Below are 72,089 nucleotides of genomic sequence, written 5' to 3'. Positions count from 1 at the left end.
TTTAAAAAAAAAAACGAATATCCGAATAACGAAATTGAAAACCGAATAGTAGGCCAACGATCGAATATTTGGATATTCGGGTACAGCCCTACACTGTTGCCGGAAATACACCCGCGGAGGATCCATCAGTGTATCCTCGATTATAGCTCCTCCAGAGGGCTTCCTCGATGCTCGATCCTCGGTCCTCGATGTGCATTTAGAGAAATGAGATGTCCTTCAACATGGCGCGCTGAAATCCATTTCCGGGTCACTACCGGAGGACCGAGGAGTCGAGGAGTCGAGGAGTCGAGGAGTCGAGGAGTCGAGGATTCGAGGAGTCGAGGAGTCGAGGAGGGGAAATTAGAGAAATGAGAAACCTTCAGTGTGTTCCCTTTAGGGTTTACTTCTTGTCTGTCTTCTTCTGCTGTTCCCTTTAGTGTTTACTTCCTGTCTGTCTCCTTTTGTTGATTTCTCTGGCGTCCAGCTCTCTGTCTTTTAACCTTTTTCCTTCTCTTGTGATTTATTTTACAGTTTAGCCATCATCAATCCAAAGTCTCCTGCTCTCCAAAAAAAAATGTTGTGTTTTCTGATGGAGGGAAACTGGCTATCACTGCACCACCACTGGCAGTAGAGGTGTGAGTTTTGTCACTCTTCAGCGAGTCCTGGACATTTTTCTGCAACTATTTCTCGGTCATATAACAGCGGTGAGTTTCTCTGCAGTCGATGGCGAGAGTACCTCATCAATCAGACTCAACGCTCATCGACCTCCCTTTTGTACAGAAGCTCACAAAAACAGAGAGTGGAAAGAGGAGTGACACGGTGCAGGAGTTTGAACTTATTGACATTGAGGTCTGAGTGCCAGTCCTGCTGGGTCAGATCGATGACGGACTAAATCAGTATGTCTCCCCACTGATATTTTAGCATGGTTTTAAAAACTGATGTCAATTCTGCCATTGGAGAAATGTGTGTTAAGATTTACTCTTGATCAGTTTGTTAGGGATTGGTTCTTAATAGCACTATACATGAAATAAAATGTTCTATAACTATGGGGGTAACCAATATAAGAGAATTATTCCTCACATTTGGTTAAGTTCTTTGTTTTGTGTGGTGTGTTTTTTGGTATGTTTTGTCTTAAAGAGGACGTATTATGCTAATTTTCAGGTTCATATTAGCATTAAGTGCCTCTACTGTGACATGTCTCCATCTCTAATTGGTTAGCTGGTCGGCTCTTTTGTGATTGGTCAACCGCTTAGAGATGTCCCGCCCCTTAGCCTATCACATACAATGTGTTGGAGAGCTAGACAATAGTTGTAGAGTGTTACATAATGATGTCACTATGTTCAGGAAGTAAACAAAGGAGTCCAACACAGGGATTTTAGCCTTTGCAGACCATTTACATGCACTAAAACCTATATAACACACTATTGGAAAGGGTAAAAGCAGAACAGGACCTTTTTAAATGTAGGTCTTGCGATTGTCTCATGTTATAACTGTTGAGAGAAAAATACACATAGAGTCTCTGTCCCATGACAATGGCTAATAACATAGTTTTAAATGTAAAAGGATTTGTATGAATAAAATATAAAAAAACACCAGGTATACAGCGAACGAGCCAAGTTTCTGTCTGAGATTATCTGTTAAAATTAGGTTTCCACATTGTCGAAGAAGGATCAAAATGCCGTGCAGTTCCCATCCTCTCCTAAGCCCTGTCGTGACACTGTGATTGGCCAAGAAAGGCACCAACTTGCTCTAAATTATTAATAAAGATCTACTCCACACCCTTAGTGACAGGTGACCTAAATAACCTGTCAATCTACTGAGGGGAATTGAGCCAGTCAGCTTAAATTAATTGGGTAATGAAGACTGAAGTACTGCCACGTCACGCTACTTTACAGTGGTTGAAAAAATGTCTCTTACTTAAACCACACATATTAATCTCATAGTCACATGATGAGAAAAGCTAGTGGATTATCTAAAGTTAAAACATTTTTACGGCAATCTATCCAACCCTTTTTTCATGTCTCTAGGCGGGTAAGGGTGTCAAACTCAAGGCTTCATTTCATGTGGCCCACAAGACCTTGCAAAGAATAAAATAAGTTTATGATACGGTTACAGGCCACTTTACAGAAGCACATTGCCCAGAAACGACATGTCCCACAATGCATCTCATTTTGTGGCATGCCACTGAAGAGACTTGCAATTATTTGCGCTAGACTTCTGCTTTCAGACGTAGTTAATTATGAAGTTATTACCCTATCCGATAAAAATCCAAAGCAGAGGCAATAATGTAATATAATCAGTGGCGTTTTTATATGTACAAAAGTGGTGGGGCACAAAAAACTTAGATGTCTATATATAAGCTTCTGCAGTGACGTGCAGTGAGGTTCATGGCTGGTGAGGCACTGGCACTGACTCTTCAGGTTTACAAATATTATATTTTGACCTAAACCAAAATATAATATTATTTTCAAAAGCTTTTTTTGTCTGATGCTTCGATTAATTTTAAACAGACAGTTCAACAAAAGGATACCCAAAAAATGTCATTTTATCATTTAAATATTGAATTGTTCTCTCTTAGTAAGATCCCATTTTCAATAAAATGGCGCTCTTACCTTGACTTGAAGATGAAGTCCATTTTCCTATCCTTCTGGACAAACATTTCTATTACTTTTTTGTAAAAGTCCTCCTTATGTTCTTGTAGTTTCAAAAGTCTATCATAAATCTAATCCATAGATTTATGATAAAAAAATTATATAAGTAGGGTAGACATGTGGATGTTATCCGGCTAATCAAAACGTGCATTTATCTAACAGGTAAGTTTCCCACAGATCTTATTTCGAGCTATTTTCTAAAATCCTCTGGAGAAATCTCATTGCTTTTTTGTGCATACTTCCTGGTTTTAGGACGCGCCACTGCAGCTCTCTCGTCTCCTCTTCACACAGCACACTTTTCGCGGCACACGTACTTACAGCCAATCAGCTCTGAATGATTTGAGATGACGTATGGCGGGGATGGTAGCTCCATGCCCCTCTGGTCATTATTTTTTTGCCACACACATTTCATTACAAAATACTCTGAGCATGCGCAGTGTAGTTTTTACAGTCACGTTCACTTCACAGCGAGAGGAAGGGGCATAATCAGGTTTTGTCCCACATGGCTCTAAACAGCTCAATAGGCACACACTGTGACTGTAGACACACTAATTAGAAGAACACAGACTAAAACAGCAATGTACAGACGAATCAGATGATTAAACATGATCTTAAAATATATTTTATATATTTTTTTATTTATTTTTTTGCATTTTTGTAATCATTATTTGTAATACTTTCTGCTGACACTAGGTGGGGCTGTGCCCCACCTGCCCCTAATGACCAGTCGCCACTGAATATAATACATTCTTTTATATATATATATTATATATTTATATGCGTATATTTATATAGTCTTAAAGTTACAACCGGCCCTTTGAGTGCAACCATAATGCTGATGTGGCCAGCAATGAAATTGAGTTAGACACGCCTGCTCTAGGGTGTCGAAAAACACATAAAGTGGAACAAGAAAATATATTTGCTGATGTACTAATGTCAAAAAAACTCATCATTCCGGAAATGACAGTGAGAAACAGTCTCTTCTTGCTTTCCCTCCAATATGAATTACTGCTTAGCTTCTTTAATCCTCACAGAGGGGTTTGAGAGGATGACAGTCCTCACACACAGGATATGAATTGTGTCGGTCTCATGCTCTCTGCACGTCACACACTGAACATGGCATCAAAAGTGTGTGTGTGTGCTCGGCCCAAATCTTCCGGGGAAAAGCTTTTGGTTTCATTTACTCTGCAGCCCTGAGCTTAGCGTTTGACAAAATGCCACCTCAGCAAACGACATGATTAATTCTAATAAGACTTGAAGATTTTTCATAATAATTCCCTGCAATGTGATTTAGTTACTTCAAAGGACATGTTTCCATTAGTACGATACAGCGTCGGCTTTTCAGAGCAAAAGGACTGTGCACATTACATTTAAATCATATTTTTTTTAACTTTTGTGCCAATGCAACCTTAAGACATTGAACAATATCACTGCTCAGCACTTTTAGAATACAAACTACTACTTTAAATCTGCTTCATATTTTGTTGGTGGTTTAAATAGTGCACGGGTCACATTGTGATGATGTGATTGAGGATTGTATGTAACCTAGTTTATTAAATCTTTGTCAGCAGAACTGACACTCGGAGAATGTGCCGAGCCGAGCTCTCTCTCAATTCAGATTTAATTTAGACTGAAGTTAGACATGTATTGTCTTTTGTTGTTTTCAGTTCACAAACTAGATTATAAAATGTGACGAGGAAGGGGTTTATGCAAGAGGCAGCCACATGCATTCACACACTGACACACACAACAAACAAAACCACAATGAATAAGGAACTCGCTGAGATCGTTCCTCCCAACGACAAACATTCAATGAGTTATGAAAGGGCAAGCAAGGCAAACTATTACTAATTTTAAAATAGAAATCTAATTAGTGCAATCATTCCTCCGACAAGAACATGATTAATTAATTTGATGTACATGGGTCCTTTTAGAAGTAATGATATATCTAATTCTTAATATGTTAGTATGTTTACTTTTTATTATAATCCCCCTTAATATGATTATTATGTATATACATCTTGATTTATTTTCTATTTACTAGTTTAGTAAACATTGTGGCTCAATATATGTGTATATTAAAGGTGGGGTAGGTAAGTTTGAGAAACCGGCTCGAGATACACTTTTTGTTGTATTCCATGGAGTGCTCTTAACATCCCGATAGCAATGAATATCTGAAGTGCTTTGACAAAAAATCCATAAAAAAATGTCATCTGTGGAAGCCGTAGTACTGTAAAAAGCACGACCAATCATTTTAGCCGGCCCGGCTAAAATAACTGGATGGCCTACCTGCCTGTCAGCCTTCCATCTGTGCACAAACTTATCTCGTGCCCTCATTGGTCATGTGCGCGTTCGTGTGTGTTGGAGGAGGGGCCCTGTAAGGAAGTGGCAGATTTTCTCCGGTTGTGTATTTTCAAATTCTAGCGATCTCGAGCCGGTTTCTCCAAAATTACCTACCCCACCTTTAATGTATACATTCCTTTTTTTTTAAATATTTGCTTCACATATCCTTTTTGATTGAAAGATTAAGGCATGTTTCTTCGTTTTGTTTGACTTATACTGCCTGTAAAGAAAGGTTTGTGTTTTGAGCAAAAGCACATGTACAGACAGTCCAAGTCAATAAACAAAAACGTTTTAAAATAAGTCATTCTTTTTCTTTCAATTGGCCACTCTCACTTGATTATAAAGGACCTTCACACTCACACACTTGACCTCCATTTCCAGATAGCAGCTAGAGTGCAGGATGTATGGCAGCCTGTGTTATGTTTCTTTTATATCTGGATGAATAAATGAAGGTTGTGTAGAGGGACCACGATGAGACACAGCTAGAGAAAACATCAGATGTAAAGTCATTAGATATCTTAGTTTATTAAGCCACGATAACTGCGTGACGCTAAGGATTGCAACGTCAATCTGTCGGTCTGACTGTGACTTTGGTCCTGAAATATCTCAACAACTATTGGACGAATTGCCATTGAATTTCAAGGCTTTATTGTCATTTGCAAATTAGCTACAGTGTACTGTAGATATGGCACAGGCTCCTCCAACAGTGCAACATGAATATATATAAGAAGAGTCTATATACAAGTAAATGGAATATGATATATTAGATAAATAATTAGCAAAATGCAAACAGATGAATGTTTATGGATGTTCTTTAAAAAGTTAAGGTGTTTAATAGTAATATCATTTGGTATTTGATGCCCAGTGTATACCGTAGAGAAAAATGAAATAAAGAAAAGTACCTGGTACCAAACTTTAGTTGAGTTGGGCCAAGATGTCGTGGAAACTAGACATTACGCAGCGTCCACACGGCAGCGTGCGTTGAAGCTTGACGGCGGGCGTGTCTGAAACTCGACCAACAACCAATCAATCTCCCGCCCCGGACACACAAGCATGCGGTTTGATTGGCTAGAGCTTGTACTGGCATATGATTTCGCCAATTTACACCTCAATTCTCCTCAGATGCACTTATTCTCACAGTAGACCCAATAGTTTAGTCTACATGCTTCGGACAATTATGTACAGCTGACTGTATTGGAATATTTTTAAGGAATAAGTAGTAGTACAGGTTAGTAGCTGTTGAGTTTTTTTATTCGTTTTAGTATGGGTGCCATGGATAACTGGTTGCATCAATAAAGAAAGTGCAACAGGTAAAAATAATGAATGACAAATAATGATTGTAGTCCCATCGGCCTTTTAAAGTAGCAGCAAAAGCTAGGGACATCATTTATGTAACAAGCTAAACTATAATCTAGACCTCAATACCAATACTGTAAGATACCTTTACAATTATAAAGAAGACTAGCTCTTTCTGTGTCACCACATATCCAAGTACCCATTAAAAAACCTCCTTTAAAGCCTAATATTTACATCACAGCTGTACTGTACAGTATAACGGCAAACATTTGCAAATTATGGAAAATACATATTCAGCAACCGGTGACATAAACAACTGCCTCTTCCTCTAAAACCCCTTTCAAGTGCCAGTCTGAATATTCATTAAATTAATGAACCTTTCCACTTCAACTTGTTCTACAAATCCCCCTTCTTATCGAGCGCGGTTGCACTCATTCAGGTAAGTAACTGCATGGAAGTGTAATCAGCTGAATGCTCTGATATCCATGATGTTAAAGGGGACTTATTATGCAAAATCCCCTTTTTAATGTCTCTTCTACAAACATGTGTCCCCTCTGTGGAAAGAGATTCTGAAAGTTTCAGGAAAAAAGATTCTCTCTCTTTTTGTCCTGATCCATTTCTATAAAAACCTGTCTGAAAATGAGCTGATCAGATTTTGTCCACTTTATGATGTCATAACGATGTTTTGGCTTGTGTAACCATTAGCCCCCCCCCACCTTATCACCTGAATCTCCTCCTAGAGCACCATTAGGCGCTTTCACACCGGAGTACTTTCCCCAGGAATAGTTCCTATAGTTCCTGGGATGTTGCGTTCACACCAAAAAGATCTGGAACTAGAATTATTTTTTTCGAACCTTTTCACCCCTTTTTAGACCCTGCTAGAGAGGTGGGACTTTCCTGGGGAGGAAAAGGTTCCAATTTCTGATTGGCTGGGCGAATTGCAAACCACGCCCCGTAAAACTCTGAAAGGTTTTTGTGAAGCCGCCATTTTATTTGCTGGCATTAGCATTATTAGCATTAGCATTCGCCCAGCGCACCAACGGAGAGAGACTAACTTATGGCAACACAAAATAAAACATGGGAGCGGTGGAGATGAGGAGGTGTCGGCGTTCTGGCGATTTACTCTGAAGGCTTCAGTAGACGCTGCTGGGAGTCCCAGCAGCTTCTACTGAAGCCAGTCCCCAACTCCGGGGACTTCCGGCCGGGGACTCCGGGTGGCAGTATACGCCGTGAAGTTGTTTGCGGCCTGCCAGTAAACCCAAAGCAGAAGAAGAAGAAGTGACGTCAGCGGCTTAATTAGACTAACCCTCCCCCAGGGACTTATCCCGGTGTGAACGCGATTTACTAGATAGTTCCAGGAAATAAAAGTTCCGGGGACTATTCCTGGGAAAAGTACTTGGTGTGAAAGTGCCTATTGTGTTCTTTGTAACCAAATATCTCTCAGAGGGGCGTGGGGAGTGGCTCCTTATTTTCATCTAAAGTAACAGACAGAGAATCAGCACTTTGGAAACAGGGCTGAAACAGAGGGGATTATGGGATGCTGCAATGATCTGTTTGGTGTTTCAGCCAATCAGAGACAGGCTCTGTATATATCTGAGACCTATAATATATTGATGAAAAACAGTATAATAGGGGACCTTTAACCTAAAGTGCTTCTTCTACAGCTCTGGACACACGGCTGTGTTTATTAAAAGCTGCTGAGGATCAGAACTCAGCTTGATGTCATTCCATGTTTTGTCTGTAATTGATCTTTTAGCACAGAAGTCAAAGACGTTGTGGTGTGCAGAGCCAAAGAGTCCAAGTCTATTTCTATCCCGCCATTGTCTAATTCATTGGTGCTATTTTACTGGTGAAGGTGTCGTCCACAGTCAGCCAATCACAGAGCCTGTCAACCTGTCAGCTGTTATAAAGCAATTCACAGCGATCAATTGTCAAGCCACCACTTCTGATAGCAGAGAGGAAGAAAGAGAAAAGAGAAGGTAATTGCAGTGCTGAGAAATACAATAAAGATGTTAAGAGCTGTTTGATTTGGTGCAACAATATGAACTGTATGTATGAACTGAAACAGAACACTTTTTTTTACGCTGCTATGGACAGTCCAGCACTAATGTACATTCTCAAAGATATTGAAGTGACTGATATTTTGTATATATTGTTTGTTGTGCTTTTATGTATGTCTTAATGTGTGCATATGTATAAATGTGTCTGTTGATTGTGTATATATAGGATATACATATTTCTATACATATTTTCATATATATTTGTATTTTGTATTCGGGATTGTGGGAAACGGTATTTCGATCTCTCTGTCTGTACAAACAAACTGAAAGATTGACAATAAAGTTGACTTTGACTTTGATATAGAAACACATAATGGCTCCCAATAAAGTTAACATTTGTTAGCCTGATGTTTCTACAAGGATTCTGCACTTGTTTCATTAATGGTTAGCCCTAACCCTAACTCCAACTCCTATTCCTTTCTGTTTCAAACAGTCCGAAAACCATTTATGACAACGCTCGAAACGCATGTGATGGAAACGTTACCCAAACAGTCAAAAAGCCATTGATGGAAACTTAAAGGTCCCATGTCATGACCATTTCCACTGATCATAATTCCATTGTTGAGGTCTACTAGAATAGATTTAAATGGTTCAATTTTCCAAACTCACATTGGTTTCTCATACAGCATCTCTGTATAGTATGTGTATTCACCAGGTATTCACTCTCTGTCCTAAACGGCTTGTTGGAGCTCCTGCCCCCCCCCTCCCTGTGAGCCCAGTGTGCTCTGATTGGTCGGGATGTTGCGAGGCTCGCTGCTCAGTGAGCTGGCTTACTGGTGTGGTTTCCGGGTCGGCGATACAGCTAGAACAAGCGAAACTCATCCTGAGCACACACAAACACTCACAGCCGAAGTAAAAACAATAAGTGTGGCTTGATATTGAGTAAGAAAAAGGTTTATAACGCTGTGAGAATGGGTCTGCGGAGAGCATTTCTCCGAGACCCCAACTCGTCTATTACCAACCAGGGAGCTCTATGCAAGTCAATGGGACTCCCTGTTAGTTGAAAATGCACGCTAAAGGTCCTGGTGTGTGAGGAGCTACGCGGATTGGTCCATTTTGGTTCCCGGAAGAAACAAATGGAAAAAGAGAAATGTCCAACGAGGCGTTCTGGGGCAGCATAGACAGGTCTTTTCTGTGTTAGAGTTTTACTCGCTACAGGGTGAACTTTGAGGGTTTGTGACTCTGCAGACCATTTACATGCAGAAAAACCTTCATAACACACAAGGGGACGGGTAATAACCGGAAAAGCATGACATGGGACCTTTAATGAGAGCATGGACTCCAGCAAATGTGCAAACTGCGAGAGATGTAGGAAGAACAGGGGGAATAAGCTATGCTTAATTTGGCCACATCATTTAATCAGACAATCAAAGAGACTTTGCGATCACGCGGTTTGTGTGGAAAAGCCACCAAAGAAGACGTTTTTGACTTTACATCTGACGTTAGTCTCTAGCTGTGTCTTAAATGACTCTCTCCCTGATTTTGTTGCAGTGTTTAAAAGTGTCCCAAATTCAAAAAGTTATTCCCAGTTCACTTTGCATATTTTGAAAGGAACAACATCCATAGTTTAGTTTCAGCACAACAACACTGAGATGGAGATTCTGGGATTTTTTCGGCCTCGTAGGAAAATGAATGTCGAGGAAATATAAATTCTGTAAACACATTCAACATCATTAAACTCCCAGTAACAAGAATAGTTGGTGTGTGTCTTAATTATGCTTCTACGCTCTGCAAAGTGTGAAATTCTGCTTGTGATAAACATGTTACGCAAGAACAGCCATGTGGTTGAATATACATATGTGTTAATTATTAAAAGATTGGACATGCAGAAATAGCTCCCCTCCAGAGCGGCTCACACATTTGCATCTTCTCACGCTGAGGTAACCGTGTCTCACTTAATTCAGCTGCCTCCTCTGTGGAGCTTTCAGCAGGAAGTGAGTCACCCTGTGTCGCTGCTGAGCAGAAGAGCCCACTGCTCGATTAATTAGTGATCATTATCCCATCTCTTCCTGTGCTTTTGTCCTCGCTTCCATTACCATCGCTAGCTGCACTATAGAATCTGAAGACATGGGAATGTATGTCGCTGAGGTCTGGAAGAGGCTGTCCGCCGGTATCTGTTCGGATGTTTTGGTGTTATTCTAAAATGTATTTTCTTTCCGCGAGAGCATGACGAAGAAGTGAAGCAAGCAAGGAAGGAAGGAAGGAAGGAAATGTTGAATGGGAGACAGAGAGGGTGTCATTAGACCTCTTTCAGCGGGATGTGAGCACCTGTGTTATTGTGCCCCAGTTAGAGAGCAGCTTACACAACTGAACAGAGTTTTAAATAAACATTCATTCATTAGGAACCTGACAGTTTTCAAGCACCGGTTGTGAATCAGTGGCTGGTTTTGGATGTTTAGAAGAAGTATTGCCTTCATTAGACACCTATACTTGCTGCAGATTTACATAAGTAAGCAAAGCTCTAAGAGATAAATAAGTTATAAAAACAACCAAAGCCTTTTCGATGTGTGATTGTTAGAGCTATAATCCAGGATGATGTCCTTAAGGCAAGGTCAAATTATGCTTTAAATGTCAACGTTGCACACCTAGACTTCCTTTTACATCATTCGTTCTGAGATACCAATACAAAAGCACATCACAGCACAGTCCAACAAGTGATTCTCTGCATTAACATATGTTTGCATTGTTAAACTTACACTAAACATAACATATCAAACAGTCTGCTTGCAATCAACCCACTCAACACACTAAGTGAGACTATTCAGCACCCCATACAGTAGGTGGTTATTAAATCAGGCATTAGTAGAAATGAGACAAACTCGGTGTAACTTCGATAACATTTAAAATAAATATATTATCTGCATTACTGCTTGTTTGTTACACTTTTACATATATTATAAATCTGTCCCACCACTTCAACACATCTTTTCATCACCTCAGCCCACCTGAAATACACAAAAACAATCACATCGCTCCAACAATTGTGTCTGTGTTACCATGATATAATGTTAAACTTACATCTAACACAAAATATGAAAAACTCCACTTGTAATCAACCCATTTACTGGAACTATTCAGCACACATACTGTAGGTGGTTATTAAATCAGGCATTAGTCCAAATCAGCTAGCAGGTGACGCACTGTTTCACACAAACACTCAACATTTAACAGGCTTTATAACAAGAAGGTCATTTTCTTTTATATATTCCATCCACAAAGCATTGTTTATGAAGCATTTAAAGTAAAGTAGTTAAAGCATTTGACATTATTTCACAGATTGACTGCCTGAATTCAATAACATGTTGGTCAGAAATGTAACGCAGCTGATCATTATATGATAAAGACTTTGTATTGCTTGCATTAGGAGTAAATACATCCATTCAATTTCATTCAATCAAGGCTTTATTGTCATTAGCACATTAGCTATGTGCTAAGTGTAGATATGGCAATGAAAAACATATATATAGGATATAAAACAGAAACAACAGATACAATAGTGCAAGAAGAGTCTATATACAAGTAAATGGAATATGATATATAATAATAATACACTTTATTTGTATAGCACCTTTCATGCACAAAGCAGTGCTTTACAGAACAAGAAGAAAACATAACAACAATATTAAAATAAATACAGAACAAGATAAAACATCGACAGCGATCCTCATGAAATGTCCTTGAATTAAAGCTGACAAGAAATTAAAATAGGTTAAAAGAAAACAATTAAAAAAAGAAAACTAAAAATGTACAATAAAAGCAAAAACTACAGTAAAACATGGACAATGATACCAGTGAGAATTGAAAGTTAAAGGGGACCTATCATGCAAAATGCACTTTAGTACGTCTTTTATACATGAATATGTGTCCCCGGTGTTCCAGGGAACTCACCAAGTGTCAGAAAACACAACCCTCTCTATTTTCCTCCATACCCAAATCTCTAAAAAAGGGGCTGCAACGGATCTGATCAAAACTGATCCAGATTTGAACACTGTCCTGACGTCAGGACGGTGGCGCTACGGCTATTGGGCCAACTCCACCAATCAGGAGGAGACAGCCACGGCCATTGCCGTTCGAAAGCGCTGGAGACGCTGTAGTACATATGCCAGGCCATTCTGTTTGAAAACAGAAACTTATAAATATACCTTATATAGGTATGGCCCTACAATATATAATTTAAATATACCATGATAGGTCCACTTTAACCCAAATTAAAAGCCATATAAATAATTTCCGAGGCTGTTCCTGCAGGTACAATTCAACCTTGAGTTTCACTTCCTTTTCTCTGTGCTGTGATTTTGGAGTGCTCTCAGTACAAAGAGAGATGCTCAATAAGAGCGTCACAAATCCCTAACAGCTGACCTCTCTCTCTTGACACCTCCTCCGACAGAAACACACCTTCTGATTACCTTTCATCTGCCGAGCCGCAGCCATCAGACGCGCCAATTACACCTCTAATGGATCCGCCACCTCTCCACCTGGCCTTTCATCTACTTAATGTAGGTGTGAGGTGAGAGGAAAGCTGGAGTCAGGAGAGAGGCACTTGTTGCTTTATGCCAAAAAGGAAGATGGAAAAAAACAAAGCAAGTTTTTAACCAAACATGCACCATTAGTGGATTTACTCATGACAGTTCCTGGAAGACAGAGAGGGTGAAAAGAGGTGCTGCAGCACAGGCAGTATGAGAAAAATAAAGAGCTTTTTGAACATTAGGCATGGAGACATGTCACAGAAGAGACACAAAATACTAATATGAACCTGAAAAATAGCAGAATATGTCCTCTTAGTCCACATACTGTAGTCCAATTAGTGAAGCCTGTGACATAAGATTTTCAACAACATAATTACTCTGTAGCTATGTCAGTTTGACAATAAAGAACCTTGAACCTTGAACCTTGAAGTCTGCAGAAAATAATCTCTATAACAAACACATGGTACTTATATGTTTTGTTCAGCAGGATAATCTCCACATATTAACACCAACAATTATTAACACTTAAAAGCTAACGTTAGGCTATAAAGCAGGGTCGGCAACACTAGGCAGGTGGAATAAGTGTGCAAAAACATTTAAATTGTATTTTCGGATCCTGAACGAGACCGCCGCCAGAGCACGTCTCCCCGTTACCTGCAGAAGGAAGCCATGCACACAACGCAGCGCAGAAGGAAAACTTGTAGGCCCTGCTCCCTTTAAGTCCAGTCGACTTTCTGCTGCTTTCCTCCGTGGTGAAACGATCAGGGGTGTAGTGCTGCCGGAGCGCGCCGGCACTTCACAAATGGCAGTAGGTTACCCATAAGGAGCTGTGCAAATGCCGCAGTTTTTCCGTGGCTGTGTCTTTATTTGAAAGCCCAGTGGCAATCTGCTCATCTCTCATCGAAAATAATATGCTACACAGGGGCGGACTGGCCATCTGTGTGTTCTGGAGAATCACAGAACGGACGGTCGTCATTATTATTTTGCCGCTTAAACCGATTATTTAAATTTGTTTAAACGACATCATGTAAGTTGCGCTGACAGGTGAAAGAGGTCCACACACTGCTTCCCCGCAGCGAGGCTCCCCCCGTCCTCCTGTTGACAGTTCACGATCGTCGGCACACTGATCACAATTTTTTTTTTAAATGGCACTTCATATCAAAAAGGTTGCCGACCCCTGCTATACAGGAACTACAGCACAGTCACATGACTTCACGTCACCACCGCTAAGCTAAAGGCGGCTAATGTTGGGCTATAAAGGAACTACAGCACGGTCACATGACTTCACGTCACCACCGCTAAGCTAAAGGCAGCTAATGTTGGGCTATATAAGGAACTAGAGCACGGTCACATGACTTCACGTCACCACCGCTAAGCTAAAGGCGGCTAATGTTGGGCTATAAAGGAACTACAGCACGGTCACATGACTTCACGTCACCACCGCTAAGCTAAAAGCGGCTAATGTTGGGCTATAAAGGAACTACAGCACGGTCACATGACTTCACGTCACCACCGCTAAGCTAAAGGCGGCTAATGTTGGGCTATAAAGGAACTACAGCACGGTCACATGACTTCACGTCACCACCGCTAAGCTAAAGGCGGCTAATGTTGGGCATGATGACGTTTAGTCGTCTCATTTAGACGCTTGTTAGCAACCGCCGTTATTAAATTCACGAGTGGGGTTTTTACTGACGTATTTAATGTTGTAGAATTAAAATCTCTTCAGCTTGTGTTAACCACAGACCTTATTTCAGGCTAACAACCAGAAACACATTCAGAAAACCATTGACCTCCAGACCAGGGGACAGGAAGTACTAAAATGCTGACTCATTTCTAGATTTTAAAACTCATTCCTGCACGACGATATCAAGGTATTTGATCAAAAATGGTGTTATGTGTTTTCCTCCATATCTCCTAACCATGACATGCACCTTGGATCTAAAAAAGTTATTCAGTTTTCTAACTTATTTAGTCCATATACAAGTTATACATAAATCAAAAATAGTTTTCTATCTCAATTTTTGACAACCTTATGTCTTCTTTTAATTTAAAAGCATTTACTCTCATGGATGAAGTTTAACACTCTTACCCTTTAATTGGGTCCGGAAGTGTTGACATGAGTTAAAGCAAGTAGCAACACGATAAATCCAACTTAATTACTTTTACTGAAAACTTCTGCAGTCAAGTGGTTAACCTTTATCTGATGGATATGACTCAGAGCTGTCCTGATCTCAGACGTGGTGGATAACAGAAGACAGAAGACTTCACACTGCGTGGGGTTTTTCTGGCCAGCCGTTTATCTCCCTCTCATCGTGCATCATTACTCCTGGGAGACGATCACACTGCAGCAGCCTGTACACATTAAATCAGGACTCTAATGGTATCAGAACAATCTCCAAAACTGGAATAATTTGAGGCATGATGACGGTGCATAAAGACAAATCTGTTAGACTTGATATGATCCATATTGTTTCTCAAACTACAGCAAAAGCCCACTCGGCAATCATTTCCAGGCTTGGGGCTAACATGAGGATTATGTAATCAAGATACAAAAAAAGGTAACTGTATTCCCTTAAACTCACTTTAAAACAATCAGATTACATTTCTGAAACATTGGGGATTACTAGAAGGATCAGGCTGCCTTTTTTTCAAGATTATTTTATTGTCATGTGTATTATTGCATCCAGCTACGTAATCCTGTTACATGTAGTCCTTTATTTCCCAAGTCTGTACTTTAATAAAGACAGACAACATGTAAACATAGATAGCATAGTTATTGTATTTGACTTTATGACAAAAGTCACTACACACTTTACAATTCCTGGGGTTTCAGATTTTTCTATCATCATAAACTCAGTGGGAACCTTTTTGGATTAGTACCAAAAGGCATAGTAATAATAGCCAAATTCAAATGAAGCCGCTTAGCTCCTGAACAGCTGCCAGTTTTTGAGATGGACTGTAACTCAGGATTATCTCCACAGCTGCAAAGAAGCCCTGCTAAGATATACTGAACATACAGCAGCAGCCCATTAATGAATGTATATATTAGCTTCTCCTTATATTACATTACATGACATGTCACTTGTTAGACGCTTTTATCCAAAGCGACTTACATACTCAATACTGTGGGCAATCCCCACAGGAGCCATTTGGGGTGAAGTGTCTCAGGGACACAACGACATGCTGACTGCAGTGGGGTTTGAACCTGTGCCCCACTGATCCGAACACAAACGCACAACCCACTGCGCCACATGCCACACGCCTCCCAACACTTATATCAGTTACCTTGACTTGAAAGAATAGTCTATGTTTGGATAAAACACATATTTTCTTTTGTTAAAGACAACATATTATGCTCATATCAGTATGTTGTGTCTCTCCTCGGACATGTCTCCATGCTTTAATGTTCAAAAAGGTCCTTATTTTTCTCATACTGCCTGTGCTGCAGCACCTCTTTTCACCCTCTGTTTTCCTTTGCATGCACACAAACCTATACATGACATAGTATAGGCATAGTACGACCTCTTTCATTTAATAGCCTGTTAAATTCACTTGGCATAAAGACTGAAAACAGGGAGGCAGAGTTCGCAGTGGGTCTGTTTAGAGGTAGAATAATACGCACACTTGCACCTCAATAAAAGTCCAACATTTAATTTTAACGCTCGTTGAGACTCCAGGAAGTCACTCTGCCCGACCATGAAATATTCATAACCATTTAGTCATATCCCCCTGTATGAACTAAGATTTTCACACATTTATTTAATGTTTTAGACGAAATATAACTTGCTATTTTGCAGATTTGTTTATAGCAAAGACCCTGGCTAGTTTTCCCCCATGATTTTTTTTTTTATAAGCTTTCATTTCCCCATCTGACTCTTGTAAAGAAAGTGAACAACTGTATTTCCCTCTCTAAAAGACACACAATGTACTTCTAATTTAAGATACTTTTTAAAACTTAATATAATCAGCACTTTAAGAGCCTATTTTTCTGACGGCACAAATAAATGATACTATACCCTCTGCATCCATTCACTTCCACATGATGTACAATATGCATGTGCTGCCTGCATTACAGGACTATGTGAATGATTGATGGGGAAGATGCATGGTGGTTAAAAGTTAAACGCTAAAGGAGACACATTTTAAAAACCCACGCTGAGGGCATTATAATGTAACCCCCCAGAGAGCTTTCTCAGCCTCCGGACTATTGCTGCACATGCTTACATTTTCCATGACAAGGGTTTATGTAATCAGGAAAATATATATATATAGAAAAGAGTTATTCACATTGCTGTTACATTTCTAAAAACTGGGCATTACTAACATATAGTGTTTGTTGTAAAAGGATCAGATGTGATCTCTTCTCTGTAAGCAAAATGTGAAACACGCCTGAATCTGCTTCATGAGATCTTTTTTATTCATCTTTTTAACACATGGCTCTCATGTTCTTTTAAAAGTTCTAAGAATCCTTTTTTCTTTTGAATTCTTTTTCAAAATTCTGACTTATTTCCCAAATTCTCACTTTTTGAAATGTCTCACTTTTTTCTAAAAAAATCTGATTCTTTTGAAAAAATGTATTTTTCTAAATTCTCACTTTTTTGAAAATTGTCTGTGTGAGCTGTGCTGTTCTGTAGGATAATACTTTAAGTGTGAGCTGTGCTGTTCTGTAGGATAATACTTTAAGTGTGAGCTGTACTGTTCTGTAGGATAATACTTTAAATGTGAATCTATACTTCTACTGCCTGAATCTGCTTTATGGTTTTCACTTTCTTTGCTTCATTTGTTCAGTTTTTAATTCAGCAGGTGAACCTATATGTTCATAAAACAGTGTGTGTGAGCTTAACTGTGTGTGTTAAACTAAAACGGAGCATTTTCTGTCAGCTCAGATTTTGTTTCTGCTTTTTAAACTGTAGTATACAGTATGCTCATGTGTTTCATTGAAGGCTGCTGCCTGAATATGCTTCATGAAAGGCAGGTTTTCTTATCAATAAAATCATTTCTGATCCTGGTGGAATGAGCTCCCCATTGACATCAGGACAGCAGAAAGCTCACACATCTTCCGGCGCAGACTGAAAACTCATCTCTTTCGACTCCACTTCGAGTGATAGAACTACTAACAAAGAATTGCTAACAAAGCACTTATATACTAACAAAGGACTGGCTTATCTAAAGCCAGTTGAGTAGCACTTGAAATGTTTTGGCTCAATGAAACCTGATGTACTTATATGATTCTGTTTTCTTCAAGTTTGTATCTTCCTGGTCGAATGCACCATTGTAAGTCGCTTTGGATAAAAGCGTCAGCTAAATGCAATGTAATGTAATGTAATGTAAATCTCTGTATTTTCTAAGGTCAGATTGTTCTGTTGTCCTACATAGTACACTTCAGTAAAAAACATCTTATTGATATTTATTTTCTCTTGTATTTATTTGCATATTCCTTTCCGGATATATTGCATATTTGTACACAAGCTACCTCTCTTGATATCTGCACAGCTTCCCACATTTTTATTAACAATACTGCTCATATTTTATTTTAATATTCTGAGTATTTTGTCCGAGTATACTGTGCGTCGTTTTTGGTATATCTATATTTCATGTAAATAACTTTCTATACCTCTGTTATAATACTAGTTTTTTTCAATAGTTTTTATTATTGTTTTCATTTTTTGGTTTTCTTTTTATCTCCAATTCATCTTCTTTAACTGTCTTTATGTATCCACCATACTGTATACACCAGGGTAAAGTCCTCATATGGAAACAGCTACTTGCCAATAAACCTGATTCTGTTTCAGATTGCATTTGACATTGACGTAATCCAAAAGTAACGCAAAGTAATCAGGTTACAATACTTCCCTTTTCCATTTTGATTAGATTACATTCGTTTACAGGTCATCTTTATGGATTACATGCATTTGCTTGTGTGGCACCGCTCTACTTTTTATATTCTTGCACAATGTCTGTGAGCTATGAGTCAGAGAAATGTGGCGGGAAACACAGCTGCTGCCTGAATATGCTTCATGAAAGGCAGGTTTTCATTTAAATAAAATTATTTCTGATCATAAATATTCCTCCGTGCTCGCTCCATCATGTCCGACGGCACTGAAGCGCTCAGAAGATTGTCACAGAGCGGAGCCATTATACTTCTAACTGGTCAGCTTTCTGTCCCCAGAGTCAGAACATGGAGAAGTTCAGTTATTATGCTCCGAACATCTGGAATAAACTCCCAGAAACCTGCAGGTCCGCTGCAACTCTGACTACTTTTAAATCCAGACTGAAGTCTTTTCTTTTTATGGCTGTGAATGAACTATTCACATCTTACACTGCACTGTAACTTGTATTCATATATTTGTTCTTATAATGTTTATTTTATTTTCTTTCCTTTAAATGCCATTTTCTTTCATTTTTGTAAAGCACTTTGAATTGCCTTGTGTTGAAAGGGGCTGTATAACCAGAGATGGGAAGTAGTGGAGTACAAATACTTCGTTACTGTACTTAAGTACATTCTTCTGGTATCAGTACTTTACTCCACTACTTATTTTTCTGACAACTTTTTACTTTGACTTCTTACATTTTGAACACAAATACCTGTACTTTCTACTTCTTACATGTTGAACCCAAATACCTGTACTTTCTACTTCATACATTTCCCAAACAGGCTGGTTCCTTTAGTTTGAATGTGTGTTTGGTGGCGTGATCATTATTATTTAGAGTCATTGCGTGCCTATTGATTTGAACACGATCCGTGTATCCATCATTTCCTGGTCTTCTCTAAAGAAGAGGGACCAATGAAAACGTTGTCATGTTGCCGTTGTTCAGCATGGAAACATTCATTAGCTAACAATGACATTATTGTTCTATTAATATAAAGGGAGGTCAGGTACTCTTTAAAACAGCTGCTAGTTATGGGTACTTTTTACTGAAGTACATTTCAAAGCCCTCTTTACTTTTACTTGAGTAAAGAAGTTTAGTCAGTACTTCTACTTTCACCAGAGTATTTTTAAACACAAGTATCTGTACTTCTACTTGAGTAAAGGATGTGTGTACTTTTGCCATCTCTGCCCCCAACTCACTCCTATCAGAACAGCGACTCAAACCCTTATTCCTGTCTGACAGACCATATCCAGAATAAAGTGGATCCATGTTCCTCCGGCATCTCGATGGGAAGTCTCTGACATCTGCAGCCACCTCTCTGCGGGGGAAACCTCCTCCATCATGTTTATCCACTGGGAGCTGGCCTCTAATTGAAAAGAGTTGGAACGGAGACTTTCACTTTGACGCCCTCTTCATGAATAAACCATCAATAGCTCCATGGATAACTAATCAATGAGTCCGAGTTAAAGAACTTAGCTGGAAGGAAAACAGTCCAGACTTCGCCTCATTACAGAAGAAATGGTAAATATCACCTGTCCACACGACAGCAGGGAACACATATCGCACTTATTGGCAGCACTTCCTTAAAAATACAACCATTCACCTGCATTAATGGGAAATCCCCAACAACAGTCAGGCTTTGGGACATCAGCCATGGTTACATTTGTACTTTCAATTAACTTTTGTAATCAGATACATCCAATTGGGACGCCTAATCTTTATCTTGTCTAAACTTGACATTCAACAAGTTTTTGGCAGTCCTGAATGTCGTTTTAAAAGCTTTGTTTTACTTAAGCATTGCATAGCTCAGTTCTGACACATGCCTCCTTTCTGGTGTGTTCAGTGATAACTTCAAATATTGCTTTATAATATGCAGCTTTATAACAGGAGGTCAGATAAGTAGCTTAGCGAGGCCTCTTAGGAATGTGTACGTAGTCAGTAAAATCTTAAAAAATGCAACAGGTATGAAGTTTAAGGAAGCCAGGATCGGTGTGGTGTTGTCATAATTCCAAAAGAAGATATAATGTGCTTATTTTCAGGTTCATATTTGTATTTTGCGCCTTGATTTTAGCCATTACAGACCATTTACATGCACCAAAACCTACATAGCACACTAGAGACCCCAAAACAGCAGAGTATGGCCCCTTTAACGCGGCTATATTTATCATCTACATAGGTCTGTTGTTTACTGTCAATCAACTAAGTTCAGCCTTTTAGCATGCTAACATTTGCTAATTAACAACAAGGTATTTGGATAAAAGCCAAATGGAAATGTTGACCTAATGGTGTCACTTGATGAAAAGTCACTGCATCACTTAAGTTATTGGAGCTTCCCTGCAGGGCTTTGAGTCTCAGCAGCAGAGGCCAACAGAGGCTTAACCACAGGGTGAGATATTATCAATATTACACTGCTGCTGTCATACCAAGATCCAAATCCTGGGAGATTTTCTAACAATAATTTGATTTGACTCGGCTAGACATTGATTAAAAACTCAGACAGTAATTTAAACATTATTTGGCTGTCAGCAGGTCCAGAAAGAAGTGACGTCTTTAGAGATGCAAGGCTTTTGTTATAGGCACTAAACGTAGAACTGGAGCAAAACACATGGAGACATGTCCCAGTAGAGACACTACATACTGATATACACCTGAACATCAGCAGGAGAGGACTCTTTAAAGTAGAGACACTACATACTGATATACACCTGAACATCAGCAGGAGAGGACTCTTTAAAGTAGAGACACTACATACTGATATACACCTGAACATCAGCAGGAGAGGACTCTTTAAAGTAGAGACACTACATACTGATATACACCTGAACATCATCAGGAGAGGACTCTTTAAAGTAGAGACACTAAATACTGATATACACCTGAACATCATCAGGAGAGGACTCTTTAAAGTAGAGACACTACATACTGATATACACCTGAACATCAGCAGGAGAGGACTCTTTAAAGTAGAGACACTAAATACTGATATACACCTGAACATCATCAGGAGAGGACTCTTTAAAGTAGAGACACTACATACTGATATACACCTGAACATCAGCAGGAGAGGACTCTTTAAAGTAGAGACACTAAATACTGATATACACCTGAACATCAGCAGGAGAGGACTCTTTAAAGTAGAGATACTACATACTGATATACACCTGAACATCAGCAGGAGAGGACTCTTTAAAGTAGAGACACTATACTGATATACACCTGGACATCAGCAGGAGAGGACTCTTTAAAGTAGAGACACTACATACTGATATACACCTGAACATCAGCAGGAGAGGACTCTTTAAAGTAGAGACACTACATCCTGATATACACCTGAACATCAGCAGGAGAGGACTCTTTAAAGTAGAGACACTACATACTGATATACACCTGAACATCAGCAGGAGAGGACTCTTTAAAGTAGAGACACTACATACTGATATACACCTGAACATCAGCAGGAGAGGACTCTTTAAAGTAGAGACACTACATACTGATATACACCTGAACATCAGCAGGAGAGGACTCTTTAAAGTAGAGACACTACATACTGATATACACCTGAACATCAGCAGGAGAGGACTCTTTAAAGTAGAGACACTACATACTGATATACACCTGAACATCAGCAGGAGAGGACTCTTTAAAGTAGAGACACTACATACTGAAATACACCTGAACATCAGCAGGAGAGGACTCTTTAAAGTAGAGACACTACATACTGATATGAACCTGATATTTGTAAAGTTATATATATATGATTTGTTATGAGGTGGAGATCCATGTTGAAACTGAGGTAACGTTTGGCTGGTGAAAATAAGAGTAAATACTTTCTTCAGTGTAATTTAATAAATACGCTTTACAGTACATGGTTTACATTCAACAACACACATATTTTGGACAGTGACATTTCAATATGGACATTTGCATTAATGAACGACATGATATTGCATTGAGACTCCTTCTCTGAGAAGCCAAAGTAAGATGTGTAATCTGCAGATACACCATCGTTAGTCTACAGGGGAACATGTTGACCTTTGAGGAACTGTGATGAAGAGCAACAGATGTGTAAATACCACTGAATGAACAACAAACACTGTGCAGCAGTTTTGATTTCATTATGTCCCCCTAACGCTATAAAACGTCATGTGAGCGTTCCATTTCTCCGGCTGTTATCCATCCAAACACTTTTTTATAATCGATTTGAAAGAATTTCCACTGATATACAGAGCTCTTAATGGCGGCCTCTTGCACCTCTGACTTTCTATCTTTGTATGTGCCTGTCTAATATTTCAAAAGTCCCTCATTATAATATTGTTATCTAATAATTATTACATATTTAAATGACAGCTGGAGAGACAATATCCCCCTTTAGTTGGTCTATTTTTGTTTTTATAAATGTATTTATTCATTTGGTCTTTTGTCTTTCTTACGTTTACTGAGTGGGATAATTTTTTATATATTTTTTGTATTTATTACCTTACCTATTCTACATTGTTGTATTCTATGTACTCATATGTCTGATGCTGTGACCTGAATTGAATGTGTTATTGTCTGTGAGTCTTGTCTTGTTGCCATATTGTCCAAGCCCTTTGAGCTGCTTTCTGTGTATGAGAAGTGCTCCACAAATAAAGCTTTAACATCATAATAAGCAATGTAATTGGGATAATAAATGTGGATTCTGTGAGGGAGATATCGAGACTCTGTAGGGCCTACTTTCTTCCAGCTACACCTTCTTAATGAGATGTAGATTAAAGCTGGAGTTCTTCTGAAGGAGAACTTTTTTTTTTTTACATAGAATTTGATATTGTTGAGTCAATACTGTATTTACAAATGACAAGAAATGGAAGCATGGACTCTAACTATTTGCAACAATACATTACGGAGGAACACACACACACACCCACACCCCCACACACACCCACACCCCCACCCCCACACACACACACACCCCCACCCCCACACACACACACACACCCACACACCCACACACACACACTCTGAAGGAGAACTTTTTTTACATATAATTTGATATTGTTGAGTCAAAACTGTATTTACAAATGGAAGCATGGACTCTAACTATTTGCAACAATACATTACGGAGGAACACACACACACACCCACCCCCACCCCCACACACACACCCCCACCCCCACACACACACACACCCCCACCCCCACACACACACACACACCCACACACACACTCTGAAGGAGAACTTTTTTTACATATCATTTGATGTTGAGTCAAAACTGTATTTACAAATGGAAGCATGGACTCTAACTATTTGCAACATTACATTACGGAGGAAACTCCCTTATTTTACTCGTTATTGTTGTCTATATGTTGCTTAAATAGACCCTTACTCTTTGTTAAAGCATCATTTAGTCTTTCAAGTGTTATTTTTGATTGATGTAAACTGCTATTGTAATGTTAATGTACATCACAACACCATGGATTGAGCCTTAAAGGTTTGTAATTCCATCTTGTAAAATACAGTTCAAAATGAAGTGTTTCAGGCTGTTACTCCTGGCAGTGAAGCTGCAGCGCCACCTGGTGGTCGTGCATGGATGGTCTTTACAGGATGAGTGAGAGAAAGGTCTGTAAGAGACTCACACACAGATCTAAGAACACATGCTGTGACCATGTGGAGAATAATGAGGCTTTCTATACAGAGAGGAGTGAGAGAAGCATGTCACAACATCGTGGAAATGATTGAACGCTTTTGAATTTTAAAGCCACTTTCTTTCAAGCGAGACTCAAAGAAACTGACAGCTTAAAACGACTGTGCGTTGCAGTGGTGATTGACAGGAAGTTCATTTATTAAAAACATTCAAAGTGACAATAAATATGACACTTGAAAAACACTCTTTGTGCCCCAGGACAGATTGAACATAAAGAGGTAACAGCTGTTGGAAGACAATAAGTGCAGACTATTTTCTGTTACAAATCAGCACTAAAACAGCTTATGACCTTGAAATTGGTTAACTTTAATTGCATTTAAAGTATCCTTAACTCTTACCCAGCATTTTCTTTCACATTCACAGACATGCACAATTCCTATAATTCATCTACTAACAGCTGTAATAATCAGGTTTGTATCATATTATAGCCATTGATAGCAGAGTAACGATTTATATTGATGTAACAGCTTATATCCGTGTCTTTATTGTCGCGTGTAGCTCGGTTTAGAAGTTCTTCCAACTACAGATTGAAGTTTAAACTCTATTTGACACTAGTTGAATGTTTGTTTAGTGATTTGCTTTTGTCTACAGTACCTTTCAAACCTGACTCAAGCGACTACATGACTAGGTGTTACACAGATTGTTTTACATTTCACCTGTAGCTGACTTTGTTCTTCCCTTTATCTATTGATACATAGCGTGATTTGAAAGCATGGCAACATACATGTAACCGTTTTATGTTATAAGACCTGAAAATAATTGCATTGCTACTGCTTTCTGTTAAATCCTCACACCGGCTAAGTGCATTCTCTATTACTTCTAATAAGTCAAGAAGCAATCAAACAAACATAACACAATGGAAATGATCACGGAGAGCAAAAACTGAAGAATTACAGTGTTCCTGTCAGCTTTAAAAAAAACAAAAACAGAATCAGTTCAACCAGCTGGAGAGAGCTATCTAAGCCAGTTCAGAAAAACAACAGGAAAGTTATTACAGTTAGATTGGTATTTCCTGAAAATGAAAAAGCTATTTGTTATTTGGGACGTCATGTGGCTGAGATGCATTACGGACTAATGTCCTACCACACAACAACATCTGTAGAGAATATAGTGTAATGCAACCAGGGCCAGATACATGATATCTTCCAAAGAGCTCAGATTCAAAAAGGGATTCAATCCTTTGTTATCAAACACCCAGAAAATAAAGTTAGTAGACAATTGATTTAGAAGTCAAACAGCAAAGGTCCAGAGTCACTTAATCCCCTCTGATAATGATCGTGTGAAATGCATTTTTAAGGACAGTATCTGAAACCTTATAGTGGTGCAGGAGAGAAGTGTGTAACAGCAGTCACTCCCTCCTATTGTATATCGCAATTTGAGACTAAATTAAGTGTTTTTCCACAGGTAGCAGGGTTGTGCTGAAAGTGAGCATGCTCAGACCAAAAAAAAACCCTTCTCTCAATAAATAAAAAGTCAGATTTTCCTGCTTTTCCAGCCTCTGATATTCTGCAGATAAAAGAGGGGAAAGTGTTCCCTGTGTTCCCAGAGTTCAGTCCAGCGGTACCTCCAGAGGAAACATGGCGACCGTGGCCTGCTTGGACTCCTTCATCTTGTCCAGACCGAAGAGGAGGTCCAGCTGGGTGACGGGGCGCAGACGCTCCTGATCCACCGGCCTGAACGAACACACACACACACACTTAATTTAGGACACACAAGATGGACACGGTGTCGACATCAGGTAGCTTCTGTTTTCTCGGGAAGGTGAGAGCTACAAGTTTTCAGTTTAGACAATGAGCTTTCTGTTTCATATTAACATGCTGCACACACTATGTATAAAAACAGCATTAAATTAGATTCGATTTAAAGTTCCCCTATTGTGCAAAATCCACTTGGTGCGCGGGGCTAATGCTAATGCTAATGCCACAAATACAATGGCGGCTTCACAAAACTTTTCAGAGTTTTACGGGGCGTGGTTTGCAATTCGCCGAGCCAATAGAAATTGGTACTTTTTTGGTACCACCTCTCTAGCAGGCACTAAAAATGTTTCCGGCACTAAGTACTCTTTTTGGTGTGAACGCAACATAAGGGGTACTAACGGAACTAAGCGGGAAAAGTACGGGGAAAAGTACTCCGGTGTGAACGCGGTGTGAAGTTCTTGTCTTGTTATCTGAACATGGACTTGTAGGATATTTTTTTTTTGTACTTTATCATTTTATTTTCACCCTGGAAATGGATGTATGTATGTATATGTGTACTTATGTATGTGAATGTATATATAGAGTTTTGTTTATCTGTTTTTTTCTTTATCCTGCAACTGGATCACTATCAGGAGGACTACCTCTGTATACACTTTGCTTTCTGCCCTCCGACTTCTAATTGTTTGTTTTTCCTGATGTATAAACCGTCTAATGGTTGAAATAGTAGAATAAATAACAACAAATAATGTATATGTATGATATAGATATATAAATATGACAGATATGAATATTTATAGCTATTTATTCTATTCTATGAACGTGTTTTCTGGACCTGTTTCACATCAATCGAAAGTGTAAGTATTTCAATATGTATGAGTTTCACATATTCATATTGGCCTTGAATATGTAAAACACTTTTACAGTTTTTGTACCCTCAAGGCTTTAAATGTCTTTATGATTCCAACATGGCAAACTATTTGATACTTATTTCTTTTGTTGTACACATGGTCTTCTAGTTCAATATATATCTAACTTTTGAAACAAGACTTCATGTACTTCACAGTATTCCAAGAACTACATTCAGCCCACATGTTTGAGCCTCCAGCTGTTTCCTGATGTCCCTTTGAAGCAACGTGCTGACAACTATAGGTCACACTATGTTCTGCTCCAACAGGGTTTCTATAGTCGCTTAGCAACAACCGAAGCACGGGTTACTCAGATCAGATATTTAGCCTTTTATAAAATATAAGATGATTTAAAAATAAACCAGCCTCTGATAACTTCCAATATCTCACATACAGTGCTAGAGGACATTTGACTAACTTCAGTGTTTCTGAATGTTCAAACTCAGACTGTTTCATAATTACAATCCATTAGAGATCATTTACATTTGAATCTCAATTAAGTTGCAGGTTATATTTTCAATTTTGCATTATTTTTGTTTTAATAGAACAATTACAAATACACTTTACACACTTGTATAATGTAGATGTATATATGTCTATATCATTTTGTATGATTAGTAGATTGGTCTATTATAATGATTAATTCTGTATTTTTTTTTTATACCCACCCACCCACACACACACACACACACACACAGACACACAGACACACACCGATATTTCTATATTTTACTGGATGTTTTTTGTATGCCCTGCTTGTGTGTTTTTGATATACTTTCCTTTAAAGGTCCCATCACATGGCCATTTCTACTGATCATAATTCCATTGTTGAATAGAATAGATTTACATTGTTCAATGTGCCAAACTCACATTGGTTTCTCATACAGCATCTCTGTATAGTATGTGTATTCACTCTCTGTCCTAAACGGCTTGTTGGAGCTCCTGCACTATCCAAATAGTTACGTCTCTGTACTCAGGAAGAAAACAATGGAAAAAGAGAAATGTCCAACGAGGCGTTCTGGGGCAGCATAGACAGGTCTTTTCTGTGTTACAGTTTTACTCGCTACAGGGTGTACTTTGAGGGTTTGTGACTCTGCAGACCGTTTACATGCAGAAAAACCTTCATAACACACAAGGGGACGGGTAATAACCGGAAAAGCATGACATGGGCCCAAATAAAATAAAATGTATTCGTATTAATTTATACTTTTATTAATACGATTTTTATGTCTGTTATTATGCTCCTGTGACAACAAAAATAATCCCACACATTTGACACAAGTACATCTAATCTGATCTAATTATAACTAATTGTAACATCTCACTAAAAAATAAATACAATGCTTCACATACAGCGACTTTAATTGAAATGTCAGGTTAAGAGAACATCAGTCTATAATATGCCATCAGTTTGAAAACTAATGAAGCTCAGCGCAAGTTCAACCAGGAAGACCTTCTTTACCCATTAATTTACTATTTCCATGTTACTACTCTCTCTCCTCTCAATAAGTGATCGGGGGCGTCACTCCCCAGCTTAACCAATCACTTCGCTCTATTCTCACAAGACTATCATAGCGCTCCCTCTTCTTCCTGCTCTCAGACACAGCCAGCTCCACTCTGTATTTCCTGGTTCCTCCCGTTCAGATCCACACTGAGGAGGAAGGGTGTAACCAACATGTGGGTAAAGAACAAGAGCTGATAGGCCACATTCACTGCACACACACCTGCTGTTCAGATAACCTCTCACATAGTTTCAGCTCTCAGGAAGTGAAACTCACACTCGCTGCTGCTGAGAGGTGAAATGGCGCAGAAAGGAGTTCAGCTGGACCGGGAAACCTTCTCTTGTTCCATCTGTCTGGATCTACTGAAGGATCCGGTGACTATTCCCTGTGGACACAGCTACTGCATGAAGTGTATTAAACAGCACTGGGATGGAGAGCTAATCCACAGCTGCCCTCAGTGTAGGCAGAGCTTCACACCGAGGCCTGTCCTGCTGAAAAACACCATGTTAGCAGCTTTAGTGGAGGAGCTGAAGAAGACTGGACCCCCACCTGCTCCTGCTGATCTCTGCTATGCTGGAGCTGAAGATGTGGCCTGTGATGTCTGCACTGGGAGGAAACTGAGAGCCTGTAAGTCCTGCCTCGTGTGTCTGGCCTCTTACTGTGACCAACACCTCCAGCCTCATTATGACGCAGCTCCATTAAAAAAACACAAGCTGGTGGAGCCCTCCAAGAAGCTCCAGGAGAACATCTGCTCTCGTCACGACGAGGTGATGAAGCTGTTCTGCCGCACTGATCAGCAGTGTATCTGTTCTCTCTGCTCTGTGGACGAACACAAAGGCCACGACACAGTGTCAGCTGCAGCAGAGAGGACTGAGAGGCAGAGAGAGCTGGAGGGGAGTCGACAAAACATCCAGCAGAGAATCCAGGACAGAGAGAAGGAGGTGAAGCTGCTTCAGCAGGAGGTGGAGGCCGTCAATGGCTCTGCTGATAAAGCAGTGGAGGACAGTGAGAAGATGTTCACTGAGCTGATCCGTCTCATGGAGAAAAGAAGCTCTGATGTGAAGCAGCAGCTCAGATCCCAGCAGAAGAGAGAAGTGAGTCGAGTCAAAGAGCTTCAGGAGAAGCTGGAGCAGGAGATGGCTGAGCTGAAGAGGAGAGACGCTGAGCTGAAGCTGCTGTCTCACACAGAGGATCACAACCAGTTTCTGCACAGCTACCCCTCACTGTCAGCCCTCAGTGAACCTACACACTCATCCAGCATCAACATCCGTCCTCTGAGCTACTTTGAGGACGCGACGGCGGCCCTGTCAGCAGTCAGAGACAAACTACAGGAAGTCCTGAGAGAGGAATGGACAAACGTCTCACCGACTGAGGTGGATGTTTTACTGTCAGCAGCAGAGCCCACCACCAGAGCTGGGTTCTTAACATATTCACAGGAGATCACACTGGATCCAAACACAGCACACACACAGCTGGTATTATCTGAGGGGAGCAGAAAAGCAACATTAGTGAAAAAACAGTCTTATTCTAGTCACCCAGACAGATTCACTTTACGGCCTCAGGTCCTGAGTAGAGAGAGTCTGACTGGACGTTGTTACTGGGAGGTGGAGAGGAGAGGGGGAGCAGTTCGTGTAGCAGTCGCATACAAGAATATCATCAGAGCATGGGGGGAAAGTTTATTTGGAAACAATGACAAATCTTGGTCCTTAGATTGTAACCAAAACAGTTATTCATTTAGTTACAACTGTATCAGCACTCCCGTCTCAGATCCTCAGTCCTCCAGAGTAGGAGTGTACCTGGATCACAGAGCAGGTATTCTGTCCTTCTACAGCGTCTCTGAAACCATGACTCTCCTCCACAGAGTCCAGACCACATTCACTCAGCCGCTACATGCTGGAGTTTGGCTTTATGGTAATAATGGAGACACTGCTGAGTTTTGTAAACTCAAATAGCCTGAAGTCATTGGAGGAACTCTTCTACTTCTTAAAGTCACCGTGTGTCCATCAGAGCTGATTGTCCATGTCTTCACTGTGCAGAGATCAGCTGTCAATCAAACATGATGGGATGTGCTTCAACATCTTCTCACGAGTTGTTCTGTAGATGTTGGACTTTCTTCCGGCTCCTTCCTGTGTCTGTGTAGCCATGGAGGCTGTCACTGCTCAGGAGGATCCTTGTTCACCTGAACTGATATGTAAACTTTGCTCTAAATATGTGTTGGATATTTCTTTTGATTCTTGTTGTTGTTTCTCTTGTAATGCACGAGTCTTCAGAGAGAAAGCAGCAGAGCTTCTTTTATTGGACACATTTTATTCTGGCCACTTTCTAAAACAACAGAGACATTTATAATCACATGTATTATTCTGACAGATTAAATGTTATTGTTGCCCAAATTAACTAACGATGAGTTCCCAGATGGTTATAACACTTATTTCATCATAACATGTTTATTTAAAATGATATTACTTCCTGTCATGATCATAATCAATAAGTACATCATTTATTATTCTGCTGTAAATAGCTTAGAGTCTTTGCTTGGGAAATACATTGTATAATATTACAGTTATTGTTTTGCAGACTAATTGTTGTTGTTGTTGTTGTTGTCCAAATAGAAAGTGGCTACTCTGATGTTTTATAGAACATAACTTATCATGATAATAATCAATAAGGAAATCATGTATGATTCTGTTTGAAATAGCTGAGATGAAACACATTCATGGTGTGGACAAAATGTAACTGATCATGAAATCATTGAACAGACTTTACTGATGGGATGTGTGATCAAATGAAATGTTTGGATCATTAATAAAGGTTTGTCTTTCAAAAACAAAAACAGGATGTTCTTCTTGTGTTATGTCCAAGGTGCCGTACGAAGCTGATGGAGAACATGTGGAAGTGATCTGAGACTAAATGAAGCTCAGCGCAAGTTCAACCAGGAAGACCTTCTTTTCTCATTAATTTACTATTTCCATGTTACTACTCTCTCTCCTCTCAATAAGTGATCGGGGGCGTCACTCCCCAGCTTAACCAATCACTTCGCTCTATTCTCACAAGCCTATCATAGCCCTCCCTCTTCTTCCTGCTCTCAGACACAGCCAGCTCCACTCTGTGTTTCCTGGCTCCTCCCCTTCAGATCCACACTGAGGAGGAGGGGTGTAACCAACATGTGGGTAAAGCACAAGAGCTGATAGGCCACATTCACACACACACATCCTGTTCAGATAACCTCTCACACTAGTTTCAGCTCTCAGGAAGTGAAACTCACACTCGCTGCTACTGAGAGGTGAAATGGCGCAGAAAGGATTTCAGCTGGACCGGGAAACCTTCTCTTGTTCCATCTGTCTGGATCTACTGAAGGATCCGGTGACTATTCCCTGTGGACACAGCTACTGCATGAAGTGTATTAAACAGCACTGGGATGGAGAGCTAATCCACAGCTGCCCTCAGTGCAGGCAGAGCTTCACACCGAAGCCTGTCCTGCTGAAAAACACCATGTTAGCAGCTTTAGTGGAGGAGCTGAAGAAGACTGGACCCCCACCTGCTCCTGCTGATCTCTGCTATGCTGGAGCTGAAGATGTGGCCTGTGATGTCTGCACTGGGAGGAAACTGAGAGCCTGTAAGTCCTGTCTGCAGTGTGTGGCCTCTTACTGTGACCAACACCTCCAGCCTCATTATGACGCAGCTCCATTAAAAAAACACAAGCTGGTGGAGCCCTCCAAGAAGCTTCAGGAGAACATCTGCTCTCGTCACGACGAGGTGATGAAGCTGTTCTGCCGCACTGATCAGCAGAGTATCTGTTATATCTGCTCTGTGGACGAACACAAAGGCCACGACACAGTGTCAGCTGCAGCAGAGAGGACTGAGAGGCAGAGAGAGCTGGAGGGGAGTCGACTAAACATCCAGCAGAGAATCCAGGACGGAGAGAAGGAGGTGAAGCTGCTTCAGCAGGAGGTGGAGGCCGTCAATGGCTCTGCTGATAAAGCAGTGGAGGACAGTGAGAAGATGTTCACTGAGCTGATCCGTCTCATGGAGAAAAGAAGCTCTGATGTGAAGCAGCAGCTCAGATCCCAGCAGAAGAGAGAAGTGAGTCGAGTCAAAGAGCTTCAGGAGAAGCTGGAGCAGGAGATCTCTGAGCTGAAGAGGAGAGACGCTGAGCTGAAGCTTCTGTCTCACACAGAGGATCACAACCAGTTTCTGCACAGCTACCCCTCACTGTCAGCCCTCAGTGAACCTACACACTCCTCCAGCATCAACATCCGTCCTCTGAGCTACTTTGAGGACGTGACGGTGGCCCTGTCAGCAGTCAGAGACAAACTACAGGACGTCCTGAGAGAGGAATGGACAAACGTCTCACCAACTGAAGTGGATGTTTTACTGTCAGCAGCAGAGCCCACCACCAGAGCTGGGTTCTTAACATATTCACAGGAGATCACTCTGGATCCAAACACAGCAGAGAAACGGCTGGTATTATCTGAGGGGAGCAGAAAAGCAACACTCGTGAAAAAACATCAGTCTTATTCTAGTCACCCAGACAGATTCACTTTATATTCTCAGGTCCTGAGTAGAGAGAGTCTGACTGGACGTTGTTACTGGGAGGTGGAGTGGAGAGGGGCAGCAGTTTATGTAGCAGTCGCATACAAGAATATCAGCAGAGCAGGGTTTGAAAGTTTATTTGGAAACAAATCTTGGTCCTTAGATTGTAACCAAAACAGTTATAGATTTCGTTACAACAGTATCCTCACTCCCGTCTCAGGTCCTCTGTCCTCCAGAGTAGGAGTGTACCTGGATCACAGAGCAGGTATTCTGTCCTTCTACAGCGTCTCTGAAACCATGACTCTCCTCCACAGAGTCCAGACCACATTCACTCAGCCGCTACATGCTGGAGTTTGTCTTTATTCTAGTGATGGAGCCACTGCTGAGTTTTGTAAACTCAAATAGCCTGAAGTCATTGGAGGAACTCTTCTACTTCTTAAAGTCACCGTGTGTCCATCAGAGCTGATTGTCCATGTCTTCACTGTGCAGAGATCAGCTGTCAATCAAACATGATGGGATGTGCTTCAACATCTTCTCATGAGTTGTTCTGTAGATGTTGGACTTTCTTCCGGCTCCTTCCTGTGTCTGTGTAGCCATGGAGGCTGTCACTGCTCAGGAGGATCCTTGTTCACCTGAACTGATATGTAAACTTTGCTCTAAATATGTGTTGGATATTTCTTTTGATTCTTGTTGTTGTTTCTCTTGTAATGCACGAGTCTTCAGAGAGAAAGCAGCAGAGCTTCTTTTATTGTACACATTTTATTCTGCCCACTTTCTAAAACAACAGAGACATTTATAATCACATGTATTATTCTGACAGATTAAATGTTATTGTTGCCCAAATTAACTAACGATGAGTTCCCAGATGGTTATAACACTTATGTCATCATAACATGTTTATTTAAAATGATATTACTTACTGTCATGATCATAATCAATAAGTACACCATTTATTATTCTGCTGTAAATAGCTTAGAGTCTTTGCTTGGGAAATACATTGTATAATATTACAGTTATTGTTTTGCAGACTAATTGTTGTTGTTGTTGTTATCCAAATAGAAAGTGGGTACTCTGATGTTTTATAGAACATAACTTATCATGATAATAATCAATAAGGAAATCATGTGTGATTGTGTTTGAAATAGCTGAGATGAAACACATTCATGGTGTGGATAAAGTGAAACTGATCATGAAATCATTGAACAGACTTTACTGATGGGATGTGTGATCAAATGAAATGTTTGGATCATTAATAAAGGTTTGTCTTTCAAAAACAAAAACAGGATGTTCTTCTTGTGTTATGTCCAAGGTGCCGTACGAAGCTGATGGAGAACATGTGGAAGTGATCTGAGACTAAATGAAGCTCAGCGCAAGTTCAACCAGGAAGACCTTCTTTACTCATTCATTTACTATTTCCATGTTACTACTCTCTCTCCTCTCAATAAGTGATCGGGGGCGTCACTCCCCAGCTTAACCAATCACTTCGCTCTATTCTCACAAGCCTATCATAGCGCTCCGCTAACACTTTTAAATCTGCTCTCCCCTCTGACAGCTGTCATTTCAGGTGACTCGACGCAACCCTCCTCCCCCCCCCCCCTTTTCACCTTCTGCCCCTCTGAATCCAGGGTCAAGCTAAGCCCCTCCCCTTCAGACTGACCCCAACCATCTATTCACCACCACCAGGGTCAAGCTAAGCCCCTCCCCTTCAGACCGAACCCAACTATCCATTCACCACCACCAGGGTCAAGCTAAGCCCCTCCCCTTCAGACCGACCCCCACTATCCATTCACCACCACCAGGGTCTAGACCCCGGGGGGTTTCATCGGATCGGTTCTTCCCTCCCGAATGATACTCCCGCACAACGGGGCCTAATCTCCAAAACTCCATTACATTCATTTGTGTATTCCTGGCAATACATATGTATTCTTACATCAAAACCGTCTCTCCTGACGACGCCACGAGGAATTTGACTTGATGTCATGTTGCATACGTAAAAGTAATTTTTTTAAAAACACAGATAGAGAACTATTTTAAGAAAACTATGATAATAATAATAATTTATAAAAATAATAGAAAATATAGTAAAAAATAACAGTATTTACATGTGACACTTGATATTAAAGGTGGGGTAGGTAAGTTTGAGAAACCGGCTCGAGATACACTTTGTGTTATATTCCATGGAATGCTCTTAACATCCCGATAGCAATGAATATCTGAAGTGCTTTGACAAAAAATCCATAAAAAAAATGTCATCTGTGGAAGCTGTAGTACTGTAAACAGCACGACCAATCATTTGAGCCGGCCCGGCTAAAGTAACTGGATGGCCTACCTGCCTGTCAGCCTTCCATCTGTGCACAAACTTATCTCGTGCCCTCATTGGTCATGTGCGCGTTCGTGTGTGTTGGAGGAGGGGCTCTGTAAGGAAGTGGCAGATTTTCTCCGGTTGTGTATTTTCAAATTCTAGCGATCTCGAGCCGGTTTCTCAAACTTACCTACCCCACCTTTAAGGTACACTTATTCACCATCAACTAGTTGCTCATTAACATATTAGAGTCAAACTACTAGCTTATTTGTTATGAACAAGACTTCACTTTAAAATAGGGAACATATTCTGAGTTAGAAATACCACATTTTGAGTTATTTAGACACAATTAACACTTATAGTTTCATGTCTTGTTACATAAGAATAGACCATATTTGTTAGGTGTTATTATGGGAGAATTACAATTCTTGTGGTACTGCTGCTGCATATTGAGCACATTAAGACCCAAACTCATGTACAACAACTTCCTTGCAATAAATAAGCACTAATTAGAGGGTTATTGAGGAAAAACTCTTAAATAATGGCCTAGTACTTGTAGAATATGGTCATGTAGAATAAGGCATTAATACGTGTTTTATAATGACTAATAACGAGCCAATATACTGCTAATATGCATGTTAATTAACAACTAGTTGATGGTGAATATGTGTACCTTAATATAAAGTGTTACCCAGTGTTTACATAGAAATGTGAAGGTGAGTCGTACCTCTCCTCCTCCTCGCTGTCCTGCAGCTGCTGAGCGATCTGCCTCATCTGCTCCTTGCGGACGTAGTCTCTGACTCGGTACATGGCGGCGTCTCTGCAGAGCTCCCGCAGGTCGCTGCCCGAGTATCCCACTGTCCGCTCTGCGATCTCCTTCAGATTGATGGCATTGCTCAGCTGCGGAGAACAGTGTGTGTGAGAAACAGAGTATTATAGATTCATCAGAATCAGAATCAGAAACAGGTTTATTATCAGCAGAGGTGGGAAGCAGTAGAGTACAAATACTTCGTTACTGTACTTAAGTACATTTTTCTGGTATCAGTACTTTACTCCACTACTTATTTTTCTGACCACTTTCTACTTCTTACATTTTGAACACAAATACCTGTACTTTCTACTTCTTACATTTTGAACACAAATACCTGTACTTTCTACTTCTTACATTGTGAACACAAATACCTGTACTTTCTACTTCTTACATGTTGAACCCAAATACCTGTACTTTCTACTTCTTACATTTCCCAAACAGGCTGGTTCCTTTAGTTTGAATGTGTGTTTGGTGGCGTGATCATTATTATTTAGAGTCATTGCGTGCCTATTGATTTGAACACGATCCGTGTATCCATCATTTCCTGGTCTTCTCTAAAGAAGAGGGACCAATGAAAACGTTGTCATGTTGCCGTTGTTCAGCATGGAAACATTCATTAGCTAACAATGACATTATTGTTCTATTAATATAAAGGGAGGTCAGGTACTCTTTAAAATAGCTGCTAGTTATGGGTACTTTTTACTGAAGTACATTTCAAAGCCCTCTTTACTTTTAGTTGGGTAAAGTAGTTTAGTCAGTACTTCTACCAGAGTATTTTTAAACACAAGTATCTGTACTTCTACTTGAGTAAAGGATGTGTGTACTTTTGCCATCTCTGATCACCAGGTAGGTTGACACGTACGAGGAATTTGACTTGGTGGAGAACTATTTTAAGAAAACTATAATAACATTAAAAACAAGGATTTCAATAGGTCTTCGCACACTTCGTGCTCAGGGGCCTCATTTATAACGCCTTGCGTAGGATTGACGTAGGAAGGTTGCTTACGTAGTACAAAGCACAAAAATAGGTACATACATTTTCCGCCATTTTCCGATTCACAAAACATTGCGTACCGGCGAGGGAAGTGCGTACGGCACTCCCTACGCCTGTTTCCCTTGATAAATCACAATCGACTCGTAACGCCCATATTTGCCTATAAATAGTCAAAGAAACGCCCATTCATTCATTCATTTTGACTGACTGCATGAAGAAGATCGCAGGAAATGACGATAGAACAGCTAAAAAAGACATCTCACACCGTGTCAGATTTTGGTTATTGTGGGGAGGTCGAGATAAATCATATTGTTTGGTGGATGCAGTTTGAACCAGAGTAGCAGCATGGAGGTCGGATCGTCACCAAAATAAATAAATAAGTGGTCCGAAAAAAGTTAATGGCAAAAAAAATACACATAACCTTCCTCAGGCAGTGTGTTTGTACCGGGGACAGGAGACACCCCCTTGATGAGAAACTGTAAGAAATGATCGGGAAATCCCTCCGGAGTGTAGTCATGACGACAGGATCTGAATTATTTTGTTGTATTTGGTGGTTTGTGTTCCAGCTGTCGATCAGCAACTATATATCCATAATCCACCAGTTAAAGGAAATACAACTAATGTGTTGTGTTATATTAGCTGTACAATTTACCACATATGGTGTTCTTAGTTTCCATACCTCCTGTGTTTTACGAGCGACTTATCAAGTCTTGGCAAACGGCATAAAACACGATTAAACGTGATAGTATATAAAACCATGCTCGTATCTACAACCTATAGAAAAGCAAAACGGCGTTAGTTTAGACGTTATTCTGTCCTCCTGCTTACCGCATAATTTATGAGAAAACATTTCATAACATTAACACAACATATGGTGGTTTTAAATAACATATCCGTATTTATTTATTTCTCCAAGTTATGTTTTTGTGTGCACTGAGGAGTCTCAAACAGGCGTTTGTTTAATCATTTTAAGATTGGCTTTAATCAATGTTTGAAAATGAATTCTTCATATTTGATAAATGAGAGGTAACATTTTATTTATTTCCACATATTTCTCTCCATTCTTCCTTCTGCCAACGGTGTCGCAGTTTCTCGTCTCTCCCGTTGTTGTGCTTAGTGCGTACGCATGGGTTAGAGTTTGCGTGGAGGACCGCACATTTTCCCGTCAAGTTAGTATTTTATAAATCGCAAACATTGCGTAGAAACTGGCGTACGCCATTTTTTGAGCGTATATCCCTTTATAAATGAGGCCCCAGGCCCTAAATATAGTAAAATATAGCAGTCCTCTCCTTCAGATGAATGCCATTGCTCAGCTGCATAGAACAGTGTGTGTGTGAAACATAGTATTATAGATTTAGCCTGTTAGAGGTCTACTTTAATGTGATCCGACAGTGAAATACAGTTTAGTTTATAGTGTCGTGGACAGTCCTCATTAATCAACTGTCACAAAGAACAGTAAATGGACCAGCTGTTGTCCCCGGCCAGATGATAATGGACACCTTTTTAAAATCACAACACATCAACAGCATTACTTATAAAGAAAGGATAAAAGAGAATAATAAAATGCAAACACCACACGTCACATATAGCACATCAACAACAGAAACGAGGGGCAACACCCATGATCACAACATGTAACACACACTCCATATCCAACACAGACGAGTGTGTGTAGTTCTCAGTGAACCATGCTTTTATGTATGTATGTCTTTGAGGTGTTTGAGGATCAAAAGACATCACATCTTACGTTTTCTCCCGCTAAAATCAGCCTCAGGATGTCTTGTCTTTGTCTCGTGCTCTGCAGAGACAGAAGGATAGCGGTTCTTTAAAGCATACCAATGTGATCAAAAACAGAGAGTGTACCTAACAATCAGCGACTAATGACACGTTTATAGACTCTCTTCATCAGACACCGTCTAAGTGCCACGTTACCTGCCTAATGGCTGTAATTGTTCTCATTTACTGTTTGCTCCTGCACCAGCAGCACATATGTATTTATATCTGACACTATACAGTAAAAGGAGCTTTTTATTGTCCCGGATTAAAGATTTACTCTGTGCTTTTTGTAGTTTCGCCAGTAGCCATAACACACACAGTTTAAGCTCTGCTGCTTTACTGTGTGTGGATTAAAGCCCTCATTTAAACGCACCATCACTCAATAGATTAGCTGATAATGAGACAAGAAGTGGGATTAAGTTAAAGTTACATATTTCTCATTCGATTTTCATTTAAGTATATTCCCCTCGCACTTTTATTGTCATTAAACAGTATAGGTACTATGTAATGAAACGGTTTCTCTGCATTTGACCCATCCTAGTGTTAGGAGCAGTGGGCTGCCATTATGTACGGCGCCTGGTGAGCAGTGTAGGGAACGGTGCCTTGCTCAGGGACACCTCGGTAGCACTGAGAGTTGAACTGGTGACCTTCCAGTTGCCAAGCCAAGTCCCTATGGACTTCGCCACCACCGCCCTATATATATATATATACACACATTTGTAGAAGTATACACGTTAAGGATATAGAACAGGGGCAGTAAACATGAACGTGCTACATACTGTATGAAGGAATGGGTTTAGATAACATTATATTTGGAGATTTGATTTGATAAGATTTAAAGAAACATTTGTATGATAACATTGTGTTGGCTTATACAGAGCCATTGTAATATGTGTGTTAATTATATGTTATCTATTTTAAACTAATGTTAGGACAGATGTAACGAGTGTTTTACGAGCATTTAGTCGTTATATTAGACTAGTTTTAGGGTATTTGGTTAGGTGTTTCGTAGCTTGTAAAAGTCTCTGTATACAGAAACTCTCTCTAGTGTTGGTAAGATATATTTAAAATATTTCCTCTTTCTCAAGCTTCAGATAGCTTTTCCATTTGAGATATTTCACTTGTACTTGTAATTGAATTTACTTGAACACACGGGTTATCGAATTACTAGAACGTTTAGGTGATTTTTTGGGGTGACAAGACGAGACATTGCAGAGACAGTCTCAAAGAAAACTAAAGCGCCAGTAGCTGCTACATCTGTATGCACCTTGGATCCTCACATCAAAACTATTAAGGCACTAATGTCTAAACACTGCTGGAAACAAAGGTAAAGGGCGGCTGCTGAGTCCCGTGCATTACCCAGTGGAGGAGTTCTGTATAAGGTCAATGATTGGCTTAATACACTACAAAGACTCAAAATCATGCCCAGTATATGTGTCTAATACCTAGTCAGAATATGTCTCTACACCTGATATAAGACACAATAACTTCAGAACTAACACTGCAGTGAGATATCGGGTCTTGTTTTTAGACAATGCATCATCTTGTTAAGTCAAAAAATCTTATTTTGAGTCGTATCTCAGATGAAACACATGTTTTTTTACTAACTAACTAACATCAGAAAACAGAAAACTTTTGAGCATTTGCTGATTCTGGTCAAATATATAGTTCAAAATGAGTTCTCCCAGCTAATTACAAGATGTGATTTATCTAAATATCCCTTCTTATTTCAATACATCTTACCAAGCTAATGTTCACTTGTTCTATTGGCAGATTTTTGTACTTATTTCAAGTGAAAACAGCTTGTTTTCATTATTGTTTAACTTGTTTTTGGAGCAGCATTCTTTCCAGTGTATCGTACTGGCTTAAACCCTGTATTACTTAAATGAGATGTCAATGGTTTGTGAAAGTGTTTGTGTCTTACTGGCAGGCCAACATAAAACGTGGCGGGCATCCTGCGCAGAATGGCTGGATCTACATCCTGTGGTCTGTTAGAAGCTCCCATCACCATCACCTACAATCAGAAGAATCACATGCAAGATTATTTAAAAAGCACAATTTAACAACAAGGCAACTCAAAGTGCTTTACAAGAAACATTAGACATCACATTTCAAAAACGGTCACTAAAAGCCTAGATAATACTAAGCGGAAATTGGGTAACACGGGTACAGAAATATAATAATAGGTAGCGTGAAGTGAAAGATATGACAAGTTTTTTTGATTTGATAACAGGCAGAGGCAAAAAGAAAAGTCTTAAGCCTGGATTTTAAAGTATTAAAGGGGACCTATCATGCAAAATGCACTTTGTGATGTCTTTTATACATACATATGTGTCCCCGGTGTGTCGGGGAACTCACGCAGCGTCAGAAAATAAAACCCTCTCTTTTTTCCTCCATACCCAAATCTCTAAAAACGGGGCACCCACGGCCCTATCAGAAACGTTGCTATCAGAAACAATGCCCGACTGTTTTGGACATAATATGGTCGGTGCATGTTTACATTAGCATCGCTAACACTCAGAGCTAACCTGTACTGGAGAGCATGTGTGTGAAGAAGCAGGAAATAAAAAGGAACTCACCTTGTGGTATAACCGGCAAGAGAGAAAGCCTTTGAGCTCCATACTGTTTCAGAAATAATCCTTGATAATCCATGATATGGCGTTTCATCACGGCAGTATTTAGTTTAGACAGTAGCTGCCGGGTCCCGCATGAGCTCAACCCCCTCCTTTTTTATTTTTATCAATTATTTTTATTTTGTAAAGCTTTATACCCCAAATCAGCACTTTAGAAACAGGAAGTGAAATAGAGGGATATGAGGCATGGCTAGAATGGGTGATCTGTTTGGTATTTTGAGCAAAACACTTACATACATATAGACATGTTTTTTATATATTTTTATATATCTGAGACCTATGCTATTGCCTAAAAATAGCATGATAGGTGACCTTTAAGAGTTTTAGCAGACCTGCAGTTTATTCCACATATATGAAGCATAACAACTGAACGATGCTTCTGTGATTAAAACCAAACCTAGTATTGTCTTCAAACATAAAGACCTGCATGCAAGGATTGATGCTTCTTCTGACAGGAATTTCTAAAAGGTAGCTTTAAAGGTCCCCTATTATACTGTTGTTCATCAATATATCACAGGTCTCAGATATATACAGAACATGTCTCTGATTGGCTGAAACACCAAACAGATCATTGTAGCATCCCATAATCCCCTCTGTTTCAGCCCTGTTTCAAAAGTGCTGATTCTCTGTCTGTTACTTTAGATGAAAATAAGGAGCCCCTCCCCACGCCCCTCTGAGAGATATTTGGTTACAAAGAACACATTGGTGCTCTAGGAGGAGATTCAGGTGATAAGGTGGGGGGGGGGGGGGTTACCTTGGTTGCTGATTGGCTAATGGTTACACAAGACAACAAATCGTTATGACATCACAAAGTGTCCAAAATCTGATCAGCTCATTTTCAGACAGGTTTTTATATAAATGGATCAGGACAAAAAGAGAGTCTCTTTACACAGAGGGGACACATGTTGATGTAGAAGAGACATGAACAAGTGGATTTAGCATAATAGGTGACCTTTAAGAGACGACAGAAATCCTACCCATTAAGTGCCTGTGTGACTACATCTGGTAAATATATTATAATAAAGACTCCTGGTGGTGCTACCTGGGTGGTGGAGGAAGTGTCCAGGCCGTCCCACAGGCTCATGAACTGGGCCTTCATCATGGCCGTGGCCTCATGGTCCAGGCTGGAGCGGTTCCTCAGAAACGAATCTGACACACGAGGAGGACATTCTTATTTTATTCTTTCTTAGGATCCCCATTAGCACTAGCATTGGCTATTCTTCCTGGGGCACACACACACACACACACACACACACACACACACACACACACACACACACACACACACACACACACACACACACACACACACACACACACACACACACACACACACACACACACACACACACACACACACACACACACACACACACACACACACACACACACACACACACACACACACACACACACACACACACACACACACACACACACACACACACACACACACACACACACACACACACACACACACACACACACACACACACACACACACACACACACACACACACACACACACACACACACACACACACACACACACACACACACACACACACACACACACACACACACACACACACACACACAAAACAGCTCAGCTCATAATTTCATGCAATTTACAGTGCTATGAAGTGAAAACTAAAATGGTCATCCACAGCTCAATTTTACTTTATAATACTGAGATAATTTTTTAGCAACCTTTTGAAATGTACTTGAGAAATAAAGATGGAGACAGCATATACACAACACATTACAGACTAAGATCAGTAACATCAGGGATATTTCGTGGGGATGAAACATGAGCAAAAATGTGAAATCTTGCCAAGTATATCCGTCTGATTTCTGGTCAGAATATGTCTTTACACTTGATAATGAATATTGAAGAAGTAACAATGCAGTGAGTTACAGGGTCTTGTTTTTAGACAATGCATCTTAAGTATCTCGTTAACCCTTATTTTGAGTTGGATCTCGGATGAAACAAGTATTTTTCTACATGTCACAACGTTTTCAAGCTGCTGTGTTATTTGTAAAAGATGGATCATCTTGTATCAAGAAATACATCTTATTGATTTTGAAAAACACATTTGTATTAGAAATTCACCAACTAACCATACGACAGAAGACTTTTGAGCATTTTCTGGCTTATTTTGTATCATAACATTTCTTGATTCTGGTAAAATATAGTTAAAAATAAGTTTTTTCAAGTTTATTACAAGATCTAATTTATAGAAATATCCCATATTATTTCAAGAAATCCTACCAAGCTAATTTTCACTCGTTCTTTTGCAGATTATTGTACTTATTACAAGTGAAAACACCTTGTTTTCAGCATTTTTTCCAGTGTACATTACATAACATTACATGGTATTTGACGCTTTTATCCAAAGCACTTACACCTCAATACTATAGGACTTAAAACGGTGAAAACCTCAGATATCAATATCACTTTTTGAAATCATTTATTATCTGATAGTGTAATAAACTAACACCACATGGTCATCAGACTCACCAATCTCATCGATGAAGATGATGCAGGGCTGGATCTTGACAGCCAATGAGAAGACGGCAGCAGTGAGCTTCTGTGATTCGCCGTACCACATGTCCGTCAGCGTGGACGCCTGCAGGTTGATGAACTTACAGCCCGACGCTTTGGCTGTTGCCTTAGCGATCATCGTCTTCCCACATCCTGGAGGACCAAACAATAAAACACCTGCGAGGACAACAAAATTATGAAATAAAGTGAATTTTAACCTTGTGGAGATTTAAGAAGTAGTGACATTCCTGCAAACATTATTCACAATACTTGTACGTCTAAAAATTACATCCTGTTTGAGCAAAACGACAGAATGTACATTTTGACACATGATTTAACAGTTTATAGACCTTTTATTTAAGTGTTTTAATGCACCTAAACTCCTCAAGAATTCAGACGTATTGATTGCAAGGCATTCGCTGTAAACAAAAGTGTTTTACTGAAGTTAAATGTTGTCAAATCTGTGGTAAAACTCGTTTTTAAGTGTTTAATTTGAGCTTCAGTCACTGTCATTAATTCATACGAGTCAAATTGAATGATATTTTGACTTATATAAACTATTCCTTGCAACTGTAGGAATATTGTTTAAAGGTCACCTATTAAGCAAAATCCACTTCTTCATGTCTCTTCTACATCAACATGTGTCCCCTCTTCTTCATGTCTCTTCTACATCAACATGTGTCCCCTCTTCTTCATGTCTCTTCTACATCAACATGTGTCCCCTCTTCTTCATGTCTCTTCTACATCAACATGTGTCCCCTCTTCTTCATGTCTCTTCTACATCAACATGTGTCCCCTCTTCTTCATGTCTCTTCTACATCAACATGTGTCCCCCTCTTCTTCATGTCTCTTCTACATCAACATGTGTCCCCTCTTCTCCATGTCTCTTCTACATCAACATGTGTCCCCTCTTCTTCATGTCTCTTCTACATCAACATGTGTCCCCTCTTCTTCATGTCTCTTCTACATCAACATGTGTCCCCTCTTCTTCATGTCTCTTCTACATCAACATGTGTCCCCTCTTCTTCATGTCTCTTCTACATCAACATGTGTCCCCTCTTCTTCATGTCTCTTCTACATCAACATGTGTCCCCTCTTCTTCATGTCTCTTCTACATCAACATGTGTCCCCTCTTCTTCATGTCTCTTCTACATCAACATGTGTCCCCTCTGTGTAAAGAGACTCTGAAAGTTTCAGGAAAAAAGATTCTCTCTCTTTTTGTCCTGATCCATTTATATAAAATCCTGTCTGAAAATGAGCTGATCAGATTTTGGCCACTTAATGATGTCATGATGTTTTGTCTTGTGTAACCATTAGCCAATCACCAACCAAGGTAACCCCCCCCCCACCTTATCACCTGAATCTCCTCCTAGAGCACCATTGGGTTCTTTTTAACCAAATATCTCTCAGAGGGGCGTGGGGAGGGGCTCCTTATTTTCATCTAAAGTAACAGACAGAGAATCAGCACTTTTGAAACAGGGCTGAAACAGAGGGGATTATGGGATGCTGACATGATCTGTTTGGTGTTTCAGCCAATCAGAGACAGGCTCTGTATATATCTGAGACCTGTGATATATTGATGAAAAGCAGTATAATAGGGGACCTTTTAAAGTGTGTGATACAGATGGAACATTTGGCCCTGCTTGCTGCATACTTTATAGAAGTTGCATGATGTAAACAAAGGCTGGAGACTAGTAATAGCACTAGATTCCCATAACAGCTAATTTTGGAAGCTGTTTCATCCTCAACTCTGTTTAAAGCTTTCTGTCAAACAGTAAAAACGTTCAACAGAGAGTGAAGTGTTCGTCTGCTGTCAAGCGGCCAAGAGGATAAATACTGTCAGATATTTCTGTGACACATTGCTCAGAGGGCCCCGACCTTTTTCCTTAAAAGACCTTTTTTATGTAAACTATTGAACCCTGACTAAGTGAGATGTGTTATGGATACTTCACGTTATAATCATTGATTTGTTAAACCAGGGTATATGCAGGGATCCTGAAGTCAAATGTAAGACCTTTTAAGACCTTTTTTAAGACCCTTCCCATACATTTTAAGACCTCATCGCCACTTGGAGTTCTAACCGGTTACATTGGCGACACACTTTACCTCACATTGACTATATACAGTATTGATTGTCCTTCCTCCTTATCTTCCAACCATTTGGACGCAGACTTGCATTTCCCCATAACGATGTTGTTTAACAACCGGCGTAAACGGACCTTCGCGCGCTATCAAGCAGTGAGCGTGCGATGTCCTGTTCAGATGACGTCAAATCCAACGGGATGCCATAAATAAACTACACAGAATCACACTACACACCTACGCAATGATTACATTCAGGCAGACTGTAGAATACAACCTCTTTGGACAATTTATATACTTATTGAAAACAAGCTACAGAATGTAATACCTTGGAAAATGCTGTTTAATACTTTTTAATAGCCTTCATTTTCGCTAAATTGATTTATCAACTTTTAATACTTTTTAAGACCCCGTGGATACCCGGTAACTGCATACTTTTCTAAATTAGGACGAGGTAGTTTGGCAGAGTGTCAAATAAACATTACAGTTAAGTTAAACACAATTAAAAATAACTGGACTTGTGTAAAAAGAGCTGCAATTCCTACACAGTTGACCTAATTGTCCAAATACTTTCTAAGAAGCACTGAGGATTAAATAATGTCATATCAGTGTTTGGTTTCCAATCCATTAGAATATCACTCAAATTACTACAAGAAGATTCTCCTATTTTGTCCTTTACTGCAAACATGTTAAGATAATGGTTCACTTTCTGATTAGACAACATGTGTGTTACCTTTTGGCGGCTGAAAGAGTTTGGATCCAGTTAAAAGGTGTCTCTTCTGGAAGGGCAGGATGACGGTGTCCTGCAGCTCGTTGATCGTCTCGTCCAGACCTGCGATATCCCTCCAGGTCACCTGCAGGACGGTTCATATGGAGAGAGAGTTCAGATATCATGGCGCTTTAAAGGTCCCCTATTATACTGATTTTCATCAATATATTACAGGTCTCAGATATATACAAAACCTGTCTCTGATTGGCTGAAACACCAAACAGATCATTGCAGCATCCCTTAATCCCCTCTGTTTCAGCCCTGTTTCCAAAGTGCTGATTCTCTGTCTGTTACTTTAGATGAAAATAAGGAGCCCCTCCCCACGCCCCTCTGAGAGATATTTGGTTAAAAAGAACACAATGGTGCTCTAGGAGGAGATTCAGGTGATAAGGTGGGGTGGGGGGGGGGGTTACCTTGGTTGGTGATTGGCTAATGGTTACACAAGCCAAAACATTGTTATGACATCATAAAGTGGCCAAAATCTGATCAGCTCATTTTCAGACAGGTTTTTATATAAATGGATCAGGACAAAGAGAGAGAGAATCTTTGTTCCTGAAACTTTCAGAGTCTCTTTACACAGAGGGGACACATGTTGATGTAGAGGACACATGAAGAAGAGGGGACACATGTTGATGTAGAAGAGACATGAAGAAGAGGGAACACATGTTGATGTAGAAGAGACATGAAGAAGAGGGGACACATGTTGATGTAGAAGAGACATGAAGAAGAGGGGACACATGTTGATGTAGAAGAGACATGAAGAAGAGGGGACACATGTTGATGTAGAAGAGACATGAAGAAGAGGGGACACATGTTGATGTAGAAGAGACATGAAGAAGAGGGGACACATGTTGATGTAGAAGAGACATGAAGAAGAGGGGACACATGTTGATGTAGAAGAGACATGAAGAAGAGGGGACACATGTTGATGTAGAAGAGACATGGAGAAGAGGGGACACATGTTGATGTAGAAGAGACATGGAGAAGAGGGGACACATGTTGATGTAGAAGAGACATGGAGAAGAGGGGACACATGTTGATGTAGAAGAGACATGGAGAAGAGGGGACACACGTTGATGTAGAAGAGACATGAAGAAGAGGATTTTGCATAATAGGTGACCTTTAAAATCAAGATGTCATGAATTAGGATTACAGCATTCACCTTCATCGTCTGTGGATCAACTAGATGAGACGCTATGTTCATCTCATAATCTGTCAGACTGACGCCCTCAACGCCGATCCTCCTCATCAGCTGTTCTGCCTGCAGAGGAAACACACACACACACACACTTCAGCAGGAGAAACAAAAGGATAACAGATGACAGAAGAAATCCTGGAAAAACAGAGACATCTCCCTTGATCAATTATTGTTTTATTATAGAATAGAAGAATAGAATATATCTTTATTGTCATCATACAAAGTACAACGACATTTCTTTGGCAACTCTCACTGCAGTAAAAAAATAGACACAATAAATAAATAAGAGTGGTAAAAGCAGAGGTAGTAGCGATGACAGTGCAACGAGATACAATTCAATGCCAATGTGCATATTTACACTTACAGTCTATTTATTATTTCACTCCTATTGTGTTATTCTATATTGTTTGTGTTCCCTGTACAGCACTTTGGTCAACTGAGGTTGTTTTAAATTTGCTATATGTATAAATAAAGATTGAGATTGAGATTGAGAACCTCCATAACATTCACCTGGTTGCAACTTACACATTATTTATCTAATATATCATATTCCAATTACTTGTATATAGACTCTGATTGCACTATTTCTATTTTATTTTATTTGTATTTACTTGTATCAGTTGTATTGTGTTGGAGGAGCCTGTGACCTCAGATTTTCATTGACTGTAGCTATGTACAAATGACAATAAAAGCCTTGAATCTTGAAACTTGAGATCTAACAGAATATAAATGCCTACGTTCCACTTACCCTTTTCTTGGCTTGGCTCTTCTGTTTGGAGGTAGGGTCCATAGCGTCCATCGCCCATTTGATGCCGTAATATGTCACAGCGCCAAAGATGGTCAGCCTCAGAATCATGCCCAACACTTCATTTCTGGACAGAGGTCGCAGCAGGGCGTCCCGCGGGAGATCTTTCAGCAACATCTCTGCTGGAGGAGGTCAGTCCATCGGCTGGAGGAAGGGAACAGAGAGAATAAGTTCACTGAGAACTACACCTGCACACACTCGTCTGTGTTGGATATGGTGTGTGTGTTACATGTTGTGATCATGGACCCCTCGTTTCTGTCGTGTGATTGTGATGTGCTATATGTGACGCGTGTTGTTTGCATTTTATTGTTCTCTTTGATCCTTTCGCCTCGATCTACTTCATCCTTTCTTTATAACTAATGCTGTTGATGTATTGTGATTTTAAAAAGGTGTCTATTATCATCTGGCCGGGGACAACAGCTGGAAATGAGCAATGTTGGCTAAAGCTGCTCCATTTACTGTTCTTTGGGACAGTTGATCAATGGGGACTGTCCACGACACTATGAACAAATAAACTAAACTAAGAAGAATTCAGACGGACACATAAACAAAAACGTAAGATATATTAAATAGCCATAAGGTTTGCAATGTAATTCTGCCTGGTAGTGTACTGATGCTCCATCCGGTGAACTATAATCTCATATTGCTTGAATTGACAAATAACAGATTTACATTTTCCTTTAGAGTACACTCCTGTATTTAAATGTCAATATTTCAGGTTAAAAATCAAATGTTGTCCTGAAATCAAATACGCATATGAATGGCGATGAGGAGCTTGAACCAAATCATGAAACTCATTTTTCGAGATATGACGAGAATGTTACATAAAACACAGACGCGGGTACATTTGCATGTGGCCTTCCACTTTGTGGCATGATGGGGGAAGAAATTACATTATCACATTTTTGGTAGATACTAAAATGCTTTAAAATAAAGCTTTTTATATAGATGTAGTCATCTAAAATGTCACACAACATGTCACCTATTCTCCCAAAGAAGCCATATGCATCCTGTCTGTGAGTGTTAGTCTGTTTTTAGAAGCTCTCCTTTGTTTCTACTTTTCTTGTATTTTCTCCATTTTTTTCACAACTCTTTACCTTTTATTGTACAATACTTTAACCTGCACTCACATCTGCACACTTATGTAATATATTTAACAATCCAAATATGTATGTATGTCCATTCAAATGGTCCATGTTTACTGTGATATCTTGTTTCAACAGTTACTATATCACTTTATTTTACATTTTTGTATTATTTTTACCTTGTGTGAATCCTGTTTTTTACTCTGACCCTGTTGCTACTATACACGTCTGAATTTCCCCACGGGGATAAATAAAGTTCCATCTTATCTTATCTTATCTTATATGAAACAAGGCCTGGTGTTAGACTTAGGATGATGGGCAAAAAATGACATTTCATATAACTTTATCACATTATTGGTAGATACTAAAATGCTTTAAAATAAAGCTTTTTATAAACAATATTAATGATTGCATAAACAGATATATCCGTCCAAAATGGTCACACCAGTTCTCCTTAAGTTTTGCCATGTTAAAAACAGTATGCAAATGTGTCCGTTAGCTCAGTTGGTTAGAGCGTGGTGCTAATAACACCAAAGTCGCGGGTTCGATACCCGAAGCATTGATTTTGAAGCGGTGGTTTGAGGAGACTTGCACAGGAAACTGGAGGGTTGCGAACAACACTGCCAAATTGCTCAATTTAACAGATGACATAGCGCTTGCCGAATTAAAGAGTAATATGGGATGATAAAATAAGATGTACTTTATTAATCACAATTCGGGAAGAAAAAAAAAGTTGCAGCAGCATAACACAAAGCAAGGCATTGCAAATAATAACAAATTCAAAGAGTAGAAATAAACAATTCTAAAATAGAAACATCTCAAAATAGAAATAGAAATAAACCAGCATTAGAGAGTAAGAAAGATATACAGATCACCGGCGTGAAGATAACAAATCTATAAACTGTCTGACAAAAATAAAAACACAATTGGAGGGCCATTATATGGTTGAACAAAGTATTTTGAGGTATGGACTTTAATATATTTAAAGAAAGTATTAAATGTTCACTTTTCTGAATGGTCGCTGGTCTCCATGGCAATAAACTAGTCCTTTAGTCAGAATCAGAAATAGGTTTATTGCGGAGTAGGTTTACATATACAGTAAGAGGAATTAGCCTTGGTGTATACAGTCAAAGCCATAACATAAAATGCTAAAAAAACGATGTTACTATAATAACATTAAAATATAGCAATATTTACATGGATTACCAGAACAATACAATTTGAGTTAAATCTAATACAATTATGTGCAGTATCGTATGACAGGTGGAAAGACGTGCGGATATAAGAGGTAGCATTGCAGCAGTTTGCAGTTACTGTCAAAGTCCACTCATAACGCTAAATTACAGGTCATTTACACACCAACACAAGCCAGTAATTTACGATTAAGTAGAGATAGAGTTAGTGTTCATCCATGATTTACTACCAAGAAAAACATCCTTTTAATTCACCAGTTAGCATCTCTGAAGCTAACACAGCTGCACCTAGCAACGGTCAAACGGTCACTTTAGCCGTGTGGCATTTTGATTAAAAAGCCAGGCTGAATAAAACACTTTACACACACTCTGTATGCTGTCTCACACACATTAACACTTCACTCGTAAGGAAAAAAAGACATTATTTCTACTCACTGAAGACGGGAATCAAATGCCAAAACACTGGCATTAACGGTGCATCGCGTTTAGTAACTCGGGTAGGAACAAACACTTTAGTTCCGGGATTTGTTCGTTATTGGCGAATCGCAAACCACTTAAAGGTGCATACCGCCACAAGTCAAAAGCTTTAACATCTGATATAATCAAATACTGAACCCTGGTGTTCATAGCAAAGAATGAAAGGTAAACAATTGTATCATGGAAACATTTGATTTTAAAATATTTAGGAAGTTTAAAACTGGTATTATTTCAACATATGAAAAGGTGTGCAATGTGATGCTTAGCAAACTCAAAGAAATATCAGGTCCAGACTTATACAGTTGTTTTCTGTAGTATTGGTTAAATATATTAGTTTAACCTTAACCAATGCTGATTAAATTCTAAGACTTTCTGCACGCATCTTAGATTTAGAAAACAATACTGGAACGCTTTTTAAACAACAAAGTATTTAAGACAAAATGAAGTGAAAATGCTATCAGAGTTTAAATTGTAAATGTCTTTGATTGTAGTTTTTTAAAAGCATTGAGGCAAGATCAATCCAGACATGACTTTAACGTCCACGTTTGCTTCTTGAGTGATAAATGGGCTGCATTTATTATTTTCTTAGTGAACATTCAAAGCGCTTTACAACACAAGAAGCCATTCACTGTTTCACACACATTCACACACCTGTGGGAGAGGCAACCACACAAGGTGCAACCTGCTCATCAGGATAAAATTAACTTTACACACCGATCGGGGGATTTGCATGGGAAAACTTCAACACGTATTATTCCTGTGAAAGTAAAACTAAAACAGAGTGTCATATGGAAACCTAAGGGACAGCATGACATAGTAGAAATACCAAGGAGTGCATGCAAAAATACCAACTAAAACAGAGTGTCATGTAGGAACAAAGGACTTTCTGCCCTGCATGTCATCATATTCTCATAGACAAGTATAACGCTGGTGTGTTCCTGTAAAGAGAAACTCCAAAATACTATTTATATGAAAGGGAAACTTAAGGGACAGCATGACGTAGTAGAAATACCAAGGAGTGCATGCAAAAATACCAACAAATAACCAATAGCCAATCTGCATCAAGGCACACAGGAGAGGTCACAGGAAGGAGAGTATAAAACATTTTGAGGTGAGGCATCAAATCATTCCCTTCATCCATCACCGGTACAGACGCTCTCCTTTCACTCACATCACAGGTGAGATCAGAAACCTTCACTCACTATTAGATAACATATATAGACCTCTAAATATTTGAACATTTCTTCAAGTCCCCATTGACTCTAATAATTTGAATCACAGCAGCGATGGCAGCAGCAGTTTCATCCAGAAGCAGAAGAGCAGCGGGGGGGCTGTTCTTCCTCTTCACTCTGCTGGGTCTGGTTTGCACCGCAGCTTCACGGATTGATGAGAACAAACTGGTAAATAAATAGTGACTTAACTTCCGTTTCTATTGGAAACAAATCCACATTTTCTTTCAGTTGCTCTTAAAACATTTTGTAATTCTGCCGGCTCATGCACCAAAGTGCGGCTACTTAAGAGCTGCTTTTATGTTCCCAAATACAACTGGTCATTTTCATGACGGATTTTTTTTTTTAGAAAAATCTCAAGGAATTACTTCAGAAAGCAGAACAAAACCTGGACATATGGAAGGTGAGTCCATGGGTAACATCAATTATTTGGAGTAACTGACAGGCTGAGAGAAGTTGGCCTTGTTCAGAAGGGACTTTATGCACTACAGTGGACACAACACAGCAAATAGATTCACTGCCATCTCATGAAGTCTGTTTTTTCCCACATTAGGCACAAAGCGACACCGAGTATGAGTTCCTTTATGGATTGATGATGGATAATGAGGAGTTCGATGAAAAGATTTTGAAATTCGAAAAGCATCTGAGAGCACACAAGAATTTTGTCCAAGTCCTGGAGGAGTACCATGCTGAATTGTAACCTCCATGTCAATCAGTGCCTCTATGATACTGCATCTATTGTATCTGGGAGGTTTCTATTTCTTACTGAGCTGCTCCATCTTAACTTTACAATACACTGGCTTAGAAATCATGAATTTCTGTAATTGAAAATAGGTTATCGATAATAGGTGTGTTGACCTGCAACTGTAAATTAATAAATGTACAGTTCAAATCTAATATATTCAATGTTGTTGCTCAAAATAATAAAAACAATGATTGTATAACATGTCTTTGTACAGTGTTTCTGTCCTGAGGAGTTATTTCTTGTATTTTCCAGTGAAGTCAAAATGTGTGCTGTGATAGAGGTCACCGCCAACAGGTTTAACACTTATTTGATCAAATACTGCCCCCTGGTGGTCACAGTAGTATGCAAACCTAAAAAGGGTGTGTCAGGTGGAAAAAGGAATAACCTGTCCTGCATTAAATATGAGGTCCAGACTTATGATACAGATGTTTTCTGTAGCATTGGTTAAATATAATTGTTTAACCTTAACCAATGCTGATTTAATTCTAAGACTTGCTGCACGCATCTCTCTCAAATATATTTAGAACAAATATTGGAACGCCTTTAAACAACAAAGTATTGAAGGGAAAATGAAGTGGAAGATAAAGAAAGATATACTCGTTTGCTTCTTGAGTGATAAATGGACTGCATTTATTCCTTTCTTATTCCTCTTCCTTTCTTATCAGCCATTCACTGTTTCACACACATGCACACACCTGTGGCAGAGGCAACCACACAAGGTGCAACCTGCTCATCAGGAGAAATTAACTTTACACACCGATCAGGAGATTTGCCTGAGAAAACTAAATGTGTTGTGGCTGTTTTCTGGCCCCACAACTTGGAGATGTCACGTATTATTCCTGTGGAAGTAAAACTAAAACAGAGTGTCATGTAGGAACAAAGGACTTTCTGCCCTGCCTGTCATCACATTCTCATAGACAAGTATAACGCTGGTGTGTTCCTGTAAAGAGAAACTCCAAAATACTATTTATATGAAAGGGAAACTTAAGGGACAGCATGACGTAGTAGAAATACCAAGGAGTGCATGCAGAAATACCAACAAATAACCAATAGCCAATCTGCATCAAGGCACACAGGAGAGGTCACAGGAAGGAGAGTATAACACATTTTAAGGTGAGGCATCAAATCATTCCCTTCATCCGTCACCGGTACAGACGCTCTCCTTTCACTCACATCACAGGTGAGATCAGAAACCTTCACTCACTGTTAGATCAAATCTAAGTCCCCATTGACTCTAATAATTTGAATCACAGCAGCGATGGCAGCAACAGTTTTATGGAATTAGATTTGTGTCATTAAGATAAAGCAACACTTTCTCAGAATCAAGCCAAACTAAGAGTTTAACCCTGTAAAGCCCAAATATAGAAAAACATTAGAATTTATTTTGTTTACCTTTCAGATGTTGTTGTAGGGAGCCTCTGGAGCAGAAATGAAAGAGTAAGTAAGTGTTTAGGGAAATGTTGTAATAATGCAATGTTGGGCTTAGGTAGCATTATTCCTGTATTTCTACTCACATCGTCTGAATACATATATTGAACAACTAAGGGTTGATTGCTTACTTAGCCCTATATCAGTATATAGCATGAATAATAATCACACATCAGTCATATTTGTTATTATGAACAGTCATTTATTAAATATGAATACAATGGTAGTCCCAAAAACAGTTCCTATCGTCAGAAAAGCAGAGACGGACGTCACACTTGGTGCATTGTGTGTTTGTGTACCCTTTACTGCAGTGTCTGCAGCGTCCTCTCTTTGTCTTCACTGGAAAATGGTCCTTGCGTACATCCAGTGGAGGTTGTGAACTCTTGGATGGAGCCCCGTTTGGTGGACTCCCATCACCTGAGGAGGGTGTCTGCTGAGCATTCAACGGGCTCCTTGATGTCACCGTCGCTGCTGGGCTCTCGTTGCCTGAAGATGGTCGTCCTCTCTTGGGTGTTTTCAGAGGAGATGTTCATCTGATTAGAACAGAATCAATCAAGATACATGTCAAAAATACATTAGGATACAAGTCAAAAATATTACAGTGAAATATAATTTGTTCTCCTGCTTTGGCATCTTTAGAGCTCTGCAGTCCCGCTTTTAGAGGAGCCAGGCGTTGATCACAGCAAGGATGATGGTGTGCCAGAAGATGTACACGTACCAGCGTCAGGACTTCATGGGGAACTTGTATTTGGCCGTAAACGAGTCCAACAAATCCACACCTCCCATGTACTTGTTGTACGTAGCCACAATGTAAGGCCTCTCAACTTCTACGTAGGTGTTGTTGGCTTTGTCCCAGCGTTGAATTCTCTGCACAGGGTCTGGTCCAGCAAAGGATGACACAAGTGTGACCGCTCTGCTGTCATACCATTTGACAGCACAGATGTTGTGGTTGGTCTCCACTCGGATGTCAAAGCTTCCTCTCCCTTTTTTCTTCAAGCTCTTCTCCTCTTCAAGGTTACAGTTGGGTAAGCGCACCTGCCTGGCTGTTCACACATAATGAATCCCACGATCAAGGAGCTTCACTACCAATGGGACACAGGTGAAGTAGTTGTCTGCGTAGATCTTGTAGTTCTGACCTGGACTCATTTGTGTTGGTTACCAAAGCCTGAATCATGTCTTCTGACACAAACTTCTGGAAGTACTCCAGTGGTTTTTGGAGGGAAATGACATCCTCTGTGGCAGTGGCATTGCCTGGCCTGGGTGTCATGGTGAGGTTCCAGGCCTGAACCTCATCATGACACTAGAGAGGACGGCAGGGTTGTAATTTCCTGTGTTCAGTGAATGCAACAGAGGCAAGACATTAGAGAGAGAGAGAGCGCACCGGTGCCAGCAGGGGCCGTGTTGTTAGCATCTGGTGCTAGCTGCGCTAACGGACATAAGGAGCTGTTTCCACAACAAGCTGGAGGAGAGTCCTCTCCAGTCAGACTGAGAGGCTCAGTGAGCTAAAGGACTCTCTGAGTGTTTAGATAGTTCACTTTAGTCTAAGTTATCTCAGTGGGTCTCAAACGGTTTGGTCACAAATTGTGTAAAAGATGATTTCCGAGGCACACGTTTATATGATCATTATAGATATAAAAAGAAATAAGACAATAAATGAAAAACGGTTATGAAATACTATGACAGTAAAACAAGAATACAGTTTAAAAGGGGAGTGATTTGTAAAATATCCATAAAGAAAAAGTAAATCTGTTTACAGTTCTGTTTCATGGGTGTTGAGAGAGGTATCCATAGATCTCTTCATGTTGCTCTCAAAGTGCACCAGATTGATGCTTAACTTAAATATTAAAAAAAAATCTTCCTGGGGAGCATGCCCCCGGACCCCCCTATGTGAGGTCCACCCCCCACTTGGAAAAATAGCACTTTACCCCTGCTTACACCTATATGCCGTGAGCTGATTATAGAGCCTTCATTGTAACAGTCGCGCGTGTGTGTGTGTGTGTGTGTGTGTGTGTGTGTGTGTGTGGGGAATGTTGCAGTAGAACATTTCACTGTAGCGCCCGGTACATTAATGGGAAACCCTACATGTTTGAGCCCCCTCTATGAAACGTCAAGCTACCCCACAGCAAACCCAAAAGACAATCTCTGGCACCGCCACTGTGGGCTATGCCCCGAATGTTTCCAGGTCCAGGAAAGGCCCCTGCCGCCACCTACTGTAGTGTGCCTCATCATGTCACCAAATCACCACTCGTGGAAGTATACAACCATGTTTAAACTATTTGAAATTCTTCTAATCAGCCCTGTTTCACCCAAAATAATACAAAAATATTTGTATATCTTGTGTCCCCAGCAGGGTCCACTCCCTTCCTGCCTCTCTGACCCTATCACTGAGCTTTTCTCCTTCTTTGTTTCATAAATATTGCAATGTAATATGATATGTTCCACACTTTATTTAACTCCACAGTACCTACACTTTTCACTGTCACTTTCTCCCATTAAGATAAGATAAGATAAGATAAGAAGTACTTTATTGATCCTAATTTGGGAAATGTTTGTTTTGCAGCAGCATAAAAAGACATGGCATTGTACAATAACAATTAAAAGACAACAAATAAACAAGAAAGCAGAAAATATACATGTTGAATTTACAAATTCACAATAACAAGATATAAAGCAAGGTATTATACATGTGAGAGATGGAATATTAAATATGAAACTGAATACATAAATGTAAAATGTACAGTGTGATTTTATTCCAAGAGAAACTGGAGCAGAGACTTCTCTGCCAGCCAGAGGTGATTTGTTATACAAACAAAGTGTCATTTAATGTTCCACCTCTTCCAGGCATGTTTTATACACTCAGCCACTGGAGGGCACAGCGTGCACACAGATCCTTTCAATATCAGCACCATGGACAGCATCCTATTTTATTTCTATTGAGATGTTTCTATTTTAGAATTGTTTATTTCTACTCTTTTAATTTGTAACTTTTTTTCCCAAATTGGGATTAATAAAGTACATTTCATTTTATCATCCCATATTACTCTTTAATTTGGCATGTCCCTCAAGCGCTATGTCATGTGTTACATTGAGCAATTCGGCAGTGTTGTGCACATCGGGACTCGAACCGGCAACCCTCCAGTTTCCAGCGCAAGTCTCCTCAAACCACTGCTCCAAAATCTATGCTTGGCCAGTACGGGTATCAAACCGGCGACCTTGGCGTTATTAGCACCACGCTCTAACCAACTGAGCTAACCGGCCATGAGTTGCACTGTTTCTTTTACATATCTTCAAACACAAAGGAAACTTGGAGTGACACTTTGGATGAATATATTTATTCATGCGTCAATAAGAACTGTCCTTTCTGCTTCTGCTGATTTATCTGACGTCCAGCGCTCTGTCCGTCTTCTAACTTATTTTCCTTTCTCTCCCTTGATCCTCCTTAGCAACGGTCATTATAGTCCTTGACAGCGGTCTGTACTACTGTATTAACAACGTGTCACATGTTCTGAATTGACCAATCAGAATCGAGTATACAACTAAGCCGTGTAATAATATTGTTTATAAGCTTATTTTAAGGCATTTCAATGTTTGTACTCAAAATGTGAATAAGCTCTCTGAAATGTCCTTTTTTTTAACCCATTATGCCACAAAATGTAACACATTCAATATGTTTTAGGCAAAATATGTTTGTTTGGACACAGACACTCCACATGTTTTAGGAAAAGCCACAAAAGTACCCAAGTCATAGCTCAAATCTTCAGCCCTGATCAGTGTTTGTGTTTCTCTCATTTCCAGTGCAGTCTGGATGATTCAGTCCTCTTAACAGCGCCCTCAGAGATAAGGCTGTAACAAATGGGCTTCAAGTACAAGCAATTTATCACTCTTGGGTCAAAGGGATTGTTAATTGTCACAGATTGTGTGCCCAATTTGAAAATGCTATTACAGATCGTTTCCAGACTGGTCTCAGGATTTCATCAGTGAAATACGGAATAACACAGCTAAGAAGAAAAGTAAAGTATAGAAGTTTAAAAACATAATTTGCATCCTTTTACATCAGAGGATTTTAATGAACACACATGTTTCTTTTGATATTTTCCGAGGACTCACGGCTCTTGCATCAACCTGAATGCATTACCTCAAGCAAATATAAACAATTTAAATTTAAAACAATTTAAATTCACCTCGCAGTCCATAGGAGTACATTCTGTCCCATTTTACCACACTTCTCTGTGAGCATAATTAACTAGATTTTAAACAATGTTCTGAAAAAAAGGATTGTCTGACTTTTTCTGTTGCCGTGCAGTTAAAAAACCTCCAAACCACCCAATTAGTCTAAATTGCAACAATCCCTCCTGCACAGTGCCAGTCTTAAGGGTCCAGCAAAGTTCAATGCGCCCTTGATGTGGGAAATGGCACACAGGCTGCTATTGCACACACCTTTGGCTGTGAAAATGCTTCATAAAAAGCATTAATCCCCCTGTACTGCAGCAGCGTGTCCCAGGAGATAGCAGCCTGACAGGGCCATTCTGACAGCTCTGGGCATGAAAGCACAGGATTGTGTATCTGCAAAGTGCAGCCGGGGCTCCCTCAGCCACTCGCACCTCGCCCAAACAACCACTCTCAAGCGGAGTGACAAAAAAAACACATTCAGCTCCCACGGCCGTCAACTTCCCCCGTTCCATAGCTGTAACAAAGCTCCGTGCTCTCACATGCCGAGGCTGGACAACACCGGCTGGCAACTGATTGTTCTACTGCGAAAGATATAAATAAATACCTGTTCATGGAAGATGATTGGTCAGTTACTTGTTATTGTACTTAAGTACTAGCCAGATTATACGATACGATACAATATGATACAATACGATACGATACAATACAACAGGATAAGATAGAATACAATACGATACAATACAATACGAGACAATACGATACGATACAATACACAACGATACAATACGATACGATACAATACACAACGATACAATACGATACGATACAATACACAACGATACAATACGATACGATACAATACACAACGATACAATACGATACGATACAATACAACAGGATAAGATAGAATACAATACGATACAATACAATACGAGACAATACGATATGATACAATACACTACGATACAATACGATACGATACAACACGATAAGATACATAAAGATACGATACAATACAATACGATACATAACGATACAACAGGATAAGACAGAATACTATATGATACAATATGATAGAATTTGAAACGTTACCATATCATGCGATACAATATAATAGAATGCAATACAATACGTTTTGATATATTACGATGTGATACAATAAAATAGAATAGGTATGATATGATAAAATACATTAAAACACGATACAATAAATAACAACACAACACGATACAATACAATACATAACGATACAATGCGATACGCAGTGGTGGAAGAAGAACCGATCGGTTCCTTTAGTAAAAGTAATAATATCACAGACTGTCAAATGTTAGTTGAGTAACAGTATAAAACTATTAGTATGAATTATCCAACTAGACGAAGCTACACCTGATGTATCTTAATCCATAATAGTACGTTATAATTCATTAATCAATGTCATTTTTGTTGATAAAAATATGAACCTGCAAAGTAACTCATCTTGTCAAATAAATGTAGTGACTAAAAAGTAGAATCTTTTCTTCAAAATTGTAGTGGAATAGATGATGAAGTAGCGTTACATGGGAAATATTACCTCAATATTAACTCAGAAATGTACTTATGTATACTACTTGGTTACTTTTCACCAATGAAGACACAATATATTGTCCCTGTAAGCAAATATGCAGAAATGACTGCTTATAATTTGCCATTATTTCACGAGTGGCCGTTAAATATCTACCTTTCTACTGAAGGAGTTGTTGGCCACACACAGCAGGTAATTACCCCTCGATCTCCCAGAGAGATATAATCTCTCACAGGATAAATAATCACTCGGAAGTGGATTATTTATTTGCCCACTGAGCAACTAAAAGGATTTATAAAAAAACAAAACAGCAAGCATATCCGCTCTGAACTTAAGTGGACTGTTTTATAAATGAATGTTGTGGTTGTTCACTCTTTTCTTATGAAAGGAAGAGGTTTAATTGAGGCTTACAAATATGGTCCAACTTTTTATTAAGTGCGCCCTTATAAAAGGTGAGTCTGAACTAATGTTTTGACTTTTCTTTATAGATCAGCTGTGAGCTACAGAGTAGTGCTTAGTCCTCCTGTATAGTATTAATAATAACAACGTTTTTATTTGTACAGCACTTTTAATACACAGTATGCAGCTCAAAGTGCTTTAACAATCAAGCACACAACAAAAGAATAACAAAACATACAGTACAGAAAATAAGACATTCCATTTGAATGTTAAAACCTATTAAAACATGCAGCATATTGACATGATACTGTACATATCTTTTCAAGAGACACAAGGCGTTCAAATAGGAATGAGAATAAACACAACAAATAATCAAAAGTAATCAATAATCAAAAACAACAGAGAACAGACTCAGAAAAGTGAGAAAGACAGAAGAATCAATATGATATGAATAATAAAGACCAGTGGACCAATTAAAGGAGGTTTTTGCTAATTAAAAATGATCCCAAAAGTTTTCAGCTCCCGTTTAAAAATGTCTTCTGAGTTTGACTCTCTAGTATTTCCTGGTTTCTAAAGTGTGGGACCTTAATGGATAAAAGCCGCTCTCCCAATTATATTTTAAAAAGCCTGCGGTTGAGGAACTTTGGGCTCACACAGGGACGTACAACGACAGATAATCTCTGAGGAAGAGAGTGCCATTAAGAGCATTGTCTACCAGTATAATGATTTAAAAAGAATCTGGGAGATAATGCAGTGTGGCCAGTGTGCCATTCTGGTTCCTGGATGCCATTTTCAGCACCTATGAGCTGCCAACTGTTATATATAAATGATTCATGTCTATTATGTTACAAATAAGCCTATCATTGTCACTTGGCATCGATAAAAACAAAGCAGAGGGATGAGCAGCAACAGATGCATAAAGGAAGTGATATCTGAGTGGAACTGGATACAGCTCAACAATGGGGTTTCACATGGAGCTGAGGCTTCCTCGGGCGAATATGCAGTCTTTGTAAACTCTGAGGTAACTCAAGCAAGTCGACAACCCATCGACATCACCAGAGACAGATGATTACAGCGGGAGCTCCAGACTGACAGCTTTCTTTAGTTCCCTCAAACTCTGCATGGAAACAGAGACGCTGACAATCTAAGAAAAATATTTTCTAAAAAGTAAAATAATTCGTTTTTTCCTTCCCCTCCATCGCCTGAGACAGGTGAGAAGTCTATGCATTCCCAATGGTGCATCTATTCATGCATAAAGATTAGATTCCATACTTTATTTCTCATCAGTTTGTTTGTCAAATCACTGACGTGGAAATAAAACTGCTCTGAAATGTTTCATTACAGCAGAAGATGTTTTTTTTTAAAAGTTTTGTTGTTGTTTGTTGTTGCAACTAAAGTTTGACAGTAGAGTGATAACTAGAGAATGCAATTCCTGAAGAAATTGCTAGTGGGAATGCTTTATGCTGAAAAGCTGACGCTAAACTGCTATGCTGAAATGTAATGTGTAAGAAGAAAGTGAAGAATTTAGATTGAAATGATACATGAACACTGGGGGCTTGAATGTGTGATGAGAGAAGAAATTGGAGTTACAGCGACATCGTGTTTTATGGCGAGGGATGCGTTTCCATGGAAACGGCATATGATGACACCCCATAATTGACGTAGAGCTGTTGAGGGCAGGACCATTAACCATTATCTGAAGTCTGCTGCTCTGAGCATGTCAGTTGGAGTGATGACATCATCGTGTTCCATTACACAGGTGTTTATATTTGAGCTAACGAGGTGTCCAGAGATCAAAGGTTTCCATTGTTCTGAATGAGAGATAAACCTCTTACATGTGAACGTTTTGTTGAAGAACCGTAACAGATATCGGTGAAATTTCAAAGCATGAAGCATGTCAAGGAACTTGAGCATCTGAAGTGTACTTTTTGTGTACTTTCGGGTTAAAAATGTGGCCTTTTTGGCAGATTAACTAAAGGCTGCTGTGGTGGGGAAAGAAGATGACATTTCGTCTCAGGAATGTAGGGTTTGGGAATTATGGCAGGTTTAAAAGAAAATATGAAGGCAAAATTAAATCTGACCTCCACTCTAGCTGTGACATCACAGCCATCAATTCCCGATCGAGCTGAACGTTTTGATGTTTGAACGGAGTTTCTGTGATGTGGAATGTGGGAGAAGAAGAGGTGCAAAATAACCCGGCGGAATAATAAAGAATTTCGTGCGTAGCATAACAGATAGCTGGAATGCTGTATCAGCATTCCCACTATCTGATGTCAGCTGTAAATCAGTATTATATATCAGACATTGGGAACCCAATTGTCCACTGAAACTTAAGTTAACTTTATGAGAGACATCTTCTTCATTCTGACCATTTCCATACTGTGAACTTTGTGCATTCCTCTGTAAATGTTGCACATTTACGTTCATTGCTACCTCTTTAAAAAAATCTACATTCATAAAGATGCACTACGTAAGATAAGATAAGATACGATAAGATGGAACTTTATTTAGCAGCAACAGTGAAAAACAGGTTTCACACATAAAATAGAATACAAATAAAGATAACAATACATAAATATAGTGATACAGTAACTGTTGAAACAAGATATCACGACAAAGGAAAGGGAACACCACAAAAAAGCATAAAAGGGCCTCTTAAAAATAGGTTTTAAAGTATATATACGCTCCTTTTTTGCAGTGTTTATGTATGCAACATTACACACCACAGCAAATTCCTGTGTATGTGTTAACCTTTTGGCAATAAACCTGATACTGACATCACAATACAAGCCGTGCGGGTTTCCCAGAGACACAACTGGAAAGAAGTAAAAGCCATGGTGCAAAAGTTTTAAACCAAACGTCTAAGAATACAAGTCTGCAGCCTTGAGACACTGATAGCAGATATGAAGATTATCACACCTTTACTGCGCGTTGCATAACCATTTGTTCTCACCTTCATCACGTTAATGTGTTTGTAGATTTTAGATATTTTTACCTTTGTAATATATTCATCTTCATCTGTTTATAAGTGTAGTCTACTGGACGTTATTTTCTTTTACATATATTGTGTTATTTATGTCTCTTAATGTGTGTGTATAGGTATATATGTGTCTATGTATCAGTATGTATGTGTAATATATAAGTGGCTGTACAGGTGTGTATGTCTGTTTTGTAATCTTTGGGATGGTGAGAAACAGCACTTCTCCCTGTCTGTCTCCAACACACAGAGACATTGACGATCAAGTTGACCTTGACTTTTTCACTTACAATGTTATCAATGTTATCCTTCAGACATTAAAAAGGTCATGCAACATGTTTTTCTGCCATTTCATTGGCTCAGATTACACTCTATGTCAGGTTGACTGAACAGCTTTTGGCTTCTTGTATTATAGTTCCTTTTTGTGCATGATTACACATTATTAACGGTAGAATACAGTGAGTTCTCCTTCCACCATCATGAATTGCCACAGCAGCAGTGATTTGACAGCTTGAGATGATTCATTCAGAAATAAAATTCATAAACTTCCATTTCAATTCCGTCTTCAAGGTGTGATCTCTGCTCCCAGTCCTACCCCTGACTGACAGCAGTGATATATTCACTGGAAAGACTCCGGTTCTGTTACTTTAGATGCGGTTAAAGAGATTACAATCTACTGTGTCGAAGAAGTAGTATCTCAGACTGGTCGGTTTAATGGAGCTGGAATCCAATTTACCGAAAAACCCAATGTAAGAGCGGAGCAATATGTCATATTAAATGTTTGGTTGAAGAAAATCCTATAATATCGATGCATGTATATTTCAGCAGGTGTAGTATGCACAACATCTTCATTTGTTAACCAACGGGGCATTGTGATTCTTTTAATTAAGCCCTTAATGTAAAAATAATTGTGGTATTATTCCATTGTTATTCGTGTTTATGCTCTAAATGTAATTTAATATACAGGGAAATACACACATTGACTTTTCCCCCCCTGAAGTTAAATGAGAGGATCGATGTCACGCTCATATCTGTACCCTGAATATGAAGCCAGCACAAGCAGAGGATTAACCTAGCTTAGTATACAACTGAAACCAGGAGGATACAGCTAGCCTTACGGTGACTAAATGTAAAGACATCCAACTACAAACTGCATGTGACATAGTAAGGGTGGCAAAATCTTAATCCTTTGTTAAATCCAATGTTTTCTGACTGAAACAAACCCACAAACTGACAGACTGCGTCATCTTATTTCACACAATGTGGGTGACAAGAAACTCTAGATACCATAATGTATGTGAACATGCATTGGAAAGTGAGTTTTTCATTGCATATACTCTCTTACTTAATAATGTAATTAATTGAAGAGGAATTTTTTTCTATGCTTCATAAACATATATCATGAAATATTTCATGCTCTTACGTGATGTTTTATTTGACTACACGCCAGTGGAAGAACAATTAAATTAGCACTTCAGTTATCAGGGTACATTTTTGTCCCTTTTAGACTTAAATATGCAATTTTTTTGTATGTGAACTGTTTGTTGTGCTGCGTATTTTGAGTGTTGTTTTATTTGCTGGTGCCAAAGACACATTTCCATTCTATGTACTTTTAGTGGACAATAAAGTAATCTGAATATGCCAGTAAGTGATCAGATACGCTTCACTGATACAGACCAGCTTAATGCGGCTGACAAGATTCAAGATTCAGATTCAAGGCTTTATTGTCATGTGCACAGTTGCTACAGTTTAGATATGGCAATGAAAAACTGAAGTCACAGGCTCCTCCAACAGAGCAACATGAATATATATAGGACATAAAACAAATAAAACAGATAAAATAGTGCAAGAGAATGTTTTGAGATGTGCAGGTAAATACAAATAAAATATAAATAGTGTAAGAAGAGTCTATATACAAGTAAATGGAATATGATATATAGATACATAATTTGCAGGATGCAAACAGATTAATGTTTCATTGGTCACTCTTCTTTAGAGAAGACCAGGAAATGATGGATACACGGATCGTGTTCAAATCAATAGGCACGCAATGACTCTTAATAATAATGATCATGCCACCAAACACACATTCAAACTAAAGTAACCAGCCTGTTTGGAAAATGTAAGAAGTAGAAAGTACAGGTATTTGTGTTCAAAATGTAAGAAGTAGAAAGTACAGGTATTTGTGTTCAAAATGTAAGAAGTCAAAGTAAAAAGTCGTCAGAAAAATAAGTCGTGGAGTAAAGTACTGATACCAGAAAAATGTACTTGCGTACAGTGACAAAGTATTTGTACTCCACTACTTCCCACCTCTGGTATGACCACAGCTGGTCCAGAAATCTGCCATATCTACGTTCTCACAACTCACCTGGAAAGCCTGAAAAGCCTTTATAATCTCCACCTGGCTTGACGCTTTCTGAACCATGGAGATGCAATTGAAGCCAACAGCGTCTACTCCTCAGGTCCAGAAATCTGCCATATCTACGTTCTCACAACTCACCTGGAAAGCCTGAAAAGCCTTTATAATCTCCACCTGGCTTGACGCTTTCTGAACCATGGAGATGCAATTGAAGCCAACAGCGTCTACTCCTCAGGTTGTTTCTAATAAGAAAAGCCCCAGGGGTGTCATATGAAGGGGGGGGGGGGTTTGTGTGGCTTTCAGAAAGCACGGGAACTGCACACTCTGACAAGAAGGACGTTTAAGTTCAGAGCGTGTGAGACTTGTCCCGTCGAGTGAAAACAATTGGCCAGTTCCAGCTCCCATTCATCAAAGTGACAGCACTTGGCCACGTGGAAATGAATGAATAAATAAAGGAGAACGCATTCAGTGTGCAGATGAATTGGAGAGACTGTCAGTATGTGCACCACTCAGCCCTCGTTGGAAAAATGACATCCCCTACGACTGAAATGCTCCTCACATATGGATATCTCTCCTCCCCACAACACTATGCATCACATACAAATGATTTCTGAAAGTAGAAGCAACATCTAATATTTCCAATCCCCCCTTTTCACCCCTCTTATCTTCTTATATTGTGCCAGAAGAACAATTAAATGAGCACTGTTATTTTTTAACAATGTTTTGATTAACATTTTATACAATAAGACACATGTACACAGTGTACAGTTACAAACATACAGAAGGGCACTTCTCAAAGTCAAATTACTCTGAGGTACAGGTGCAAAAACAAACACAAAAAAAACAAAAAAACAAAAACAAACACACTACCCTTCATACAAAGACACATCTTACATACATTTCAAAATTGAATGACATTTCCAGCCCCTTTGCTGCCATTCAAGGCAGTTTCATGGTACATAGTCCGAACTCAAAATGATCATATTATGAGGTTTACACTCGTCAGTATTCAATTATCCTCATCATCTGCTAGCTCCATACCTTCCACCAACAGATTAAATAGTTTCTAAATCTTGTCAAAAAAGTCTTGCTTCCATTTTAGTATATATGTTATATGACTTTCAATTTTAATCACTTTTAGACTTAAAGGTAGGTTAGGTAAGTTTGGAGAAACCGGCTCGAGATAGCTAGAATTTGAAAATACACAACCGGAGAAAATCTGCCACTTCCTTACAGAGCCCCTCCTCCAACACACATGAACACGCACATGACCAATGAGGGCACGAGATAAGTTTGTGCACAGATGGAAGGCTGACAGGCAGGTAGGCCATCCAGTTATTTTAGCCGGGCCGGCTCAGATGATTGGTCGTGCTTTTTACAGTACTACGGCTTCCACAGATGACGTTTTTTTATGGATTTTTTGTCAAAGCACTTCAGATATTCATTGCTATCGGGATGTTAAGAGCATTCCATGGAATATAACAAAAAGTGTATCTCGAGCCGGTTTCTCAAACTTACCTACCCTACCTTTAAATATGCCATTTATTTTGTATGTGAACTGATTGTTGTGCAAAATGGCATCCCCTATGACTGAAATGCTCCTCACATATATATATATATCTCCTCTCCACCACACCAGTGGCGGACCGTTGACAATTTACTATCAGTATTTACTTGCGGTACCGAGGTGGGCCGGCGGTACCGAAGTGGGCCGGTCGAGAGTCCCGGGCTGATTTTTAGTCCCAGTCCGCCCCTGCACCACACTATGCATCACATACAAATGATTTCTGACAATGGAAGCAAAATCTAATATTTCCAATCCCGATGGCCAGTCCCTTTTCACCTCTTCTTATCTTCTTATATTGTGCTGCTGTCATGGTTTGCCTGTGGCTGGGAAAAACAAGAGCAGTTGACCTCTGAGAAGTCGAGCATATCAACATCCCTTTTCTTGCCTTTGACTGTGAGAAGCAGAATATTTGTATGCGCCCCGTGTGGATACAGAATCGTGTGCTTCACCCCTCACTACCCTGCTCTTGAGCTATGACCTGCCACAAATTCATTATTGATCATCGCTTTCGGTTGCCGCTGAACTGCCTCGGTTATCTATAGACATCCACGCCGGCCTACAAGTCTCCTTCTATGTGCAATTCACACAAAAAATAGGACTGTCTTTGATAAGCAGGCAGTGTGTGCTGCTGAGGTTGTACTGTAAGACACATTGAGGTCATCTCACTGGATCCTTTGCCTCTTTAATCTTTAGACCGCAGAAAGTTGCTCTTGACAATCCAATAACGCTATTTGAAAAAGCTGCTGTATGCATTGCCACTTTCTATTTCAATATGTATGGTTCTTATTTCAATATACACATAGAAAATATGATATAAATAGTATGTGATTTAGCTTTCTTGCAAGATAAGATTGTGGCTAAATGAAAAATATGAAGCTAGACCAAAGGTGATTAGCTTAGCATAGCATCCGCCTCCCAACACTATTACATCTCACTATTTAACACGTTATATATCATGTGTTTAATACCTACAATAACTGAAACATGTCAAATTAAAACAGTAAGTTCTTGTGAATGTAAGGTTATCTGTTGCTTCCTGTCTTTGGCTATAAGCTAACTAAGTTGCTGTAAATGTGATGCAACTATAGTTGGTATATTTAGATTTTTCTGTACGGTAAACATTGTATAAATAATATCAGTAAGCTTGCAAAGAGTGAGATAAAGAGATCAATAGTAAGTTCATGCTCCAAAGATACCTTGACCACAAAGTGCTTAGCATAGCATAGCATAGCATCCACCTCCCACCTCCTCTTAAGCTACAACGTTAGCATGTTATATCTCATGTTGTTGTGTATAATAAAAACATTGAGTTGTGTTATTGTGTACTGTTCTATTTAAGTTCTGCAGTTTCCCATTGTTTCCCATCTCTCAGGAAGGCTTACTAGCATTATGAGATGATATTTTATTGATCTTGTCACAAAACTCTTGACGAGAAAGAAAATAAAGGTATACAGTACGTCAAACTATTCCTTATAATAAATTCGGTAAGTCTGCATGAAATTTTGCGACAGTCCTGAGAGCATTTCATCTGCATCATTTGTCATTCAGAGCCACTTTAGATGCATCACTGAGTTCTCACTTCGTATGGGATACCTTGGATCAATCCATCATCACATGAACAGAATTTAGCAGTGCAGGCAACTTCTCTTTTTGTTTTTGAGGATGAAAAGCTTTTATTTTCCTCATGAGCTGTGGCGTATCGTTCTGAGAGTGACACCTTTATCATAAATTACGTACAGGCGGCATGATGGCGTCAAACTTCAGCCCGGGGTAAGCAGTGGGTGGCGAGTCTTATGTTGCTTGGCTGCACAACGAGACATATTGATTAACACTCATGTTTCTTTTGAATCAATCTCCATCACCCATTGGCCATTTTCTCCATTATAATTCATGTGGGAGGACAGATGATGGAGATGGCTGGCTGAGTGTTTTCTCTCCTATCTGCAGAGGTGGGAGGTAGGAGAGTACAAATACTTCCTTACTGTACTTAAGTACATCTTTCTGGTATCAGTACTTTACTCCACTACTTATTTTTCTGACGACTTTTTACTTTGACTTCTTACATTTTGAACACAAATACCTGAACTTTCTACTTCTTACATTTTGAACTCAAATACCTGAACTTTCTACTTCTTACATTTTCCAAACAGGCTGGTTACTTTAGTTTGAATGTGTGTTTGGTGGCGTGATCATTATTATTTAGAGTCATTGCGTGCCTATTGATTTGAACACGATCCGTGTATCCATCATTTCCTGGTCTTCTCTAAAGAAGAGGGACCAATGAAAACGTTGTCATGTTGCCGTTGTTCAGCATGGAAACATTCATTAGCTAACAATGACATTATTGTTCTATTAATATAAAGGGAGGTCAGGTACTCTTTAAAACAGCTGCTAGTTATGGGTACTTTTTACTTAAGTACATTTCAAAGCCCTCTTTACTTTGACTTGAGTAAAGTAGTTTAGTCAGTACTTCTACTTTCACCGGAGTATTTTTAAACACGAGTATCTGTACTTCTACTTGAGTAAAGGATGTGTGTACTTTTGCCATCTCTGGTTATCTGTGGCACTGCAGAGGAGATTTAGCATTGTTTCCATCACACCAAGATTGGCTAATGGAGGGAGGCACATCACTGTCACATCCTCCCCCATCTCCCCCCGTCCTCCATCATCCTCCCTGACTGCAACCCCCCGGGGATCCAGAGACAACATTTACTTTGGCTGATTAAAAACCCTGCCAAAATAACACCTTGGGTTCACACCAGACACCCTCTTGACAGGTGATATATGCCTTTGTCTATACATATATATAACCACACATATTGGACGTGCTACAATTGTATTGAAAGAAGGATTTCCACTTTGACGTGCCTGTGTCTGTGAACTATAAACGACTGGGTTTTTCACGCTTCACTATGCGTTTTTTATTCCATGCATCAAGTCCATCCTGAGGCGAATAATAAAACATTTTCAGTGTCAATCAGAGGTCCAAAAAACAATGACTATCCCTCCATATTTCTTCATTTAAGCTGTGACAGGAAATGAACTCCATATAACGCCCAATGGGAGACATTCCTCACTGTGACAGCCACCACACACGGCATGTTTATCCTCTGACACAATCTTACTTTTGATTGTTCCACAATAAGCTGATAAGTTGTTGGATGGAGGCTCGTTGTGCAGCGGATCTCGTTCGGTTGGTGTCAGACAGATTTATTTTTCCCCGCAGCACCGGAGCTCGGTCAGTTTTCGGATCAGCACAAACCCCCCTGGAGCTCTCGCCAATCTATCAAGTCCATCAGTGTTTCACGCTGCCTGGGGGACGCTGGCTGGCAGCCCGAATGAGCTTCCTCTTCCTCATCCTCTTCCTCATCCTGCCATCACCTCCCTGTCTGAGACACAGAGGCCTGCAGATGTGATTTGTTCTCCTAAGGTAGATTTCAGGATGTTTTTCTCACTGAAATGTTGAGTAAACCTCAGGAAAGCAAGCAGTACTCAGATATGTTTTCTTCAGTAAAAGCAGTAAAACTAAATTGTACAAATACTCTGTAACAAGTGAAAGTACTGCCATTAAAATCTGAAGGAAGTAAAAGCACAAAAGTATTGTCATCCAAATACTTAAATACAGAAAGTAAAATAACTTGTTACGCTGTCTGTCAGAAACATATTATAAAATGGCATTTCAAAACACTCATTTAAAAGCAAAGATAGAAAATGGCATTTAAAAACACTCATCTGCCTTAGATTTCAGAATCTAAGGTGGATTTCAGGATGTTTTTCTCCCTGAAATGTTTGATCTCCTCAGTGAAGGTACCACGAAAACAGAGTAAAGCTCAGTAAAGGAAGTACTCAGATATGTTTTATTCAGTAAAAGTAGTAAAAACTACTCTGTAACAAGTGAAAGTCCTGCAATCAAAATCTTACTTAAATAAAAGTCACAAGCAATTTCATTAAAATGTAATCAAGTACAGAAAGTAAATTAACTTGCTATGGCCCATTTCAAAAT

General features: G+C 39.4%; 2 protein-coding genes and 1 non-coding gene across 3 annotated transcripts; 1 reads left to right on the top strand and 2 right to left on the bottom strand.

Moving 5' to 3' along the window:
• Nucleotides 1-24,451: 24,451 nt before the first annotated feature.
• On the bottom strand, nt 24,452-51,683 carry atad1a (ATPase family AAA domain containing 1a). The gene is made up of 10 exons (XM_034150887.1): nt 51,610-51,683; nt 48,840-49,040; nt 48,056-48,154; nt 46,858-46,978; nt 44,019-44,219; nt 42,540-42,646; nt 40,789-40,878; nt 38,836-38,886; nt 36,011-36,183; nt 24,452-26,020 (listed from the first exon to the last, which is right to left on the bottom strand). Exons 2-10 carry the CDS (start codon nt 49,011-49,013, stop codon nt 25,897-25,899), a joined length of 1,140 nt encoding a protein of 379 aa, XP_034006778.1. The 5' UTR covers nt 49,014-49,040; nt 51,610-51,683; the 3' UTR covers nt 24,452-25,896.
• LOC117498739 (tripartite motif-containing protein 16-like) lies at nt 31,651-33,437 on the top strand. Its single transcript, XM_034150886.1, has one exon. The coding sequence runs from the start codon at nt 31,737-31,739 to the stop codon at nt 33,384-33,386; it is 1,650 nt and encodes a 549-aa protein (XP_034006777.1). The 5' UTR covers nt 31,651-31,736; the 3' UTR covers nt 33,387-33,437.
• Nucleotides 51,684-58,237: 6,554 nt separating the features above from the next.
• trnai-aau lies at nt 58,238-58,311 on the bottom strand. Its single transcript has one exon. It is a non-coding gene; the product is annotated as a tRNA-Ile (tRNA).
• Nucleotides 58,312-72,089: the final 13,778 nt, after the last annotated feature.

This window comes from Trematomus bernacchii, unplaced genomic scaffold (genome assembly GCF_902827165.1).
Source record: "Trematomus bernacchii unplaced genomic scaffold, fTreBer1.1, whole genome shotgun sequence".
Classification (NCBI taxonomy): Eukaryota; Metazoa; Chordata; class Actinopteri; order Perciformes; family Nototheniidae; genus Trematomus; species Trematomus bernacchii.
The sequence above is the reverse complement of the archived record's forward strand: the minus strand, read 5'-3'. Positions and strand labels throughout refer to the sequence as shown.

Bases quoted from the DNA above. Each gene is read 5' to 3' on its own strand.
- LOC117498739 (XM_034150886.1), top strand. From the start codon at position 31,737: ATGGCGCAGAAAGGATTTCAGCTGGACCGGGAAACCTTCTCTTGTTCC.
- atad1a (XM_034150887.1), bottom strand. From the start codon at position 49,013: ATGTTGCTGAAAGATCTCCCGCGGGACGCCCTGCTGCGACCTCTGTCC. The intron at 48,155-48,839 runs GTAAGTGGAACG...TTTCCTCTGCAG, and splicing joins AGAGCCAAGCCAAGAAAAGG to GCAGAACAGCTGATGAGGAG. The intron at 46,979-48,055 runs GTGAATGCTGTA...ACCGTCCTGCAG, and splicing joins TTGATCCACAGACGATGAAG to GTGACCTGGAGGGATATCGC.